Source organism: Thalassophryne amazonica, chromosome 15 (genome assembly GCF_902500255.1).
Source record: "Thalassophryne amazonica chromosome 15, fThaAma1.1, whole genome shotgun sequence".
In the NCBI taxonomy this organism is placed as follows: Eukaryota; Metazoa; Chordata; class Actinopteri; order Batrachoidiformes; family Batrachoididae; genus Thalassophryne; species Thalassophryne amazonica.
The window spans coordinates 69,076,393-69,141,342 of record NC_047117.1 but is presented as its reverse complement, the minus strand read 5'-3'; the positions used below and the strand labels follow the sequence as shown (position 1 = coordinate 69,141,342).

Below are 64,950 nucleotides of genomic sequence, written 5' to 3'. Positions count from 1 at the left end.
AAGTTGGCTCACTTAAACTTGTCATGTTGGCTGGCGCGCTCTGCTCTCCAAATTCGCCAGTGCGTCCTCATCAAGTTTGCTGCTTTGGCTGCTGTTCATTGTCGTACTATCCATGAGAAAATCATCTGTAATGTCCATAATGGGACCAACACACACTTCTCGCCTTTTCATCTTTTTCCTCTGTGGACAGTTCTTGGGTTGTGCATGCTATGACGTCATCACTTTATGCACAGCGGACCTTACCTTACACGGTCGACTGCATGCAACAGATGGAAATGGGTCCAGGATGCAGGGCCCCAGGAGAAACAAGGAGAAAATGACAATAGAAGGGCATAGGGGCCAGGAAGGGCACCCACCAGAGCCTCCGGGGCAGCCCGAAGAACCACCAGTGGAAAGGCCCAGTCGGAGCCAGAACATACACCCTCACTGCTCCTCACCCTCACAGAGGCACAGGAAGCAACCCCACACACCAGGGGAACTACACAGGGTGCTGGCGTAGGCCCACAAAAGAGGGTGCCCCAGAATCACACCACCTGGGTCACGGCCCCCACAGGGAGGCGTGAGGGGCAGCAGGGACGAGGGGTCAAGGGGCCAGCATGACTGAACCGAAAGCCCAGGCAGAGACCACCGAGCCCAACAAGGGCGGGATCTGGCCTCCAGAAAAGGGGCTGGAGCACAACCCCGGAGCAAGGAAGCATGAGACTCCCCCGACACAGCCAGCAGGACTCCCCTCCAAGACCTCACCCCAGCCCCTCATTCAACCCCCCACAAAACCAAAACCCAAGATCAGGAGAGCACCCAAGCGAGAATGGGGCAATACCGAAAGAGATCATGCCTCCCATCCCCCCAGCAGCTGCCCCCCCCACACACACACACACACCCAGAGTAGGGCCCCGAGACCACGGCAGAACCAGGCAGACGAAGCACCCCTCACCCCAATGCCCCAGACTTCCCCAGCCATCTGGGGTTGACCCCACATGCCACACTCACCCTACCTAACAAACCCACACTTGTTATTATAATTAATCTCCCTTGATGTGTACGACCCCCTAAGTGAGCAAGGATAAAGTGTTGCATTAAAAGCAGGGCAGGAATGACAGGTGGCAGACTGCCATGGGAGGCCACGGCACACTGCTGCACCACAGCCTGCCCTGCAAACCCACCACCGCCTAGTGAACCCCAACTCTAAATTGGTGAATGTGTTTACAAAATGAGTAGAAATAAAGTGTGTGCATTAAAATGGTAGGGCAGGAGTGGTGGATGGTGGCTGCTGTGGGAGGCTGCAGTGCACAGCTGTGCCAGAGACTGCCCTGCAAACCCATCACCAACACCTGACCACAAACCTATATGAATCCCCTATAATGTGCTACTTAAAACCCAATATAATGTGCGTGCAAGTACTGAGTGAGTGAGTGCATCGAAAGGGTGTGATACATGAGGGCAAACCCCAAGCAGCTGGCGGAAGGGAGAGGCACAGTGCAGGGAGCGGGCCATGCACACCGGCCCCCCAAGCCCACCCTCAGACCCAAGGGAGGTGCCAGGGCAACCACAAGATGGGGAAGATTCAGGCAGTCCCAGAGGAGCACTGGAAGCCCAGGGGAACAACAAACCAACATGGGGGACAGGGGGGCAGGCAGCGGCAGGGGCAACCGGGGAGCCACCGGTAGACAGGCGGGACCCAAAAACCCGGAGGGAGAGGCAGGGGCATGGAAGGCCACATATGCGCCGAGCTCCAGAGAGAGGCACCACCCCCAGCCCAGGCACTGGACCCCAGTCCTTACATGGCAGAGCGGACAAAACCCTCACACAAAAATGAACGATCGCTGCCCAATTTTGAGATTTTTTTTTCAAATTTATTAAAAATAACAAAACCAGGAGATCACATGTATGAATGTATTCACAGCCTTTTCATAAAGGTCAAAATTAAGCTGAGGTGCATCCTGTTTCCACTGATCAACCTTGAGATGTTTCTACAGCTTAACTGGAGTCCACCTGGGGTAAATTCAGTTGATTGGACATGATTTGGAAAGACACAAACCTGTCTACATATAAGGTCCCATAGTAGACAGTACATGTCAACTCACAAACCAAGCATGAAATCAAAGGAATTGTCTGTAGACCTCTGGGACAAGATCGTCTTGAGGCACAAAACTGAAGAAGAGTATAGAAACATTTCGCCTGCTTTGAAGGTCCCTATGTGCAGAGTGGCCTCCATCATTCATAAAAGTAAGAAGTTCAGAGTTGGCCGCCTGCCTAAACTGAGCAATCTTGGAAGAGTCAGGGATGTGACCGAGAAAACAATGGTCACTCTGTCAGAGCTTCAGCATTCCTATCTATAGAAAGAGGAGAACTTTACAGAAGAACAACCATCTCTGCAGCAATCCACCAATGGCCTGTATGGTAGAGTGGCCAGACGGAAGCCACTCCTTAGTAAAAGGTACATGACAGCCCAGCTGGAGTTTGCCAAAAGTCACCTGATGGACTCTCAGACTATGAGAAACAAAATTCTCTGGTCTTATAAGAAAAAGATTGAACTCTCTGGTGTGAAAGTCAGGCATCATGTTTGGAGGAATCCAGGTACCATCCCTACAGTGAAGCATGGTGGTGGCAGCATCATGCTGTGGGGATGTTTTTCAGCCGCAGGAACTGGGAGACTAGTCAGGAATGATGGAAAGATGAATGCAGCAATGTACCGAGTCATCCTGGATGAAAACCTGCTCCAGAGCGCTCTTGACCTCAAATTGGGGTGATGGTTCTTCTTTCAGCAGGACAATGATCCTAAGCACACAGCCAAGATATCAAAGAAATGGCTTCAGGACAACTCTGTGTAGGTCCTTGAATGGTCCAGCGAGAGCCCAGACCCGAATCTTATTGAACATCTCTGGAGAGATCTGAAAATGGCTGTGCACCGACACTCCCCATCCAACCTGATGGAGCTTGAGAGGTGCTGCAAAGGTGAATGGACAAAACTGCCCAAAGATAGGTGCACCAAGCTTGTAGTATCATTGTCTGCCTGTCAATCCTGGGGCCTTTCCAGGATTCTGAAGCTTTCTATTACAGGCCTACCTGAAGGTTTAAGGGTATCTATTTGGCTCCTAAAGGACCACAAGCCCCTCAACATTCTCCATGTTGTATTATTGTCCTAATTCACTGCAGTAACACCAATTACAACACATTTATTGGTGATATGGAGAACAGCAAACACCCTCTTTTATCTACATTCTTCTGTTTTGTAGTATTATTGATTACTGGACTTGTCTCTTAGCATCTGTGTCTTGTGCAGTAATACACATACGCACCTAATTACTGGTTTGCATACAGTATATAGTATCACAGAGTGTAGTCTTAGAGTGACAGAAAAAAAAAAAAAATCAACCAGCAGACACAGATGGAAACCCAAAATTTTAATTGTGTGCTTCTCCAATAATGGTGCAACGGTCAAGTTCTGTCAACTGAAAATCAAATCAACTTCCCGACATGTGGAAATATTCTGTTTTGCTTTTAAATCAATACATTTTTACAGCACTGTGCAAATTGAAACTGGAGTACTACCAAAGCACTTTGTGAGTACACTGTGTTGAAACAGCAATAAAACAGGAAACGACATTATGCCCGCTGCCCTGCTATCATTGTTTTCATCCGCTTTCAAAAGTGTAACTGATGGGGGTCACTATTAATATTATATTAAAACTATTATTATCAAAAACATTCCTTAATTTAATTCTGGCCTCAAGATACAATGCTTATCAATGGGATTCACAAATTCTTATCAAAACCACAAAATGATTTAAAAAAAAAAATCTTGTCGCTGTTCAGTCATTCTTACCAGTACACACACTATTATTCCATGGAACATCCAGTTTTCCAATGGAAGCAAAGAACTTTTCTGAGGGAAAGTATGAATGGAAAATTTACAACACTAATTTATATATAGTGTTGTATACAGTATATATATATATATATATATATATATATATATATATATATATATATATATATTGTATACAACAATATATACAACATATTACTATATTATTATATTGTTATATATATTGTTATATTATATTACAATATATATAACAATATATTATTATATAACAATATAACTATACAATATAACACACTGTATGTATATATATATATATATATATATATATATATATATATATATATATATATATATATATATATATTGTGTACAACAATATATACAACATAACAATATATTACTATATTATTATATTGTATATATATTGTTATATTATAACAATATATATAACAATATATTATTATATAACAATATAACTATACAATATAACACACTGTATCTATATATATATATATATATATATATATATATATATATATATATATATATATGTGTGTATGTATGTATGTATGTATGTATGTATGTATGTATGTATGTATACATAGATAGATAGATAGATAGATAGATAGATAGATAGATAGATAGATAGATAGATAGATAGATAGATAGATAGATAGATAGATAGATAGATAGATAGATAGATAGATTACTGCCACAATACAGCTCTATGGGTGATCGTCTCACCGCTACACAGAGGAGAACAAAAAACATCAAAAAATGGATTCATATCAGATACGTTGTTTATTTTACTTTCTGGAAGACATATAATGGTAGAACGCTTCAGAACTCAGAGTTTGGAAGAAATGCAGAATGAAAGAAGAATTACAGTCTGTTGTTTTCCTTGTTAGTCGAAACTAATCTATACTCGTACAATATAACATGAATTCATTCAGAATAAATACCAAAGCCAAAATACTGAAATGCATCAGAATGGGCAACCTTTAATATGAAAACTAAAACACTTTTACAGCCAAACATTACAAGACATTAGGGAATGGATGCATGAACATTTACAAGTTGCAGAATATGTTTTAGATTTCATCGACAACAGTCATGAAAAAAATACAAACATCCATTTTCGTCACAGCGATCCCTCTGTGGCGAGGAAAAGTATCTCTTATGGCAAATCTATCTGGTGGTGGCAACTCTCTTAAACTGAATGACTGTGCAAAGGAAGCCTCCCCCCACCCCCACCCAAAGACATTCATGACACATCCGATAGTGTTGCAGACCACACGTTGTGTAATTTTTGTCTGCTATATCAATAGTTTCACTGTGGAGTGGCAGAGATAAGGATTTCTCTCAAAAGGAACTTACAGCTCATTTGCCAGAAACCTCATGGGAGACTCCAGCATAGATTGTATCAGTTTTCTTGCAATAACATCTTCATCTGTTCTACTCCATCTTACATACTCAGTGACTTGGAAATGTTAGTTTTTCCCATCGCTTGACTTGACAATAGTTGTGTTAGAATAAAGGCTGCCCAACCTTATGCAGTCAGTTTGAGATATACACACACACACACACACACAAAACTGTTACTGTATTCTACTCAGTTTTTTTGTGAAACATTTTACACTTTTACACACAAATTAAAAAGACTGTGAAATAATTTAAATACACTTGATGATCTTGGTAAATCTAAGAAAAACATTAGGCATGTTAGTCCTTTCCATGAATGAAAATTAACAAACAAATTAAGTATATTTCATAAAATATAATTTATTAAGCAAATGCTAATTTATTTCAATTAAATGAAGTCAAATAATAAATGCAATGTTAAGATAAAATTGTTAAATTTTTAGGCATATTTGTTTTGTCAACTCTATCGGTAGCATGGCCCAAGAAGAGGGTCACCCCACTGAGTCTGGTCTGCTTAAGGTTTCTTCCTCAGATCATCAGAGGGAGTTTTTCCTTAAGGCACCTTCACACATGGTACGAATGTGGTCGAATTGCACATGAAGTGTGCATGAAGCAGAAATTGTATGCAATACGTGGAAAACTGTTGCTGCCTCCAATGCCTCATACACCTGTTGCTACAACTATTTGTGCAAACCAGCGGCTGCCCAGCTGGAGAACACGTATCGTGTTTGGACAGACATGTCCATTGTGATGCGCATGTGTCTGCTTGCTGTCCTCACATGGACATACATAAAACACATACAGTTTTAGGTAAAAGTTTTGGCACCATGAAAATTTCCATGATTTTCCTTTATAAATCATTGGTTGTCTGGATCAGAATTTTCAGTTAAATATATCATACAGCAGATGAACACACTGATATTTGAAAAGTGAAATGAAGTTTCTAGTATTTACAGAAATTTGCAATAATTATTTAAACAAAATTAGACAGGTGCATAAATTTGGGCAACCTTGGCATTTTATTGATTTGGATACATTTAGCACTAATTATTGGAACACAATCCCGCTTTTATAAGAGAGATTCAATAAAATGCAGTGTTTTTGTATGGTGTGTGGTTGTATTTTTTTTTTTTAAATACGTCCATGTTCTTCTTGATATCAGGCATTTTCCTGCACCTTTTATATGACAGTGATGGTAGTGGTAATGTTTCTGGCTGGTAATCAGAGCTTTTGGAAAGTGCAGGTTCAAATCCGTTGGGTTGCAAGTATTTTTTTCCACAGCATCTGCGCCATGTGGTTACACATGCTCCATAATACAAATTTTAATACAATAAAAATTTTAATTTGTAAAAAGAAATTAGTGTCAAATCCTAAGGGTTACCATATCTTTGCTTCACATGATACTTTGTGGTTCATGCATATAGAAATAAATGATCTATATGCTTTGGGTCACTGTTATATTTCATGTGTGGAGAGCATCATTTTGAAATGTGTAAAAAGTTGACGTCCTACAGGATGGATGTCCTGAGGTGTGGGGAGGAGCCTTGTTTTGTCCCAACGTTGGAGGATTTCTCGTTGGAGCTGTGAAGGATGTCTGCTATGGGTGTCTCACACTTCCGTTTGTCCTTTTCTTTGTTTTGGCCCACAGGTGAAGGGTCAGCTGCTGCTTGTCTGGTGGAGTGGACAGCACAAATGTTAGGAACCAGTCCATCATACTGTCATTTGAGAAACGTTTCTTTATTTGTGTGCATTTGGCTGCCTACTCCTTGAGTTCATTTTGGCCAATTTCCACCAAACTTGATGTGAACATGTCCCAAAATTACCCTTAAAGGGGAAAAAGGTCAAGGTCATTAGAAGTCAAAATTCTGATTTTTCACTTCAATATCTAAACTTGGTACACATATGTAGGTTGATTCTGGAATTGACCAGGGAACATCAAATTTACCAAAAGGTCAATGATTGTAGTGCAGATGATTATTGTTAAAAAGGTCAATATGTATGTTTTTCACTCCAGTTTGCATGAAATATGGCACATATGTAGTTAAGTTCTGGAATTGGGTGGGCAAGGTCAAATTTGCCAAAGGTCAATCATGGGTTTTGCACTGTGATTTGCATCAGTCTTGGCACACGTACAGTACGGAGCGAGTCAGCAAGGTCAAATTTGCCAAAGGTCAGTCACTGGGTTTTTCAATCTGATTTGCATCCATCTTGGCACACATATGGAGCCAGTTCCAGACTCGGCCAGCAAGGTCAATTTGCCAAAGGTCAAGCCCATGCCTCAGTGTTATCTGTGCGTCTGTATTAGTGTCTGAGTGTTATGTGTATGGGTTTGTCCTGTTTGTATTACTTATGTGGTTATGGCCTGTCTTCTCATTCATCTGTGTGATCTGCCTGTGCCCTGTTGCTAAAGGTCAGTGTGTTCTGTCCATATTCCTTCTGTGGGTTGTCTGTGTTCTAATCCCAGTCAGTGTCATTTTGTCCTTGTGGTTTGTCTTGTCTGTGTCTTGTCTTTTCTTTCCATGTCTCTGTTTTGTTATTTGTCTCCTTGGTGTCTCTTGTGGTTTTCCCTCATTTCACTTTATCCATTTTGGAGTTCCGCATTCATTTTCTGCTTTTTGTTGATGGATTTAGTTTTAGTCATTGCTTAATTCTTGTAGTTTATGTACTGCTTGCATCGTCATTTTGGTCTTAGTCTTCATATTTGTTTTCCACTGTTTCTCTTTGGCATTCTATACACTTTTGAGTCCGTGTTTGTTTTTTGGCGTTACGTACTTAGATTTGTATTTTGATTTTCTGATTCTCTTCTGCTCAAGTTATGCTTTGTTATTGTATGTTTGATTTCCACCTTACGTTTGGATGTCTGAAGTTTTTGATCATCTGCTGTTAGCTGTCACTCGACCTTTGACCCTGTCACACACCTGTCTCCATTTGTTCATCAGTTTGAGTTTGTATTTAAGTAGCACCTGGTTCTTTTGCTGGTCCCTTGCATTTGTCACTGTGCTGCTGTTGCCCACGCAGCTCCTATTGGTTGTTCAAACCTTGTTGCCTCCTGTAGTCTTTGTAGTAGTTTTTGTGTTGACTCCTTCTTTGAACTTTCTTGTCATGTTTTGTTTGGAGTTCATTTTTTCCACATCACCTGGTTCTACTGAGTATCATCTTTGGAACATTAAAATCTCTTGTTTTTGCACTACCCTATTTGGTCTCATTGCTGCCTGCAAATTGGGTTCATTTTGACTCTGCTTAAACCATAGTAAGTGTATGCTGGCCTGCTCCTCCTGGGTCCTTTTTCTGATTTCTCCTAAACTTTGTATCTCAGTTCAGCTTTGCCCAAAACTGCTATGAAGAAAAAAAAAAAACACAAAACAAAAACATTTTCATCATGTGTATCAAATTTGCCAAATGGTTAGGTGGATTCCAGATTTGCTGTACTAAGGTCAACTAGAGGTCCATCATTTGGAGGTAAAGGTCAAGGTTGTGGTGGATCAAATCTCCGACTGCCGCTGGACTGTCTGGTAGCAAATATAACAGATGTACTAGATTAATCTCTGTTTTGCATTCATTCATCACTTCTCTGAACCCACTTATTCCAATTAAGGGTCAAAAGGGGAGTGGGGCAGGTCAATTTAGAGTCACCCGTTCATTTATGTGGAAGTGGGAAGAAGCCGGACACCCGGAGTGAAGCCACACAAACACGGGGAGAACATATAAACCCCACACAGAAAGGACCAGGATGAAGTGAACCTGGGACCTTTTTGATGCGAGACAACAGTGTTAACCACTAAGCCACCATGCTGCCCTACATTTTAACAAGTTCCTTAAAATGTTTAATAGTTCTAATGTGCTAATGCTGGCTGTCAAAATGATCTTTAATGTGACATTGTGAGCAAATGTTAAATCCACAACAAGAGGCTCATTTATTTAACGCAACCATGCAGAAGTAGTCTGTGGCGGAAAGTGATATTCTGTGGAATAATGACAAAACATAAACACACCATGATTATCCATTTCGGAGGTTTTGGTTTTGCCTTGGGGTGACTGTGCACAGGAAGCTGTTAAAGTGTTATAACGAGGAATGACTGAGTACATTTTGATGATGCTCTTTGATTCATGTCCAAAATTTACTGCACCTGAGCACAGCAGAGCACGTGGGAATATTATTTTCAGGTTGTGAGTGAGTGAGAGAGAGAGAGTGAGAGAGAGCAAGAACAACATAACTAAGTGTTTTGTTTCAGTTATGACCAAACTGGGTGAAATGACTGAAGGTCACCCAAAATGACACAAACTGGGGGGGGAATTACTGAAATAAATGGACTGCATTTCTGCATGAAGCAGACACTGGGTGTGCTTTACAATGATGCCTCACATATACACACACACACCACATGAATGTCTATAAGCTGACATATGTGTAAGGCACATAACTACACACCAGGAACTACTTGGGTATAAAAAAGGGCCTGCCCAATTAAGGGCCCTTAGATTTTCCAGTCTATGGGGATTTAAATGGAGGATCAGGCCCACCACTTCAACCTCTTGATCATTACCTTGATCACTGGTTAATGCAATAATAAGAACTGACTAACAGTCAGTTGAGTTAGTGTGTTTAATAACCACTTATTGAGGGCTCTCATGTTAGTCAGTAGTTATTAATGCATTAACTAACAGTCAATTGAGTTAGCTAGTGTGTTTATTAATCATTTACTGATGGTTCTCACACTAGTTAATGCAATAATAAGCTCTTACTGTCAATTAAGAGTTAGCTAATGTGTTTAAGAAACATTTTTAATGTGTTCATGTTAGTTAATACATTAATAGCCATAGTCATTTGTGTTAGCTAGTGTGTTTATTAACCATTTACTGATGGTGCTCACAGACTAGTTAATGCATTAATAGTCACAGACTAACAGTTGAGTTAACTAGTGTGTTTATTAACCATTTACTGATGGTTCTCACACTAGTTAATGCAATAATAAGCTCTTACTGTCAATTAAGAGTTAGCTAATGTGTTTAAGAAACATTTTTAATGTGTTCATGTTAGTTAATACATTAATAGCCATAGTCATTTGTGTTAGCTAGTGTGTTTATTAACCATTTACTGATGGTGCTCACAGACTAGTTAATGCATTAATAGTCACAGACTAACAGTTGAGTTAACTAGTGTGTTTATTAACCATTTACTGATGGTGCTCACAGACTAATTAATGCATTAATAGTCACTGACTAACAGTTGAGTTAACTAGTGTGTTTATTAACCATTTACTGATGGTGCTCACAGACTAGTTAATGCATTAATAGTCACAGACTAACAGTTGAGTTAACTAGTGTGTTTATTAATCATTTACTGATGGTTCTCACACTAGTTAATGCAATAATAAGCTCTTACTGTCAATTAAGAGTTAGCTAATGTGTTTAAGAAACATTTTTAATGTGTTCATGTTAGTTAATACATTAATAGCCATAGTCATTTGTGTTAGCTAGTGTGTTTATTAACCATTTACTGATGGTGCTCACAGACTAGTTAATGCATTAATAGTCACAGACTAACAGTTGAGTTAACTAGTGTGTTTATTAACCATTTACTGATGGTGCTCACAGACTAATTAATGCATTAATAGTCACTGACTAACAGTTGAGTTAACTAGTGTGTTTATTAAACATTTACTGATGGTGCTCACAGACTAATTAATGCATTAATAGTCACTGACTAACAGTTGAGTTAACTAGTGTGTTTATTAACCATTTACTGATGGTGCTCACAGTAGTTAATGCATTAATAGTCACAGACTAACAGTTGAGTTAACTAGTGTGTTTATTAACCATTTACTGATGGTGCTCACAGACTAATTAATGCATTAATAGTCACTGACTAACAGTTGAGTTAACTAGTGTGTTTATTAACCATTTACTGATGGTGCTCACAGACTAGTTAATGCATTAATAGTCATTGACTAACAGTTGAGTTAACTAGTGTGTTTATTAAACATTTACTGATGGTGCTCACAGACTAGTTAATGCATTAATAGTCACTGACTAACAGTTGAGTTAACTAGTGTGTTTATTAACCATTTACTGATGGTGCTCACAGACTAATTAATGCATTAATAGTCACTGACTAACAGTTGAGTTAACTAGTGTGTTTATTAACCATTTACTGATGGTGCTCACAGACTAGTTAATGCATTAATAGTCATTGACTAACAGTTGAGTTAACTAGTGTGTTTATTAAACATTTACTGATGGTGCTCACAGACTAGTTAATGCATTAATAGTCACTGACTAACAGTTGAGTTAACTAGTGTGTTTATTAACCATTTACTGATGGTGCTCACAGTAGTTAATGCATTAATAGTCACAGACTAACAGTTGAGTTAACTAGTGTGTTTATTAACCATTTACTGATGGTGCTCACAGACTAATTAATGCATTAATAGTCACTGACTAACAGTTGAGTTAACTAGTGTGTTTATTAACCATTTACTGATGGTGCTCACAGACTAGTTAATGCATTAATAGTCATTGACTAACAGTTGAGTTAACTAGTGTGTTTATTAACCATTTAACTGATGGTGCTCACAGTAGTTAATGCATTAATAGTCATTGACTAACAGTTGAGTTAACTAGTGTGTTTATTAACCATTTACTGATGGTTCTCACTCTAGTTAATGCATTAACAGCCATTGAGTAACAGTCAGTTGAGTTAGCTAATGTGTTTATTAACCATTTACTGATGGTGCTCACAGTAGTTAATGCATTAATAGCCATTGACTAACAGTCATTTAGGTTAGCTAGTGTGTTTATTAACCATTTACTGATGGTGCTCACAGACTAGTTAATGCATTAATAGCCATTGACTAACAGTTGAGTTAACTAGTGTGTTTATTAACCATTTACTGATCGTGCTCACAGTAGTTAATGTGTTAATAGTCATTGACTAACAGTTGAGTTAACTAGCTTGTTTATTAACCATTTACTGATGGTGCTCACAGTAGTTAATGCATTAATAGTCATTGACTAACAGTTGAGTTAACTAGTGTGTTTTTTAACCATTTACTGATGGTGCTCACAGTAGTTAATGCATTAATAGTCATTGACTAACAGTTGAGTTAACTAGTGTGTTTATTAACCATTTACTGATGGTGCTCACAGACTAGTTAATGCATTAATAGTCATTGACTAACAGTTGAGTTAACTAGTTTGTTTATTAACCATTTACTGATGGTGCTCACAGTAGTTAATGCATTAATAGTCATTCACTAACAGTTGAGTTAACTAGTTTGTTTATTAACCATTTACTGATGGTGCTCACAGTAGTTAATGCGTTAATAGTCATTGACTAACAGTTGAGTTAACTAGTTTGTTTATTAACCATTTACTGATGGTGCTCACAGTAGTTAAAGCATTAATAGTCATTGACTAACAGTTGAGTTAACTAGTGTGTTTATTAACCATTTACTGATGGTTCTCACTCTAGTTAATGCATTAACAGCCATTGAGTAACAGTCAGTTGAGTTAGCTAATGTGTTTATTAACCATTTACTGATGGTGCTCACAGTAGTTAATGCATTTATAGTCATTAACTAACAGTTGAGTTAACTAGTGTGTTTATTAACCATTTACTGATGGTTCTCACACGAGTTAATGCATTAACAGCCATTGAGTAACAGTCAGTTGAGTTAGCTAATGTGTTTATTAACCACTTACTGATGGTTCTTACATTAGTTAATGCAATAATATGTCCTTACTGTCAATTAAGAGTTAGCTAATGTGCTCATGTTAGTAGTTGCAATAATAATCATTGACTAAGTCAGCTGAGTTAGTGTGTTAACCATTTACTGAGGGTTCTTACATTAGTTAATGCAATAATAAGCACTTACTGTCAATTAAGAGTTAATGTGTTTATTAACCATTTATAGAGGTTCTCATGATAGTTAATGCATTATTAAGCATTGATTAACAGTCAAATTAGAGTTAGATGAAGTGGTTATTAGATCAGTTATTGATGTGTGCATGTTAGGTCATGCAGTAATAACCATCAACTATTAGTGAATTAATATTTAACTGCTTAGCAATCATTAATAATGTATAAATTACTACCCTAGTTAACATGAACACCATTAATGAAGGATTGTTAAACATTCCTTAGATGCTGCCTCCCTGCTCTGCAATAGCAACACGCTAAGCACCAAATGTTGAGCAAAAAATAAGGAAGACTTGTGTTACAATAAGTGTCTCATGTTCCTTCTCAGCAGCTGATAGCAGTGAATGCCTGATGCTGTTGTTTCTTTTAATTGCAAGCCCAATGTTTTGTCCATTAGAACAGTGCCAGCTGAATTATTTGGTGCAGCCAGCACCAAGTACTAACTGTGTCTTGTAGCACTACTTTGGAGATAATGCATCCACTTCCTGCTGTTTGAAACACTTTTTCCTTAAAAAAAATTCACAGGAGAGGATATTTGGCTCCACAACTTAGAATTAGCTCACTTTTAGTTCTGGCACTGTTGTGCACAAATGAAACAGCAGTTTGTGCTTTTTTTTTTGTTGCTGTGACTTAAAACTGTATTCAGAAAGTGGATTTTGTGTTGTGTGGGCCGCCCGAAGAGGAGGTACTGCTGGCCCTATGCCAGAGGGCGCCCTGCCTGAAGGCGGGCTTCAGGCACCAGAGGGCGCAGTCGCCGCTAGGAGCTCCAGGAGCCCGGAGCTGACAGTTGTCATGCATCACCTTATCAGACCTCACCCATAAAAGCCTGGAGAAGACACCACATCTCTGCCGAGAAATCGTCTTATCGAACAGGTAAACCGCTCAGCCTGAAAATCTTTAACAGTAGTAACGTCTTTACTTCTGTGTAAGTTAACTCCTACCGTTGCAGATGAACCTTTTGTACACTACAGAGTAGTCATTGTGTTTGGGGAGTTGGCGTACTCCGCTCCTCAGTTGTGGACTGCTAAAGTGACATTAGGATCTGCATACAGTTCGGGAGTAGAGTGATTAAGAGGTGGAGGTGTTTTCCACCATTGTTCTGAACTGTTTGCTGGGTGTGCACACACCCACTTGATCTGTCTTTGCTTCCTGCCAGCAGTACCCGGTCCGACAGCGGAAGGCGGTGGCCACCTGGGGACTCAGGACTTGGCGGCTCTGGTGACTCTTGGGTCTCCGCTGGCAGTGGAAATCGTGTGGGTCCCGACTCTTCTCTGGACAGGCATCTCCTATCCTCGAGCCTGCCCACACGTCACCGACTTTGTAATTGACTGTAGTGTAAAACTGTATCTGTATTCCCTTGTGCACATTTCACGACATTAAATTGTTACTTTTGGCATTTCCATTGACCATTCATTTACGCCCCCTGTTGTGGGTCCGTGTCATCACACTTTTCACAACAGGATTTCTCGGCCATGTCATGGATCCCGAGGGGCGTCAACCATCGAGTGAACCTCCAATGGAAACGCAGGGTGCACAGTGGCCAGCAGGAGGCGTGTTGGGTGAGCTGCAGCAAATCTTAACCGCCTTCACTGTAACCGAGCAGAACATTATTCTCAATCGGAGGATGGAGGCTCTCACTGCTCAGGTGGAAGCGCACGCACAGGGCGCTGCTGTGGCACCTCCTCCTGCTGACCGAGTGCCACATACAGATATTCCAGTGGTCGTTCAACGAGCCCCCCCCCCCCCCGTCCCCTGAAGCATACATAAGCCCTCCGGAGCCGTACGGAGGTTGTGTCGAGACGTGCGCTGACTTCTTGATGCAGTGTTCGCTCGTCTTTGCACAGCGTCCTATTATGTACGCGTTTGATGCCAGCCGGGTGGCTTATGTAATAAATCTGCTTTGAGGAGAGGCACGTGCCAGGGCTACGGCGCTCTGGGAGCAGAATTCTCGGCTCCTAACCACATATACTGGGTTTGTGCAGGAGTTCAAACAAGTGTTTGATCACCCCAACAGAGGCGAGACCACTTCGAACGTGCTACTGTCGATGAGACAGGGGCGTCGGAGTGCAGCCGAATATGCAGTCAACTTCCGTATCGCGGCAGCGAGGTCCGGCTGGAATAATGTTGTACTCCGCGCTGCCTTCGTAAACGGACTGTCTCCGGTCCTGAAGGAGCATCTGCTGGCTAAGGACGAGCCGCGGGATTTTGACGGGCTTATCGACCTGGTTATACGGTTACACAACCGATTAGAAGAACATTGTCGGGAGCGGGGCGAAGGGCGTGGCCGGGCACGAGTCGTCCCTCTTCCTTCCAGGTCCGAAAGGGTGCTGCCGTCCCCACGCTCCACTGCCAGAGAGCTCCGTGTGCCGACAGCTCCCCCTGCTGACGAAGCTATGGACACGAGCAGGGCTAAAGTGAAATCAGAAAACAGACAACGGAGGCTGGCCCACGGGGAATGCATTTCTGTGGCTCGAGTGAGCACATACAGAAGAATTGCCCCAAGCGGTTAAACTACAACGCCCGCCCGTAGAGACTGGGCTAAGGGTGGGCCATAATACTCACGCGGGGAAACCCCGCAAATCCACACGCATCCCAGTTACGATCCTGAGTGGGGATCTAACCCTTCACACCCCAGCACTGGTGGACACGGAGTCGGAGGGGAATCTGCTAAACAGCAGATGGGCTAGGGAGGTTGGGCTCCCTCTAGTGGCCTTACTGTCACCTTTGAATGTACGGGCACTAGATGGCACCCTGCTCCCATTAATCACGCACCAGACACAGCCAGTGACATTGGTTGTGTCTGGGAATCACAGGGAGGAGATCATGTTTTTTGTAACACCTTCTACCTCCCGAGTGATTTTGGGCTTTCCATGGATGCTAAAGCACAATTCCCGGATTGATTGTTTGTCTGGGGTTGTGATGCAGTGGAGCGAAACCTGCCACCGGGAGTGTTTAGGATCCTCGGTTCCACCCGGTGTGATAGCTAAGGAGGAGGTTTTAGTCCCCCCCAATCTAGCGGCGGTGCCAGCCGAGTACCATGACCTCGCTGACGTTCTCAGCAAGGATCTGACGCTCACGCTGCCCCCGCATCGTCTGTACGATTGTGCCATTGATGTGATACCGGGCGCTGAGTACCCGTCCAGCAGGCTCATGGCCGGAACGCGAATCAATGGAGACCTACATCCGGAACTCCCTAGCTGCTGGGTTGATCCGGAACTCCACCTCCCCGATGGGTGCTGGTTTCTTTTTTGTGGGCAAAAAGGACGGCGTACTCTGTCCATGCATTGACTACAGAGGGCTGAACGAGATCACGGTTCGCAACCGTGTTCACGCCCTTGCATGGAGCCCAAATCTTCACAAAACTGGAGCTTAGGAATGCGTATCACCTAGTTCGGATTCGGAAGGGAGAAGAGTGGAAGACGGCATTTAACACCCCATTAGGTCATTTTGAGTACCTGGTCATGCCGTTCGGCCTCACCAATGCGCCCGCGACACTCCAAGCATTGGTTAATGACATCTTGCGGGACTTCCTGCATCGGTTCGTCTTCGTATACCTTGATGATATTCTCATCTTCTCCCCAGATCCTGAGACCCATGTCACGCATGTACCTCAGGTCCTGCAGCAGTTATTGGAGAACCGGCTGTTTGTGAAGGGCGAGAAGTGTGAGTTCCACCGCACTTCTTTGTCCTTCCTGGGGTTCATTATCTCCTCCAACTCCATTGCCCCTGATCCGGCCAAGGTTGCGGCGGTGAGAGATTGGCCCCAACCGACAAGCTGTAGGAAACTGCAACAGTTCCTCGGCTTTGCAAATTTCTACCGGAGGTTCATAAAGGGCTCCAGTCAGGTTGTTAGCCCCCTGACAGCCCTGAGCTCCACTAAAGTCCCCTTCACCTGGTCGGATCGGTGTGAAGCCACGTTTAAGGAGTTGAAACGCCGATTCTCAACTGCACCAGTTCTGGTGCAGCCCAAACCCGATCGCCAGTTTATAGTGGAAGTGGATGCCTCTGACTCAGGGATAGGAGCCGTGCTGTCCCAGAGTGGGGAGTCCGATAAGGTTCTCCATCCTTGTGCCTATTTTTCCTGCAGGTTGACCCCGGCTGAGAGGAACTATGATGTCTGCAATCGGGAACTTCTGGCGGTGAAAGAGGAGTGGAGACACCTTTTGGAGGGAGCTACGGTGCCTTTCACGGTTTTCACTGACCATCGGAACCTGGAGTACATCCGGACCGCCAGGCGTCTGAACCCCAGGCAAGCCCGTTGGTCACTGTTCTTCGGTCCGTTTGACTTCCAAATCACGTATCGCCCTGGGACCAAGAACCAACGGTCCGATGCACTGTCCCGGGTGCATGAAGAGGAGGTCAGGCCAGAGCGGTCGGATCCACCGGACACCATAATCCCAGAGTCCACTGTCGTCGCAACCCTCACCTGGGACGTGGAGAAGACCGTCCAGGAGGCCCTGACATGACACCCAGACCCCGGAGATGGACCAAAGAACAGGCTATACATCCCACCAGAGGCCAGAGCTGCAGTCTTGGACTTCTGTCATGGTTCCAAGCTCTCCTGCCACCCAGGGGTGCGAAGAACCGTGGCAGTGGTCCGGCAGTGCTTCTGGTGGGCGTCACTGGAAACCGACGTCCGGGAGTACGTCCAGGCCTGCACCACCTGTGCCAGCGGCAAGGCTGAACACAAGAAGGCCCAAGGACTCCTCCAGCCGCTGCCGGTGCCTTGTCACCCCTGGTCCCACATAGGCCTGGACTTTGTCACCGGTCTCCCTGCGTCCCAGGGTATGACCACCATCCTGACGATAGTGGACTGGTTCTCCAAGGTGGCCCACTTCGTAGCCCTCCCGAAGGTCCCGACCGCCCAGGAGACTGCAGACCTCCTGGTCCACCATGTCATGTGTCTGCATGGTATCCCCATGAACATTGTCTCAGATCGTGGTCCCCAGTTCTCCTCGCAAGTCTGGAGGAGTTTCTGTAGGGAACTGGGGGCCACCGTGAGTCTCTCGTCCAGGTACCACCCTCAGACTAATAGACAGGCAGAGCGGGCGAATCAAGATCTGGAACAGGCCCTACGGTGTGTAACCTCCGCACACCCGACAGCCTGGAGTCAACATCTGGCCTGGATCGAGTACGCCCACAACAGCCAGATCTCCTCGGCGACCGGCCTCTCCCCCTTCAAGGCATGTTTGGGGTATCAGCCCCCATTGTTCCCAGCCATTGAGGGAGAGGTCGAGGTCCCCTCGGTCCAGGCCCACCTCAGAAGGTGCTGTCGGGTGTGGCGCACAGCCCGCTCTGCCCTTCTGAAAGCCCGGACAAGGGCTAAGGACCATGCAGACCGCCGGCATACCCCGGCTCCTGCATACCAGCCCAGGCAGGAGGTATGGCTGTCAACCAAGGACATCCTGCTGCATGTTGATTCCCAAAAACTAAAGGACAGATACATCGGACCATTTGCAATCACCAAAGTCCTCAGCCCCAGTCAGTGAAGCTGAGGCTGCCAGCTTCACTGCGGATACATCCAGTCTTTCATGTCTCCAGGATTAAGCCATATCACTCCTCCAGCCTCTGCACCCCCGGACCAGCGCCGCCTCCTGCCCGAATCATTGATGGGGAGCCTGCGTGGACTGTCCGCAGGCTCCTGGACGTTCGTCGATGGGGCCGGGGATTCCAATATTTGGTGGACTGGGAGGGGTATGGACCCGAGGAACGCTCCTGGGTGAAGCGGAGCTACATCTTGGACCCGGCCCTCCTGGCCGATTTCTACCAGCGGCATCCCAACAAGCCTGGTTGGGCGCCATGAGGCGCCCGTTGAGGGGGGGGTCCTGTTGTGTGGGCCACCCGAAGAGGAGGTACTGCTGGCCCAATGCCAGAGGGCGCCCTGCCTGAAGGCGGGCTTCAGGCACCAGAGGGCGCAGTCGCCGCCAGGAGCTCCAGGAGCCCGGAGCTGACAGCTGTCATGCATCACCTCATCACACCTCACCCATAAAAGCCTGGAGAAGACACCACATCTCTGCAGAGAAATTGTCTTACCGAACAGGTAAACCGCTCAGCCTGAAAATCTTTAACCGTAGTAACGTCTTTACTTCTGTGTGAGTTAACTCCTACCGTTGCAGACGAACCTTTTGTACGCTACAGAGTAGTCATTGTGTTTGGGGAGTTGGCGTACTCCACTCCTCGGTTGTGGACTGCTAAGGTGACATTAGGATCTGCATCCAGTTCGGGAGTAGAGTGATTAAGAGGTGGAGGTGTTTTCCACCATTGTTCTGAACTGTTTGCTGGGTGTGCACACACCCACTTGATCTGTCTTTGCTTCCTGCCAGCAGTACCCGGTCCGACAGCTGAAGCTGGTGGCCACCTGGGGACTCAGGACTTGGCGGCTCTGGTGACTCTCGGGTCTCCGCTGGCAGTGGAAATCGTGTGGGTCCTGACTCTTCTCTGGACAGGCGTCTCCTATCCTCGAGCCTGCCCACACGTCACTGACTTTTTAATTGACTGTAGTGTAAAACTGTATCTGTATTCCGTTGTGCACATTTTACGACATTAAATTGTTAATTTTGGCATTTCCATTGACCATTCATTTACGCCCCCTGTTGTGGGTCCGTGTCATCACACTTTTCATAACATTTTGTGCTGTGTTGTTGGCAATGTTTTACTGATTCACGCCTGCAATGACAACTGGATTGTCAGAGGCACTATAAAATCTTTTAACAAGGACACATTTCAACATGATCTGTTGACTGCTTAATAATTCAGCGTTACTTTGCAGTCATCTGTGCTCGGCATGCATAGATTTTCTCTTTCCAGCTTACAAAAGCAACAGGCAAGAACTAATAACAGTACACACATGCACAAATTTACTTATATAGATAGTTAGTTTGACCACTAATTTTATTTTATTAAATCAACCTTCTTTATATAAAGTTTAAAATCATGGCTTAAATCTTAAAGTGAAAACAAATCTGCATTCTTATTTCATTTAGTTTGAACTACAGGGATTTTTCCCCACTTTGAGATCAAAAGGACTTAATTGTAGTTCTATTTTCCAGAGTATTTTGTATTTTTACATTGTGATTTAATCTCATGTGCATAAAAAAGAAGCAAAGAAACAGAAAGGACAGAAAGTTTTCCTCTTGTGCACACCTTCCCCTCCGTAAGACTCGTTCAACACTCACACATGCTGTGGATTCATAAGAATCCCACTCGTGACTCAATGAGCAGCTTCCAGCGCCCATAGTAGCTTAAAAATGAACCTGTACCGAATCAGCTGAGAAGCACAATGCTGCTTTCTGCTGATCACAAGTTTGGAGGTCACTGCAGAGCATTTGTGCAGCTGACCACAGGAAAGTTCAACATCCTGCCAGTAAAAAGTCAGTGGATAAAGTAGAAGTTCTAACGGTGGCAACAAACCACCATACATATAAAAATCATCATAAAGTTTTTTTATTTTAGGTCCAACTTTGCAAATTCAATACTGAGCTTTTCAGTATATTCTTGTTTGGGTTTATGAAGATAGTGGTTGAAACTGACACCCAAATTAAGTTAAATTAAATAGAAGCCACACAATGGCAGACACTAGAGGTGGGCGATACAAGGAATTTTGGTACTGATCCGATACCAAGTAAATATAGGCCCAGTATCACCGATATTGATACCAATACTTTTTCATATTTAAGCTTCATAGATTCAAAAGATCCAAAGACCTCGGATAGCATTTCGCCAGGCATTGTACGTGACAACAAAATACTTTATTATCACAATCAACATTTTTGTTTAAAAATCAGCCAATCCGGACAGCGGAGCAGTGCCACGATGAAGAGGCGCAGTCAGAGGAACTGTGAAATACTGGTGAGTCACTATTAATAATTTCTTATGTGTCCAACCTCGTAGGTTGATCGTTAAAATTAAATTTGTTAGTTCTAAAAGCCATCATAATTATTTATAGGAAAACATTCTATTTTTTTTTTTACTAAGGTTTGAACTTTGAGTGTTTACACAGGAGAGAAAAGTAAGAAAATGTTAATGCCTGTTTGAGAAAAGTGTATAAAGTGTGTAGTGAGGGGTTTTACAGCCTTAAAACATCGATAATAATTGTAAAAAATAATGCTGACTACTTTTGCGGATTTTGCCTATCGCGGGTTATTTTCAGAACGTAACTCCCGTGATAAACAAGGGACCACTGTATATGATAAAATCGTTATCAAGTTGTTCACCAATGAATATGGCTTTTTTACACCCTTCAGAAAACCATACAACATTTATCATTTATAGGTATATGATAAAATTGTTATCAAGTTAAGAAGAAAACCTGAAGAAAACCATACAACCATACAACCATAAAACCATAAAACCATACAACCTGAGAACCTGAAGAAAATCATACACCCTTCGGCCTTCGGTATGGTATGGTATGTATGGTTTTCTGAAGGGTGTAAAAAGCCATATTCTTTGGTGAACAACTTGATAACTGATAATATCAATATCAGCGTTGGTATCAATATTATCGATATTAGGATCAATCTGCCCACCTCTAGCAGACACTCCTCATAGGGATGGTGCAGCAGGCATTCGTGTGCTCCTCAGCCCAAGTCTGATTATGCAGAAGAGTTTAACTGAGCAACATACAGCCCCAAATGTCATGAGGTTAAAAAACAAACACACACACACACACACACACACACACACAAAAAAACAAACAAACAGCTGAATTAATGAGTAACATGTCGAAATGTGCATGAGAGGATTCAAATCAAGTTGGAGAAATTCTTCACTGGCTGTAATAAAACAGATTTTAAAAGTGCTATCTATGGATGTTACTTGCAGCAGGAACATGAATGAAGGAATAAAGGTCTTACAGTGTCCTTTTGTGCATTTTATATCTTGAATGACTGCCAGTGTCCTTGATGGACAATATCAGACAAGTGTATCTATGCAGGTCTGAGGCTTTAATGTTCTGGGCCTGAATTCACAAAGCATCCTAAGACTAAAAGCAGCTCTTAGTGACATCATTCTAGGAAAGATTTCAGAATTGTAAGACATTTCTTAGAATTTTGCCTTGGTAAGATAAGTTATTCACAAAGCACCTATAGGTCTTACTAGAGCTCCTAAGGTGATAAACTGTGAAGAGGAGGGAGGAGCTACTGTTAAGAACCCTAAGAGCGTCTTAAACAGACAAGACGGCACAAAGACAGAGAGGAGGGAGAGACATTCTTCGTATGTTGAATGGCAGTGATTCAGTAACACTCTACCGGTTTAACGGTGCAGGGATAATGTTTGTGGTTGACCTCATCAGGAATGAGCTTACTTTTCCCACTCAGAGTAGTAACACAATAACGCCTGAGACAAAGGTCATCACAACATTGTGATACCTGGCTACGGGAAAAATGTAAATTGTATAACATTGGTACAATTATTAATATCAAGGTAAGCGATGTCAGCAGGCATAGCCTAAATGGTAGCCTACAACACTCAACTGTTTGAGAAGAACTTTGCTTGTGTGCTGCAATCTCTGCTCTCACTTTGAATTGCAGCACGTACCAGTGCTTCTCGCACTCATCGCGTGTGCGCACAAGGAGAGGGAACGACTCACTGAATTGTTGGGCAGTGCACTAGCCAAGTCTACTTCTTCCCTTGTGTCAAGATCCTGGGACCCAGTTTCCTTCTTAAAACCTTTTAAGAGGCAAGATTTATTCTCCTCCATGAGCTGTGCCAACAACAGGCACTGCTCTTCTGTCCATTTGGGCTTTCTAGTTCTTTTTCTATCCATGTTGTTCATTTTTTTGGTCATTCTGCCAAATTAAACCACTTTCTTTAAGGATGCCAGCAATCACAGGAGTTGCTGAGAGCTGAGTCTGCATCCACCATTAATACAGTTTTATGCAAAAGTTTGGGCACCCCTGATTTCCATGATTTTCCTTTAAAAATCATTGGTTGTTTGGATCAGCAATTTCGGTTAAATATATCCTATAGCAGACAAACACAGTGATATTTGAGAAGTGAAATGAAGTTTATAGGATTTACAGAAAGTGTGCAATAACTCTTTAACCAAAATTAGGCAGGTGCATAAATGTGGGCACCCCAACAGAAAAAAATAAATCAATATTTAGTAGATCCTCCTTTTGCAGAAATAACAGCCTCCAACGCTTCCTATAGCTTCCAATGAGAGTCTGGATTCTGGCTGAGGGTATTTTGGACCATTCTTCTTTACAAAACATCTCAGGTTTGTTGGTTTTTGAGCATGGACAGTCCACTAAAAATCACACCACAGATTTTCAATAATATTCAGATATGGAGACTGAGATGGCCATTCCAGAACGTTGTACTTGTTCCTCTGCATGAATGCCTTAGTACAACCCCAATTCCAATGAAATTGGGACGATGTGTAAAATGTAAATAAAAACAGAATACAATCATTTGCAAATCCTCTTCAACCTATATTCAATTGAATACACCACAAAGACAAGATATTTGATGTTCAAACTGATAAACTTCATTGTTTTTATGCAAATATTTGCTCATTTTGAAATGGATGCCTGCAACATGTTTCAAAAACGCTGGGACAGTGGTATGTTTACTACTGTGTTACATCACCTTTCCTTCTAACAACACTCAATAAGCATTTGGGAACTGAGGACACTAATTGCTGAAGCTTTATAGGTGGAATTCTTTTGCATTCTTGCTTGACGTATGACTTCAGTTGTTGAACAGTTAGGGTCTCCATTGTTGTATTTTGCGTTTCATAATGTGCCACACATTTTCAAAGGGCGACAGGTCTGGACTGCAGGCAGGCCGGTCTCGTACCCACACTCTTACTTTACAAAGCCACGCTGTTGTAAAACATGCAGAATGTGGCTTGGCATTATGTTGCTGAAATAAGCAGGGACGTCCCTGAAAAAAGATGTTACTTGGATAGCAGCATGTGTTGCTCCAAAACCTGAATGTACCTTTCAGCACTGATGGTGCCATCACACGTGTAAGTTCCCTATGCCATGGGCACTAACACAACTCCATACCATCATAAATGCCGGCTTTTGAACATTACGCTGGTAACAATCTGGATGGTGTTTTTCCTCTTTTGTCTGGAGGACACAACGCCCATGATTTTCAAAAACAATTTGAAAATTGGACTCATCAGACCACACCACACTTTTCCACTTTGCATTTGTCCATTTCAAATGAGCTCGGGCCCAGAGAAGGCAGCGGCATTTCTGGATGTTGTTGATGTATGGCTTTCGCTTTGCATGGTAGAGTTTTAACTTGCATTTGTAGATGTAGCGACAAACTGTGTTAACTGACAATGGTTTTCTGAAGTGTTCCTTACCCACGTGGTAAGGTACTTTGCACAATGATGTTGGTTTTTAATGCAGTGCCGCCTGATGGATCGAAGGTCACGGGCATTCAATGTTGGTTTTCAGCCTTGCCGCTTACATGTAGAAAGTTCTCCAGATTCTCTGAATCTTCTGATTATATTATGGATTGTAGATGATGGAATCCCTAAATTTCTTGGAATTGAAGGTTGAGAAACATTGTTCTTAAACTATTTTTTCACGCATGGTGATCCTCGCCCCATCTTTGCTTGTGAGCCTTTTGGGGATGCTCCTTTTTTACCCAATCATGTCACTCACCTGTTTTCAATTCAGTGTTCTTTGAGTATTCTACTTTCCCAGTCTTTTGTTGCCCCTGTCCCAACTTTTCTGAAATGTGTTGCGGGCATCCATTTCAAAATGAGCAAATATTTGCACAAAAACAATAATGTTTATCAGTTTGAACATTAAATATTTTGTCTTTGTGGTGTATTCAGTTGAAGAAAGGATGAAGAGGATTTTTAAATCATTGTATTCTGTTTTTATTTACATTTTACACAACGTCCCAACTTCATTGGAATTGGGGTTGTAGATTTTGAGCAGTGTTTAGGGTTGTTGTCTTGTTGAAAGATCCAGCCCCTGTGCAACTTCAACTGGAATCCATGTAACCCTCAACTTTAACAAGACTGCCACTACCTGCACTGGCCACACAGCATGATGGAACCACCTCCAAATTTTACTGTTGGTAGCAAGTGTTTATCTTGGAACAGCCCAGTCTCACGTTTTGTTGTTGTTGTTTTTGTCCTCCTGTCATGAAATGAGTCAAATTTCGTGATGGTTTTTTTTTTTAACTCGCTATTACTAACCCTACTCCTACCCCCAACCCTAACCATAACCACCCCTGACAATCCTGCTTCACTTTTAATTTCATGCAGCCATCACAGAATGAATTAAAATGAATTTGTGGTGCCATGACAAAAATGAGGCGCTTTTCATCACAATATCATGAACCAACAGTTTAATGTATATTTCGTGCTGCTGAATCAGGACTTGCCGTGAGACCAGGTTGCTTAAAATGCTGTTCTTTTTCAGCCATGCATACCGCCACTTATTATGTCCAAATAACTCAATTTTAGTTTCATCAGTCCACAGCACCTTATTCGAAAATAAAGCTGGCTTATCTAAATGTGCTTTAGCATACCTCAAGCAACTCTGTTTGTGGTGTGACACAGAAAAGGTTTCCTCTGCATTACAGCATCATACAGCATCTCTTTGTGCAAAGTGCACTGTGTGGTTGAACGATGCACAGAAACACTGCAGCAAAATCATGTTGTAGGTCTTTGGAGCAGGTCTGTGGGTTGATTATGACTGTTCTCATGTCGATCAATCTTTGTTTTCAGGTCATTTGACAGTTGTTTAGAGGCTCCCATGTTGCCACTCATTAGAAGAGAGGCAAAGAGGGAAACATTTGCAAATGGCCACCTTAAATACCCTTTCTCATGATTGGATTCACCTGTGTAATGAATTCAAGGGTCAATGAGTTTAGCAAACCAATTTTGTGTTCCAGTAATTAGTGCTAAATGTATTCAAATCAATAAAATAACAAGGGTGCCAAATTTACGCACTTGCCTAATTTTGTTTAAATAATTATTACACACTTTTTGTAAATACTAGAAACTTAATTTCACTTCTCAAATATCAGTGTGTTCCTCTGCTATATGATATATTTAACTGAAATTTCTGATCCAGACAACCACTGATTTATAAATGAAGATCATGAAAACCAAACTTTTGCATACAACTATAAATACGTTAAGTCCTTAGATTACTAGCATGGAGAATAAACATAACGATAAGCTCATCAACATACAGTAAAACTCACCTAAACTGTCATCATATAAACTGGATACTCGCACTCACCAAACAAAAGCAAAAGTCCCTATGTCTTAGCATGGTTTTCCATGTAATAAACACAGTATATACCAGATTTTGTATAACAGATTTTTGTTCACGTCAGACAAAACGTCTCATCACAATACATTTCCATTAAAAACTCCTTGCATGTACCAGACAAAGCAGTCTGGACGTATCCAGTAACAGAGGTACGAAATGAAGTTCAGCACTGACACTCACCAATTCGAGTAAAGTGGGTACCATATTTCCTTGATTAAATGTCCGGTCATTTATTTATTTCAAACTGTGGTCTGACCCGGCACCTAAAGGAGGCAGGCCTTTATTCAAGGTCAGCAATTATTAACAAAATGCTGCTTGTACTGTAATATGGCGTTAAGCTTCACACATATCCTTGGGTGTGGTGAAACAAAGACAATCACTTTAGATCAGAGCCTTCTGCATGGTTGTGAAACTTCTCTGTAACCCAACACGCACCTGCGAAATGATCGAGACCGCAAAGGCTGTGATTTGTCCCTTTTACGTTTTCACTCCTTCCTCTCCTGTCATATTTTAGGAGTTATTGCGCCCACCAATTACATTTCGAACATAGATCAAATACACTTGGCAGAAAAGTGTGCAAATATGACCAACTTTACAACATGGAGTCAGAAAAAGACACTGAAATGACCCGCAAATTCATGGAGGAAAATTACACGTACCGTAATATTAGTTTGGAGGTTGATTGTATAAAGAAGTGGAACTCATTGAGGGACAATTTCATCAAGAAAAAGTCACTGTTTCTGCGTCAAATTGCAATAAGATGCCTACCAATGCGACAGAGCACTTTAAAAGGGTGACGTGTATGTCGATGTCATTGCATGACCATGGAGTTACAGAGTTGTAGAAGCATAAATCAGCTTTAGGATTTTAAGGTACCACTCCACTGCTGACTTGGAAAAAGAGTGTGACTCAACCAAATGTAATATTTTCAATGCACATAATGCCCGGCACTTATTTAAGGCAGGTGGTAATTTTTTTTATTTCAGACGAAGATCTGACCCGGCCATTAAATGAAGCAGGTTCCTATTTAAGGTCAGGAGTTTAATCGAGGAAATGCATAAGCCTGATTGGTGCTGGGGATTCCCCGTAGATTGTTCTATGCCTCCTGACTGTAACTAATCCATTACATAAACGATAACATATTTTGTTCATTTTATACATATAGTGGATTTCAATTAGAACGGACAAAATTTTCTGGTCCACCTGATTCCATTATATGCAAGTTTTACTGTAATAATTGCCATGTGAATGACGTATGTTCAAACATTTGAAGCTGTGTAACAATTAATTTAATTGTGCGGCGGTTCATCATCATGACATAAAATTATTTTCAGGATTAATATATTATGAGCGAAGTGTCGCGCAGCGGCGCGAAGCTCACTCATGGTACAGGGCGTCCTAAACAGGAAGTGCCAATTTTCAAATCCACAGTAAAACAGGAAATGTTGAAATGTCAAACACTTCCTGGATCAACACTTCCTGGATTGACAGATGAGATCCAAAGGAATCTCGCGGGAATTCAGTGGCAACCTCACACTCAAACAGAAAGTGCCAATTTATCAGTCACAGTGAAACAGGAAATGTTCAAATGTCAAACACTTCCTGGCATGGGTGGCGTTTGAGCGGAGGCCGGGGTTTCACTGGACTCCCCTGAAATCTGATTGGACACAGATGATTGACATGTCATAGCACCACAAGTCTGGTTGAAAGAGCTGCATTTTCAAATCAGTGAGTCGCATTGACTACTAGGTTCCTCCTGTCCAGTAGTTTGTGTTGTGTACCACAAAAAAGTTCTAATCCACCTTAGTAGAAGAAGAAAAATGTTTGCTCCAGATTTGAACTGAACATGTCGTTTGAACTATGGACTTCTAATCACACCAAACTTATACTGGTGAGGAAACGATCGTATTTTATGACAGAAATGAGGTCCAGGTTGTTAAAAGCAGCATTTCACCTTTAATTCAGGTTGACTTATATACACATGTTTAAACTAACAGAGAGCAACTGGTTCTGTTGGCTTATTAGTGCACTAAAACATAACTAAAACAATCCTTCAAATGGTGATACAAGCATCAAATGCTGCACAAATAGAGCTGGAGCTAAATTAATAGAGCAACTTTAACTTTTGACCCCTGTACAAACTGAAACTGACCTCTGACACCATTAATGCTGCTTTTACCTCATAACTCCATAACATTCAGTCACAGATTGTCCAAACTATACCTTTTTGGAATCTTTATGATCAGGCAAATAACGTGGTGTAGTTTTCTATATGATTGGAGCATCTTTTAATTTTGACCCCTGTGTAATTCTTCAGTTGGCCTCTATCTGGCTGCCTATTGAAAACTGAAGTGGCCAATCAGTTTTTTTTGTTGTTTTTTTTTTTAGTTAATGTCTATGGATCATTTGTGCCGAATTTGATGCTTGTATCATCTTTTGCAGGATTCCACTGTAAATATTCTCTTATCTGCTGCACTATATATGAGATGTAAGATGCTCCTCAGTGTTTCTCAATTCCCCTCAAAAGTATTGGAACACTTGGTATTTCACACATTTTAATTTGTTTATTCCATTTCAAATATTTTTTTTTTCTAAAATTATCTACCTTAACTCAAACTGAAAGCAAATCTCTACAACTTCATAGAAATTAATTAAAAAAATAAAATCCAGCTTCCTGATGAAGTGGTGTAGAGGAGGATTTTCTTAAAAAGACCTGAAAGTTCAGGTACAATTTGACAGAAGGTACATTTGAGATGAAAGCCTAGATTTGATGTTTTGGTGAAAGAAACTTTTGTATTTCTTCATAAATGATGTAAATAAAGTCCAAGACATATTGTTCATGTTTTCATCCCCTGATTTGTCTAAAGAAAACTGGCAATAAAACTAATTATTATTTACAGGTTTTATCAAGTTTTAAAGATTTGCTTTCTGTTTGAGTTTAAGGAAGATAATTTTAGAAATTTTAATTCTTTTTTTTTTTTTGTATTTCTAGTATTTAAAATGACAAACAAATTAAAATGTGTGAAATTCCAAGTGTTCCAATACTTTTGGAGGGCAGAGTATCCTAACCTTATGATGAGTGCAAAATGAGTGTGATATTACTGTTTTGTTTAAGAATGTTTTTAATTTTCACTGTTGCTGCAATTTGTGTCAAATCATAGTCATATTGTATATCTTATTGATATGAAAATTCAGTAAGGTATATCTTCTATTATACATTCCAAATCTAAGGTGGAACTCTACTAGTGTTTACTAAGGTACACTGAAATATATTTAAAGAAAAACAAAAAAGAGAGAGATTAGAGCCACGTAGGTGCCTGGTCTTGAGAACCAGGGATAGTAGGTTGAAAAGCTTTTTTATCCCATGGGAACTCTTCCTACCCACCTAAGCTGCTCAAGAATATGGACAGCATGTATATAATTGACATTTATACAACAATTTCTATGACAATATTGAAATACGAAAATTTGGCCATATTGTACAGCCTTACTGCCCCCCCCCCCCCCCCCCCCCCATAAGCTGAAAGGTTTTAGTCATGCTCATGTTCCCAAGAACCGTTTTACTGATAAAAGTCTGAAGGACTTAAAGGACATGGTTAGGTGGCGAGGAGCTTTTCCAGGCATGTAAGAAGCAAATAAAGAAAAATGCTTAAAAAGGTTTTTGCTGAAAGGTTTTTGCCATGCTAATGCTCCCCTGAAGCATTTACTCAAAATAAAGTCTGAAGGACCTAAATGACATGGTGAGATGCTGACGAGCTTCGCTCATTCATGTCTGCAACATATGTATATTTCTTAATACAGTTCAGGTTATATGATCGGTTGATTTTACTGCCCATCCATAACTAGTAGCGTGTAAAATCTTTTTTTCTCTTTTCCTTTTTGTGACAACCAATCACAGCTTTTAGAAGACTGCATCATACCCAGCAATGGGGTGGACCACATCTCCTCACAAAGAGTTCAGAGTTGTTCTCAGAAACTTCCTGGATCACTCTTATGCCAAGATTCATTGCTAGGAATCTTTAGGCTAAGTTTGGAGCTCTTTGGCCATAAACCAACACAGGTGCCTCAGTGTTGAGGATTTAGGCTACACATCGCTATAGCAGATAAATAATAACTTTGGGGAGGCGGGGATGGGTCTGCCTGGGTAGGTGCTCCCAGAGACCCAAGGCAGTTCCAGATGTGGTGACGTTGCACCAGAGCATGATCCCAGACCTGACCTGATGCAGGTATGTTGCCCTGATGAAATCCATGCGAACCACATTAAAATATCATTTAATCATGATTGTTTCCACAGGTTTTACACGTTTGCCCAAAATTGGAGGATATTGTAAAATCATGTGTTCCATCTACATTTGTGCATTTCTCATTCTTATTCAGATTTGTGTACATACAGCTCATATGCGCACGTCATTTTTAACAGCGAACCTACAGTTGAGCATCTCGACTGCCTGGAGGAAGCATGCCGTCTCTGCAGTCACCTCCCGTTGTTGCCTCTGGATCAGCACAGCCTTCTTCACATGGCAGGGCTGGATTTCTGCACACAACACAAAAACCTCATCATCAGATATTGTTGCCAACACAGCTTTTCTACAAATGAACTGGTGCACTGGGCCAGGTAGTAAAATAAATATAAAGGAGGATCATATTACTGACGAAACCCCTTTCCATTTTTGGGAACACTGATATTGTACCAAAACTGTGCATTGCCCCATTTAATCATCTATGTAGAAATGTTAGCTGCAGCTTTTTCACAAGCAAACGTGTACCATTATTGCTAATCTCACTCACCTTGTCACACATTTAGACTTGGTCAGTGGACCTTTGCCTCAGTATGTGATGATTTCGGTAGTCCCTTGACACAATTACAATAACATGATTTTGGAGGGCATTATGGTTAGTTCATGGAAAACCATCTATTGTTAGCAGGCCACCATTTTATTAGCGGCCGTTGGATTAAAATTGCTACACAAGCCCATACAAACCATGTCCACTATCACTCAAACAAATCACATCCAGCAATGCAACATAGAGAATGACAATCAGATGGATTATACAGATCACTGCATTTCTGTTTAGCATTTTTCCTCATATTTCTTCTTAAGAGTTGGTGAGAAATAAAGACTTCAATCTAAAAATCCAATTTTTGTACCTAAATGGTGACTTACAAGACACCTTACTGAGACGTTAGCAGGCTAACTAGCAATACAGGAGTGCCGCGACACTCTAAACAAATCAAACTGTGGTTTCACCAAGCAGTTGGGATGCTGCTGAAGAGGGTGTAGCCACGTTGTATATTATGCTAGATTTGTGTGACAATACCACAGTGTTGTATAAACCACTCCACTCCAGTGCGTATCAACGTAGTGGGCAGATAATGTCATTATCAGCTGTCAGAGTACAGACATCCACGCAAAGTAATGCTAACCACCTTAGTTAGTGATCATAATATACAGAAGTATCTGTGTGACTTCCGTGTCATCGGGCAACATTTATCCATGTTTGGGTTATGGTCATGGTTAAGTTAGGCATTAAGCTTAGGGAGGTCAAAACAGCAGTTTTATAGCAAAACCTTTGAGTGAGAACATTTTGATACATTCACTCCTCAAAGCTCCACATGCAACTAGGGTGACCAGATGTCCCACTTTGTGCCCCAAATTGAGATGGTTTGGCGTTGTCATTGACAGTCAAGCTTCAGTTTTAGTTGTGTTGCATTTCAAAACTGAAACCTGACTGTCAATAACAACGCCAAACCATTTGGGGCACAAAATAGAACATCTGGTCACCCTACCTCTGACTGTTGGCACAAGCTTTGGATTTTACAAAAAACGTGTTCATGTAACCTCTGTGTAGTCATGGCTTACCTCTTCGTTTGGTTGTGGCATTTAAGAATATAAATGAGGATAATGGTCTCCAAAATGAGGAAGACTGTAGCGGAAATTGCTCCAATTTTCCAAGCTAGCAGCTTCACACCAGCTGTCCCTAAATAGGTGTAAGAAATGGAGAGAGTGGACAAAATGGAGCACCAAAGAAGAACAGTGTAGAAGATAAATGCATCTATCATAAGAATCCTTCCTTTTGTAATACAAGCACCAAAATTGGCACAATGGTAATTGGTCTACTTTTTGCAATAAATAAATAAATAAATAAATAAATAAATAATAATAATAATAAAATAAATAAATAACCAAAACAACAACAACAACAACACACACACACACACACATTAGCCACTTCAATTTTTAAGATGGCAGGTATTTTTATGCCCCGCGTGGTACTTGCGCCGTGAGGTGGGGCATATAGCATCCAGGTTGTCCGTCTGTCCGTCCATCCGTCTGTCTGTCTGGCCACAATTCGTTCGCAGCAATGTACCTCAGCACCTATTGCTCGCAGAAACGTCATACTTGGTGGGTACATGCCTTGGAGGAGTACTTCACATGGGTTTGAAGGCCAGTGACCTTGACCTACTTTTCAAGGTCACCAATGGTCACACTCATCAAATCCTTCGCCGCAACATAGCTCGGCACCTATTGCTCGCAGAAACTTCATATTTGGTGGGTACATGCCTTGGAGGAGTAATTCACATGGGTTCAAAGGCCAGTGACCTTGACCTACTTTTCATGGTCACCAATGGTCACACTTGTCAAATCCTTCGCCGCAACATAGCTCGGCACCTATTGCTCGCAGAAACGTCATACTTGGTGGGTACATGCCTTGGAGGAGTAATTCACATGGGTTCAAGGCTGGTGACCGTGACCGACTTTTTATGGTCACTGTTTGTCACATCCTCTAAATAAATATTATGCCAATCTCCAATTTTTTCAATGTATATCCCAGTTTACATCAAACACATAAGGCTTCAACCAAATACCCACCCCATACAAGTACATATTACTGCACTTTGCATGGAAAATAATACTGCGCATGGGGCATTTTGTGACGAATGTCTCTAGTTTCAAGATGGTGCTCAGAAATGTGTATTTTCATCGTATATTTGAACAATCTTGGTTTACTTAAATGTTGTATCTGATAAATATTGTAGTGTGGACTAGGGGGCATTTGATATTAACTTCAGGCAATATTTTCATGGTTTTTAGATGGATTTTACAATTGTGTGAATGTGTGTATATATGCTGCTGTAGGAACACGCGATTAGTGTTTGAGGTGTAAGGGCTTAGTAGTAGAGGTAGTATTTTTGCTTTAAAAGTCAGCCATGCCCTTTGATGAAAAGTAATCATCACTGCCAACAGTTGACCAAATATGGATACAAGAAGCTTTGCAGAGGAAAATGCAAGAGCTACAACTTTGGGCTGAGCCACACAGCACTACATAGCAGCAAATGTGAAATATACACTTCATGTACCACACTGTAATGTAATTTGTGCTTACATTAGATAAGGCAATTAAATTTCTAATCATTGTAACCATGTTTTGTATAAATTTGTGAGTTTCTGTCCATGTACAACAGCATAAAATAGGTTCACCACACAAATATTACTTTTAAAAAAGAAGATGACTCAAATGATATCTTAAAATGTTACATTTATGCTGAGCAGCATCACATTTAAAGATTTAGTTGTTATGTGGGCCGCTGAAGAGGAGGTACTGCTGGCCCACCACCACCAGAGGGCGCCCTGCTTGGAGTGCGGGCTCCAAGCACGAGAGGGCGCCGGACCCTGAAGAAGTGACAGCTGTCATTCTTCCCCTGCACCAGCTGTCACTCGTTCATCATCATCACCACCAACTTAAAAGCCGGATCGTGACTCCACCTCCTCGCCGAGAAATCGACTACCGTAAGGTAATTTCTCTGCTGACTAATACGTTGAGTAATAACCTGAACTTTTATTGCAGCGGTATCCTGTGGTGTTCGCCCTTATCCGGGAAGTGGCGTGGAGCGTGACGACGACAACCGCGCTACAGATAAGTGGTCACACCAGGAGCTGCACGAGTGTGTGATTCGGAGGTGGAGGTTCTCCTCCTAACTGTGTACAGACTATAGACCACTGAGTGTAAGGAGTTACACTCATTCATCTTTTCTCTGCTTTCTGCCAGCAGTACCAGGGTCGACAGCCGAAGACAGAGGTCACCTGGGGATTCGGGACTTGGCGGCTCCGGTGTTCTTCAGACCGTTGGTGGTGGAGGCCGTGTGGAGCGCGGTCTCTCTCTCGTCGGGGTCTTCTATCTTCGAGCCTGCCCACACATCACCTGGTGTTAATTGACTTTGCAATTTCTGTACATTTAGTTGTGTATTGTCACAACAGTAAATTGTTACCTTTTGGTTTACTCATTGTCCGTTCATTTGCGCCCCCTGTTGTGGGTCCGTGCTACGACACCTTCCCAACATTAGTACCATAATCGTCTACATTTGCTAATGTATTTTATTTGTGAATGGACCATGCAAGTTCATGTACATCACCAAACAATGAAATAAACAAACCAGATTATAGTCAGTGGGGTCATTTCCATCTACTGTTCCTAGTAGATGTTCCACAGCATGTTTGTTTTTTTTTTATTGTGGGAGTAAACTGGAGCGTCCAGAGGAAACCCACAGAGACACGGGGAGAACATACAAACTCTGCACAGAAAGGGCAGGAAGCGAACCCACAACCTTCTTGCTGTGAGGCATCAGTGCTAACGACTAAGCCACTGTGAAAATAGGCCACTAAGAAAACATTTATGTGGCTAATGGCTTTTTTGAAGAAAAGGACCTATCAGAAGTATTTGAACCATATTTGGTGCTTGTATCATCAACTGAACGATTCTTACACTTATGTGCTGCACAAACAGTGCAAAATTGAATTAGGTTTTGAATACTAAACTTGCAAAACCATGCACTCTATTGTGCTGCAATTGAATTATGGAAGTAAATCTGTGCCATCGGAGTTTGATATTTCATTTTTAAGGTTGAATTTTTTTTTTGCATCAAAATAGAGTGGGAAGCTGAATTCTAAGGTTGAATTTGTTTAGCCTCAAAAACGTCAACCTAAACAAAATTCAATGTAAAAAAAAAAAAAATTCAACCTCTAAAATTCAACTTAAAAAAAAAATTCAACCTCAAAAGTAGAAAAGCAGGGAGAAGTAATTGATCCCTGTCTCAATCATCCAACATTCAGCAATGTATCACGTCTTCTTCTTTCGATTTGGTCTCGGGGTCACATGACCAATGGAGCAAAACGTGATTGGTGGTGTGAAAGTGTGGTGACACGGACCCACAACAGGGGGCGTAAATGAACGGACAATGGAGGAAGTCAAATATGAACACTTTACTGTTGTGAATAGCACAACTCAACACAGCAGATTACAGAATATGTACAAAAATCAATTAACAAAGGTGTCGTGTGGGCAGGCTCGAGGATAGAAGACGTCTGTCCTGAGAAGAACCGGAACCACACGATTTTCTCCGCCACCGAACCTGGAAAACACTGGAGCCGCCAAGTTCCGAGTCCCCAGGTGGCCACCGTCTCCGCGTGTCGGATCTGGTACTGCTGGCGAGGAGCAGAAACAATCAGATGTGGTGTATGAACACCCAGTAACACTTATGGTGGAAATTCCACCTCCACCTCCGCAAATATGAACACACTCTTTTACAGAACCTGAACAGTCACTTGTCTCACTGATCGTGAAGGGTGCGATCCGTCACCCTGCCATTACCGACCAGCTCAGCCTCCCGCTGACACAAACGACTGAAACCTCCTGTACAAAGATCAGAAACACACAGTGCAGTACGGCACAGATTAAGGCTGAGGATGATATCTCAGCAACGAGGTGGAGATGACGTCCGGTCTTTATGGAGTGAGTTGATGAGGTGTAGATGGGTGACAGCTGTCAAGAGATAATGAGTGACAGCTGTCACCCCTGGCTGTGTCCCCGGCAGCGCCCTCTCGTGCCTGAAGCCCGCACTTCAGGCAGGGCGCCCTCTGGTGGTGGGCCAGCAGTACCTCCTCTTCTGGCGGCCCACACAACGGGACCCCCCCTCAACAGGCGCTTCCTGGCGCCCGACCAGGTTTATCCGGGTGTCGGCGGTAGAAATCGGCCAGGAGGGCTGGGTCCAGGATGAAGCTCCTCTTTACCCAGGAGCATTCTTCGGGTCAGTACCCCTCCCAGTCCACCAAATACTGGAACCCCCGGCCCATCTGACGGATGTCCAGGAGCCGGTGCACTGTCCAAGCCGGCTCCCCGTCGATGATCCGGGCAGGAGGCGGTGCCGGTCCGGGAGCACAGAGGGGTGAGGTGTAGTGTGGTTTGATTCTTGACACATGAAAAACCGGGTGGATCCGCAGTGAAGCTCCGACTCCCAGCTTCACTGCGGATCCACCCGGCAGGACTGAGGATTTTGAGGATTTCGTATGGTCCGATGTACCTGTCCTTGAGCTTCGGAGAGTCCACCTGGAGGGGGATGTCCTTTGTGGATAGCGACACCTCCTGCCCGGGCTGGTAAGCAGGGGCCGGGGACCGCCGGCGGTCTGCATGGGTCTTCACCCTCGTCCGGGCCTTTAACAAGGCAGAACGGGCAGAGCGCCACACCCGACGGCACTTCCGCAGGTGGGCCTGGACCGAGGGCACACCGACCTCTCCCTCCACCACGGGAAACAATGGGGGCTGATTCCCCAAACACACCTCAAATGGGGAGAGGCCGGTGGCAGAGGACACCTGGCTGTTATGCGCATACTCGATCCAGGCCAGATGTTCACTCCAGGCCATCGGGTGTGCGGACGTCACACAGCGCAAGGCCTGCTCCAATTCCTGATTGGCCCGTTCTGCCTGTCCATTGGTCTGTGGGTGATACCCGGACGAGAGGCTCACAGTGGCCCCCAGTTCCTGACAGAAGCTCCTCCAGACGTGTGAGGAAAACTGGGGACCACGATCAGAGACAATATCGGTAGGTATCTCATGCAGACGGACGACGTGGTGGACCAGGAGGTCTGCAGTCTCCTGGGCCGTGGGGAGCTTCGGGACGGCCACGAAGTGGGCCACCTTGGAAAATCGGTCCACTATCGTGAGGATGGTGGTGTTGCCCTGGGACGGCGGGAGGCCCGTGACGAAATCCAGGCTGATTGTGGGACCAGGGGCGTGAGGCACAGGGAGCGGCTGGAGAAGTCCTTGTGCCTTTTGGTGGTCTGCCTTGCCCCTGGCACAGGTGGTGCAGGCCTGGATGTATTCCCGGATGTCAGCCTCCAGGGACGCCCACCAGAAGCGCTGCCAGACCACTGCCACGGTCCTTCGCACCCCCGGATGACAAGAGAGCTTGGAACCGTGACAGAAATCCAGGACTGCAGCTCTTGCCTCTGGTGGGACGTAGAGTCTGTTCTTCGGCCCTGTTCCGGGGTCCGGGCTCCGTGCCAGGGCCTCCCGGACGGTCCTTCTCCACGTCCCAGTGAGGGGGCCACTATAGTGGACTCCGGAAGAATGGGCTCCGGTGGATCCGACAGCTCAGTCTTGACTTCATCTTCGTGCACCCGGGACAAGGCATCCGATCTCTGGTTCTTGGTCCCGGGGCGGTAGGTGATCCGGAAGTCAAAACGCCCGAAGAACAGTGACCAGCGGGCTTGCCTGGGGTTCAGCCGCTTGGCGGTCCTGATATACTCCAGGTTCCGATGGTCAGCGAAAACCGTGAATGGCACAGACGCTCCCTCTAACAGGTGTCTCCACTCCTCAAGCGCCTCTTTCACCGCAAGGAGTTCTCGATTGCCGATGTCATAGTTCCGTTCAGCCGGGGTCAACCTGCGAGAAAAGTAGGCACACGGGTGAAGGACCTTATCGGTTTCTCCGCTCTGGGATAGCACGGCTCCTATCCCTGAGTCAGAGGCGTCCACTTCAACCACAAACTGGCGGCTAAGGTCGGGCTGCACCAGCACTAGTACAGTCAAGAACCGTCATTTCAACTCCTTGAATACTGCTTCGCACCGATCCGACCAGGTGAAGGGGACTTTAGGAGAGGTCAGGGCTGTCATGGGGCTAACTACCTGGCTATAGCCCTTTATGAACCTCCTGTAGAAATATGCAAAACCGAGGAACTGTTGCAGTTTCCTACGGCTTGTAGGTTGGGGCCAATCTCTCACCGCCGCAACCTTGGCCGGATCAGGGACGACGGAGTTAGAGGAGATGATAAACCCCAGGAAAGGACAAGAATGCAGTGAAACTCAACACTTCCTCGCCCTTCACAAACAGCCGGTTCTCCAACAACCGCTGCAGGACCTGACGTACATGCTGGACATGAGTCTCATGGTCCGGAGAAAAGATGAGAATATCGTCCAGATATACGAAGATGAATCGGTGCAGGAAGTCCCGCAAGACATCGTTTACCAAAGCTTGGAACGTTGCGGGGGCGTTGGTGAGGCCGAACGGCATGACCAGGTACTCAAAGTGACCTAAAGGGGTGTTAAATGCCGTCTTTCATTCGTCTCCCTTCCGGACCCGAACCAGGTGATACGCATTCCGAAGATCCAATTTTGTGAAGATTTTGGCTCCATGCAGGGGGGTGAACACGGAATCCAACAAGGGCAACGGGTATCGATTGCGAACCGTAATCTCATTCAGCCCCCTGTAATCAATGCATGGACGGAGTCCGCCATCTTTCTTGCCCACAAAAAAGAAACCTGCACCCATCGGGGAGGTGGAATTTCGGATCAACCCGGCAGCTAATGAGTCCCGGATGTAGGTCTCCATTGATTCGCGCTCAGGTCATGAGAGGTTGTACAGCCTGCTGGACGGGAACTCCACACCTGGTATCAAATCAATGGCACAATCGTACGGACGGTGCGGGGGAAGGGTGAGTGCCAGATCCTTGCGGAAGACGTCAGCAAGATCGTGGTACTCAACCGGCACTGCTGTCAGATTGGGAGGGACTTTGATCTCCTCCTTAGCCTGTAAACCGGGAGGAACCGAGGATCCTAAACACACCCGATGGCAGGTTTCGCTCCACTGAACCACCACCCCAGACGGCCAGTCAATCTGGGGATTGTGTTTCAACATCCATGGGAAGCCCAAAATCACGCGGGAGGTAGAAGGAGTCACAAAAAACTCAATCTCCTCCCGGTGATTTCCAGACACCACCAGAGTCACTGGATGTGTCTTATGCGTGATTAAAGGGAGAAGGGTGCCATCTAGTGCCCGCACCTGCAATGGCGAATGGAGCACCACCAGAGGGAGCCCTGCTTCCCTAGCCCATCTGCTATCCAGCAGATTCCCTTCTGACCCCGTGTCCACCAGTGCTGGGGCTTGAAGGGTTAAATCCCCACTCAGGATTGTAACTGGGAGTTGTGTGGCAATACGTGTGTGTCCCACGTGCATGTTATGACCCCCCTTTAGTCCAGTCTCTAAAGGCGAGTGTTGTCGATTTGGCCGTTTGGGGCAGTTTTTCTGTATATGCTCCTTTGAGCTGCAGAAAAAACACTCCCTGTGGACCAGCCTCCTCATTCTGTCATCTGATCTTATCTTGGCCCTGCGCGTTTCCCTAGCAATGTCTGCAGGGGGTGCTGTTGCCCCACGGAGTGCTGCGGCTGTGGAGCGTGGGGAGGGCAGAACCTTTTCAGACCCAGAAGGGAGAGGGACGGCGCGTGCCCGGCCACATCCTTCGTCTCGCTCCCGACGGCGTTCCTCTAACCGACTGTCTAGCCGTATAACGAGATCGATAAGCCCATCTAAATCCCGCGGCTCATCCTTAGCCACCAGGTGCTCCTTCAGGACCGACGACAGTCCGTTTATGAAGGCGGCGCGGAGCGCAGCGTCATTCCAGCTGGATCTCGCAGCCGCGATGCGGACGTCGACTGCATAAGCGGCTGCGCTCCGGCGCCCCTGTCTCATTGACAGCAGCACTGTCGAAGCGGTCTCTCCTCTATTAGGGTGATCAAACACTGTTTTGAACTCCCACATAAACCCAGCGTACGTGAGAAGGAGCCGTGAATTTTGCTCCCAAAGCGCCGTAGCCCAAGCGCGTGCCTCTCCTCGAAGCAGGTTAATCACATAAGCAAACTTTACTAGCATCAGACGCGTACATCACAGGACGTTGTGTAAAGACGAGTGAACACTGCATAAGAAAGTCCGCGCACGTCTCCACACAACCCCCGTACGGCTCTGGGGGGCTTATGTATGCTTCAGGGGATGGTGGGAGGGGTCGTTGAACGACCAGTGGAACGTCGATATCCTGCACAGGGTCGGCAGGAGGAGAAGCTGCAGCAGCACCCTGAGCGCGCGCTTTCACCTGTGCGGTGAGAGCCTCCATCCTGTGGTTAAGGATGACGTTTTGCTCGGTCATCTGATCCAACCGAGCAGTAAAGCCAATCACGCCTCCTGCAGACGCCTGCAGACTGAAACCTCCTGTACAAAGATCAGAAACACACAGTGCAGTATGGCACAGATTAAGGCTGAGAATGTTACCTCCTTAGGTAGATGATATCTCGGCAACGAGGTGGAGATGACGTCCGGTCTTTATGGAGTGAATTGATGAGGTGTAGATGGGTGACAGCTGTCAAGAGATAATGAGTGACAGCTGTCACCCCCGGCTGTGTCCGTGGCGGCAGCGCCCTCTCGTGCCTGAAGCCCGCACTTCAGGCAGGGCGCCCTCTCGTGGTGGGCCAGCAGTACCTCCTCTTCTGGCGGCACACAACAATTGGCTGAACATTGAACGATTGAGAGAGCTTTTGATTGCTTCTCCCTGCTTTTCTATTTTTTGAGGTTGAATTTTTTGAGGCTGAGTATTTTGATGCTAAACAAATTCAACCTTGGAAATTCAACTTCAAACTCTTATTTTGATGCTAAAAAAAACAAAATCAACTTTAAAAATTCAAAATTAAACTCTGATGGCACAGATTTATTTCCATATGGAGTCATTTTATTTCAAGATTAAAATTTGAGAGAGAGAGAAAAAAAATTGAACTTTTACCACTTATTTTCCTATGTCATCATAGAACAGTTAAAAAAAGAGAGAGAGGCAACTGTAGACCTTACTGCAGGACATTGACTTTGGAAACCACAATTTTCCACAAATTTAGTCAAGAAACTTTCAATGTGCTTAGTAAAATACTTCAGTGTGTCTGATTGTAGCCGCCCTGTTGATGCGAGTCACCTGTTCAATTCTGGACCACTGATTATTAAAATGAACCACGGACAATGCCATCTGGATATTTTCCTGGCAGAATCATCAGCAAGATGGCTTCTCCTCTTTCCAAATTTTATGATGCAAAATGTCCCACTGTCCAAATCACACTACAGGAGTGTCACCGTGACACACTACTTGCATCTTAATGTTATTTTTTAAACTGTCATTATTTTCTATTGACTGAAAAGACACACTTTGATAGATAATCAAGAAGAGACTAAGTAACCTGATCAACCCCAAAAACTGTGGCCCAAAGACGTTTTATCATGCCTGACTTATTTTACCTGTGGTTGCTGCTGTAGGTTCCACCATCTTGTTTGCTTGCCCTCTTTTCTTCCCTTCAGCTTTAGGGGGTATCACTACAACATCCCTCACCAAATTATCAAGTGTAGGTTGAGGCACAACAGGGACATGGGCGAAGTTATGGGTGGAGGTGATGATCTCATTAGCATGGTTGGATTTCTGGAGTGAGTTTGAGGTTGGAACTCTTCTCTCAGGGTTCTGATCTCCAGGCTCTGGGGCAAAGATCAGGTCTGGAAGAGGGTTTGAGTGTAAGACACATGAAAATTAAATTGAGGGCTTCTCAAGTTGTCTCAGCAAAAATTGTGCTTCAGTTAAGACTAGTAACTAGTAGTTTTGCTCTGTACACTGATCTGAATGAGGATGAGTCCGACTGAACACTCTCCTGCACTATTGTGGGACAGCCTCAACTGCAGTGGAGGAAGTTAAGTCGGCCAAGGTAACGCTAACTGTATAATCTGTCATTTAAAAAAAAAGATTATTTACATTTGGGGAGGTAAATGTGCACGCTTTTAGCTCCACATTGAAGCTTTCCAAGCACTTCCCATGATGTTTTCATCAGTTGATTCAGTTCTTTTCCCTCATACCATTTAGCCTATTAACTTCTGCTTGCTTATGCATTTGTTATAACCAATATGCTGATTAATTTATTTTTTTGTGCTGAGTGATGAAATAAAAAATTTAAAAAAAATCTAAAGAGAGCGTAGGTTAATTTTTTCATCTCTTCATGACACATTTGACAGGTGCAACTAATACTCCAGTGCAACCTGTCATCCAGAAACTATGGTACACAATTATGTAGGTGAAAAATTTTATACACATTCAGAGGTGGAAAATTGCTAACATACTAGCATTACCAATCAAGAAAATTTTACTGTATTGCTAACAGACATGAAGCATTATGCATCTCACCTTGATCTCCGTTATGTGGCGTCTCCAATGCCATCTGATCTTCTCCAGCTTTAGAGCCCTGTCCTAGCCCATCATTCAGCAGCACAACTGACTCCTTTTTTGTTACAGATATTCCATTTATTTGACTCCCTGCTACATCTTTATCTCCTGTTTCTTTAACACTTCGTCCTCCTGCCACTGAATGGCTTTGGTCCGTGCCTCCTTCGGGTCCTTCTGCTTCGTTCACTTCCACCAAGACTTGAGCTACAGTTTGTGTGGCCTCCATTGTATAACCAAAAGATGACAGCACTTTTGCATTACCTTCCATTTGATCTGTTGGAGCATCTTGCCCGAGAGCTTCCCCCTTTTCCCATGGATTTCCCATCTGCTCCACATTAGTCATGTCCATGTCTTGCAGAGGGTCCACCATTGTCTCTTGCACTGGTTCTCCAATCCCTGCAGCGCCCACAACATCTGGATGTTCTGCTGCATCCCATGTTCCTATTTCAGCTGTTCCATGTTTTGCTAGTGGATCCTGATCCCTGTTTCCTTCAGCCCCTGGCTTAACCACTACTGAATCTATTCTTGTGTCTTCTACTACAGCACTATTCTCTGCAACATTATGACCATGTTTAGCCAGTCCATCTGTTACTTGGCCTTGAGTACCTACATTTGTAGTTTCCTCTGCAGATTCACCTAATGTTTCTCTGTGCATAAATCCATCTCCAATCACTTCTCCGTTCACTCCCTCTGCTTCCTCCTGCTCCTCTTTGGCAGCATTTCCTCCTTCATTTCCTCCCATCATTTGACTCAGCACCTTGTTATCAGATACTTGCTGCAACACCTCTGCTTTTTTGATGACTTCAATCTTAAAATTTCCTTTTTCTGCCTCCACTGCATCCTCTTCAATCCCTTTCTCCACTGTTACCTCATCTTGTTTTACTTCTCTCCCTTCTACTTGCCCCAGAACCGCCTCCACCATCCTCTCCAACAGCTCTTTCAAGATTTCTTCTGCAACGTGGCCCACTACTTGCTCCGAGGCCTCCTGAACAGCTCGCTGGCCCTCAACGAGGCTTGGCAATGCTACTGCTTGGACTACATCCACAGAGGGTCGCAATGGTTCCTTAGGTAAGTCCTGTCCTTGGGTAGTGATGTTAATTGAGGCAAACAGTTCTACAGAGGGGGGACAATCACACACTGTTAGATGATTCAGAAGGCATTAATCCTATGTAGGACCTGAGGCCCATTGGAGCCAGCACTCATCTCTAGATTCCGTAGTGTGAAGCAGATTTAGTCTACAACTTCCCTTGGATGGGACGCGTGTTACTTCACCAGCCAAGGCCAGTACCCATTTCCAATGGAGAGGGCAAAGACGATGGAGATTTGGTGTCTTGTGGAAGGACACAGACAGGTACTTGATGACTGCCTCTTTAATTTATTCAACCAATTATTCTTTCTTAAAGCATGAGCTGAGCTGCCAATATGAAGATCTGGGTTTGGTTCAAGTCATGCTACCTGTCTGTGTACTTGGACAAGACCAGAGGACTAAACAGAGTAGACTGGCATACCGTCCAGTGAAGTTGTAGACTCTTTACACTAAAGAATTCAGAGAAACGCTCCAGCTTCAACAAGCCTATAAGTGCATCTCAAACAAATTTGTAATTCAATTGTACTGAACGTGAAAAAGTTCAATATTGTCAGTTATTTTCACAAAGTCAAAATTAATAGATTACATAGTCATTACATGTCAACTAAACTGTTTCAAGCATTTTTTTTTTTAATAATTATGGCAGACAGCTCGAGAAAACAAACAACAAAACAATATTTAATTTCAAGTGTAAATAACTATGTATGCAGTATAAATGCCATGAATTGCTGCTGACAATGCCCAGAGGACATTCTCCACAAGGGAGTTAATTCAAAGCTTTGTCATACAGAGCACAATGAAATTCTTACTTTCATACCTTCTTTCACAGGACTAAGCATCATTGCTGAAAAGACTGCTTGTTTGCAAAGTGCTGGATCAAAGCATATTCAGGAATGTTGGCTGGAAGGGAAAATTTCTGGTCACAAAAAATGTGCAAGCAACAAGAATGACCACAGCATTGAGGAGATATTCAAGGACTTGATGGAGCTTCAAAGGGAAGGACTGAGGGTGGTGTCAAAATGAGCTACAAGTGTCGCATTCCAAGTCTCAAGCCACTTCTGAACCAGAGACAATGTCAGAAGTGTCTTAGCTGAGCTAAAAAGAAAAAGAACTGGACCAATGTTGTTCTTCCAATGAAGGTAAATTGTGCATTTCATTTGGAAATAAAGGTCCCAGAGTCTGGAGGATGAGTGGAGAGGCACAGAATCCAACTTGTTTGGAATCCAGTGTGAAGTTTCCACAGTCAGCTTTGATTTGGGGTCACATGTCAGCTGCTATGCTTTATTAAGTCCAGAATCAATGCAGCCATCTACCAGGAGATTTGGAGCACATCATGCTTCCATCTGCTGAAACATTTAGAGATGTTGAACTTCCTTTTCCCAGCAGGACTTGACACATGCCCACAGTGCCATAACTACTAGTTACTGGTTTGTTGACCATAGTATTATTGTACTTGATTGACCAGTCAACTTACCTGACCTGCGCCCAACAGGGAATCTATGGAGTAGTGTCAAGAGGAAGATGAAAGACATGAGACTCAACAATACAGATGAGCTGAAGACAGCTGTCAAAGCAACTTGGACTTCCATAACACCTCAGCAGTACCACGGGCTGATTGCTTCCAGCATGCCACACCATGCTGATGCAGTAGTTTTTGTAAAAGGAGCCCCAAAGGCATCATAACGTGTATAAACAAACTTACACTACAATACACACATGACTCAGTATCATGCTGTACAATACCTACCTTGAGATATGCTATGCTGTATCAGCAAAACCATTATGAATCCATTCCAAAAGCAATAATCCATTTTTAATTCTGCAGAAATAATGTAGCAAAAAATATGTCAATACTCCAAAAGCTTTGAATTTGTCTGTTTTCTTGCTCGTTATAGTCCTGTTCAAAAGTAAGATATGCATGCACCAAATCTACAAAGAGACTACAGACCGCTGATGTCTGGATGGCAATTTAGGGCAAGCGAGGCAGGGAGGTTGATTTTAGCAGGTGACGGTGAAATGACAGCGGCCCACTAAACAAACAGTGCAATATGAAATACTGCTGCACTGAGTGTCACCAGGGGTCTTTACCAGTCTTGAGTAGTAAAGTAGCACTTTTCTGTTAAGTACTTGAGAGGCTCATCGAGGAGCTGTGGTGATGCTTGGCGACATGTCACACGTACAGTGAACTCCGGAAGAGCAATTATAAGCAGAATGTTAGTTTGAGGAGCAATGCTACCATTAGGACTTAGATATAGTAGTGCTGATAAATACTCATGTTTGCTTGCAATGAAATCACATGATATCCAATTTAAAAAAAAAAAAAATTGAAAAAATGTGAGTCAGTTTCACACAGATGATATAAATGTTACGGGTATGTCTTCAATGACTACTGCCATCTTTAAACCACTGCACCCTGTTCTGTCATCTGTCTATGTGAAAGGCACTTTGATGCCTCACGATTACCAACTGTTTGGTTACATAATGTCCGTGTGTATCATTATCTAACACAAAAAAAATATCAAATTTGAAAATCATGCTCAGTAAAGCCGTTTTAATTGGACTTCATTTACAAATACATGCCAGTTATGATAACCTTTGAGTCCGTTTCAGGCTATTTCCCAAATTAAGGTGCTTTACATTTCACATCAGTTTTGCTTTGGACAGTGTTGTGCAAATATTCTAAATGTATGTGTGACCACACATTATTTGAATGTGAAAAATTCTAATTTGACCTGGACTACATCAGAAGTCTCTTGCAATATATTTTGTAAAGTCTCTGCACTGATCCAGAAGTATTATTCAATTCATGTATATAGCACGTCATTCCAACACACTACACACACGATCTAGACCTTACCCATCCCATGAGCAAGCACATAGCCAGCACTGTTTTTTTTTTAACAGGAAGAAACCTCAAGCAGACCAGTCTCAGTGGGATGACCATCTGCTATGGCCATTTAAATATATACATATATATCAAATAAAAGAATTGCCAGTTAGAAAAATGCTGCAGCTAAGCAACCATACTCGTATAGTCTCATTCAATCCAAATTTCCAGGGAATGCTAGCAAAGCACAAGACAACTGCTGACGAACATGTTTTTTGTTGAATCTGATGTTACGGTGGATTAGTCCTATTTGTTGTCTCCCATCTCCTGCCTGCTGAGGAGTTAGTGGAGACAAGTAAAAAGAATATATAAAAACCTCAGAACTTGCTTGATGAGGGGCACTTAGTGGTGGGTAAGGAGCAACATATGGGTAGGAACTGGAAAATGCCCTAGTGTCTGTGTCTAATGTGGAATCAATGCAATTGCCAATTGAATGATGTTGCAGTCTTTGCCTTCAGGCTGTACTTTCAGGCCATCTGTCATTGTAAGCACTGCACTATAATATAAGAACTTCACTTTTTCCACATTTTGTTACATTACAGCCTTATTCCAAAATGGGGTAAATTAATTTAAGCCCTCCAAATTCTACTCCCAACACCCCATAAGTACATGAAAAAAGTTTTTTTTTTGTTTTTTTTTTTACAGTTATTAAAAAACAAAAAAAACTTCAATACTTTGTTGGTGCACCTCTGGCAGCAATTACAGCCTCAAGTTTTCTTGGATATGATGCCACAAGCTTGGTGCACCTATCTTTGGGCAGGTTTGTCCATTTCTCTTTGCAGCACCTCTCAAGCTCCATCAGGTTGGATGGGGAGCATCGGTGCACAGCCATTTTCAGATCTCTCCAGAGATGTTCAGTCGGATTCAGGTCTGGGCTTTGGCTGGGCCACTCAAGAACATTCAGAGTTGTCCTGAAGCCACTCCTTTGATATCATGGCTGTGTGCTTAGGGTCATTGTCCTGCTGAAAGATGAACAGTTCCCCCAGTCTGAGGTCAAGAGCGCTCTGGAGCAGGTTTTCATCCAGGATGTCTCTGTACATTGCTGCATTCATCTTTACCTCAATCCTGACTAGTCTCTCAGTTCCTGCCGCTGATAAACATCCCCACAGCATGATGCTGCCACCACCATGCTTCACTGTAGGGATGGTGCCTGGTTTCCTCCAAACATGACGCCTGGCATTCACACCAAAGAGTTCAATCAGTCTCAGATGAGAGAATTTTGTTTCTCATGGTCTGAGAGTCCTTCAGGTGCCTTTTGGCAGACTCCAGTCAGGCTGCCATGTGCTTTTTACTAAGGAGTGGCTTCCATCTGGCCACTCTACCACACAGTCCTGATTGGTGGATTGCTGCAGTGATGGTTGTCCTTCTGGAAGGTTCTCCTCACTCCACAGAGGAATGCTGGAGTTCTGACAAAGTGACCATCGTGTTCTTGGTCACCTCCCTGACAAAAGACCTTCTCCCCAATCGCTCAGTTTAGAGAGTGTCCAGCTCTTGGAACAGTCCTGGTGGATCTGAACTTCTTCCATTTATGGATGATGGAGGCCACTGTGCTCATTGGGGCCTTCAAAGCATCAGAAATGTTTCTGTACCGTTCCCCAGATTTGTGCCTCAAGACAGTCCTGTCTCGCAGGTCTACAGACAATTCCACTGACTTCATTCTTTGTCTGTGCTCTGACAACTGTGGAATCTTATATGTAGACAGGTGTGTGCCTTTCCAAATAATGTCCAATCAACTGAATTTGCCGCAGGTGGACTCCACTGAAGCTGCAGAAGGACGATCAGTGCAAACAGGATACACCTGAGCTCCATTTTTAACTTCGTGGCTTCAGGCTGTGAATACTTATGAACATGTGATTTCTTAGGTTTTTATTTTCAATACATTAGCACAAATCTAAAAAAAAATGGGGCACTGTGTGTAGAATTCTAGGATTTTTTTTAATCCATTATGGATATTTTTTTAAAATGTGGAAAATGTGAAGCACTGTGAATACTTTCCAAATGTACCATTTTATTCATATATATATATATATATATATATATATACACGAGGTCTGTCAATAAAGTATAGGTCCGTTTTATTTTTTCAAAAACTATATGGATTTCATTCATATGTTTTTACGTCAGACATGCTTGAACCCTCGTGCACATGCGTGAGTTTTTCCACGCCTGTCGGTGACGTCATTCGCCTGTGAGCACTCCTTGTGGGAGGAGTCGTCCAGCCCCTCGTCGGAATTCCTTTGTCTGAGAAGTTGCTGAGAGACTGCCGCTTTGTTTGATCAAAATTTTTTCTAAACCTGTGAGACACATCGAAGTGGACACGGTTCGAAAAATTAAGCTGGTTTTCAGTGAAAATTTTAACAGCTGATGAGAGATTTTGAGGTGATACTATCGCTTTAAGGACTTCCCACGGTGCGAGACGTCACGCAGCGGTCCCAGGCGCCGTCGTCAGCCTGTTTCAAGCTGAAAACCTCCACATTTCAGGCTCTATTGATCCAGGACGTCGTGAGAGAACAAAGAAGTTTCAGAAGAAGTCGGATTCAGCATTTTATCTGGATATTCCACTGCGTGTCGGGACGCAGCCGGCACAGGAAAAACACCTCCGTGTTGATAACCATTTCTAAAATCCAGGCGGCTTTTGATGGCTTTCAGTGGAGTGAGTATATGAGAAATTGTTTAACAGCTGGACATGTTCCAACTTGTCCTTAAGGCTTCCAACAGAGGTGTTTTTCCTGTGGCGGAGCGTCGCGGCGGCTGCGAGCCGACGCTGCAATCCGCCCGCACGTCTTTCATTAAAAAAATCTCCTTTAACAGTGGAATATCCGGATAAAATGCTGAAACCAACTTCTTCTGAAACTTCTCTGTTCTCTCACGACGTCCTGGATCAATAGATCCTGAAATGTGGAGGTTTTCAGCTTGAAACAGGCTGACGATGGCGCCTGAGAGCGCTGCACGACGTCTCGCTCCGTGGGAAGTCCTTAAAGCGACAGTATCACCTCAAAATCTCTCATCAGCCGTTAAAATTTTCACCGAAAACCAGCTTAATTTTTCGAACCGTGTCCACTTTGATGTGTCTCACAGGTTTAGAAAAAACTTTGATCAAACAAAGCGCCAGTCTCTCAGCAACTTCTCAGACAAAGGAATTCCGACGAGGGGCTGGACGACTCCTCCCACAAGGAGTGCTCACAGGCGAATGACGTCACCGACAGGCGTGGAAAAACTCACGCATGCGCACGAGGGTTCAAGCATGTCTGACGTAAAAACATATGAATGAAATCCATATAGTTTTTGAAAAAAATAAAAAAGACCTATACTTTATTGACAGACCTCGTATATATATATATATGAGGTCTATGATAAAACTAATATACCTTTTTATTTTTTTCAAAAACTATATGGATTTGAATCACGTGCGATTACATCAGACAACCTTGAACCCTCGTGCGCATGCGTGAGTTTTTTTCACGCCTGTCGGTTACGTCATTCGCCTGTGGGCTGGCTTTGAGTGAGGAGTGGTCCACCCCTCCCGTCAGAATCTCTTTGTCTGAGAACTTCCTGAGTGACTGATGCTTTGCTTGATCAAAATTTTGCAGTTCGTCTGCAATATGTTATATTTAACTGAAATTTCTGATCCAGACAACCAGTGATTTATAAAGGAAAATCATGAAAATTATCAGGGGTTCCCAAACCTTTGCTTATGACTGTATACATATATATATATATATATATATATATATAGGTATTCAGCTGCATCATTTCTACCGCTGCATATTCAGACAATTTTGTATTGTTTTGCTTCATGAGTGTATCCATAGCATACCACTGAGTCTGGTCTTTTTGTGGTTTCTTCCTATAATTAAAAAATACCTGAGGGAGGTTTTTTTTTTTTTTTTTTTTTTTTTTCTTATCACTGTTACCAATGTGCTTGCTCATTGGTGGGTAAGATTTAAACACTGTTCATAACTCCTTGGGGCGACTTTTGTTTTGATGTGGCACTATCCTAATAAACTCAGTTGTATTGTTGTCCAGAAAAGGCAGCCAGGAAGATAAGATTGCAGTCCCTTTAAAAACTGCATCTAGTTCGTCACTGATTGTCGTGATACCAGATCGGCAATTGATATAGGACATTACAAAGTTCTCACCCCAAACATTGATGCAACTGAAATGCCATCATATCCTGCAGAGACCGAGGCGAAACCAATGAAGCCCAAACATGCTCTCATCTCACAGTTTCCAAACAAGCCAAGCTAAGCTAAGGCTAACAGTGTACATATGGTTTAGGCGTTTGATTAGTGCTTATTTTTATGGACTGGGTGGTGGTTGAGTGCAGGTATTCCAACATATGAAAGACACATTGCCTGAGTAACAGTTACAACATTAGTAAACTTAATGTCTCCAAGTTACCTGTGAATTGTTACTAACTTGGTGCCCACTGTGCCAACATAAAATACTACCAATTCACTCAACATAAATGCCGGCGCACCAACTTCCTTGATGGTCTGTTAGTACAATTAATCTCAGGGCAAGTCATATTATCCCAGAAAGTTGCAAAAAATACTCAGAAGGGCCATAGATGGTCAAGTCCACAGGAACTAGCAGCCTCTGCTGGCGGGGCCCAGAATCATCTTGCAGATGCACATTTCTTGAGACTCAAAGTGACCACACCCCTAATTATTTATAACTTTATCATAAAATCACTTAAAGTGTGGCACTGTAAAAAACAAACAAACCTCACCCTATAGTATAGTTGTCATTTATGGAGAAACTAGCTATAAGATACCAACACCATTTCTTGTAAGAGGCTGTAAACATTATTCCTGCTGTAAATTTTGACATTTTAACATGGGGATCTATGGGGAGCAACTCGCTTTAAGGAACTGTAAGATGTGCCACTTCAGTGTTGGCTCCATTTTTTGTATCAGAGTATAAATGCCTCAGGAGAATTGCTTTGACAGTAAGTCTAGAACAAACCATCAAGGTATAATGGGATTCTTTTCAGCCTCATAATCAACTACTATCTTGCTTTAACCAGTGAATTCATTTGTGAAACATATGAGCAGAGGCACATCTCCCTGTTCACAATCAACGCACATCGTGTTGGGCCCCACAAATAAAAGAAGGCTGTGTCTCCCCCCTAATATCATAACTAATGTTGGCAGCTTAATGGTGACAACTTTGATGCTAGTATGAAGCAAAGCTATCCTGAGGTATGAGAAGAGAAGAAAAAAGCCTTCATAAGAGAAGGTTTTAAGAACAGCAGTCAGATAAATGTGTTGTCTCCACATTGCTCATAGCACTTCACAATAAAAGCATTTTAATGAAAAAAGTCAGTGTCACAAGAAAGACATTTACTGTGAAGTCACAGCTTTGGTATTCTGTGTGACTGTAACTTGAGATTTGTTTACTAAAATCCATTCATTCATTAACAAAGGGGACCAGCAAGTGACGTGAACACCGAAATTTGACAATTTGGTTAGTAAGTAGTTAATCTGAATAAAATCTGTGATGTACGTGGAACATTTAAATGAACTGTGTTCAGGGTGTGTGTGCGCTGGGGTGGGTGGGGGCTACAATGTTATAAATATTTTCTTTGTTCAATTTGACATTCAGTATTTGTTGTCTTTTTAAAAAAAAAGCAATTGGCACAGTTTTAAAGGTATAATTTTGGCACCAGCGCAATCTTAAAAGTGTAATTTTAACGCTATTGTCACCAAAAAAAACAACACACTAATAATACCCAATCCAGTTGTTTACACATGATTCTGTTCTGTGCACATCTATTTATTGTTCAACCAACAGATGAAGAAAGGCTAATGGATGATAGAGGGAGACTGTGGGTTTCTGGTGATTGTGTGTCAATGACAAAATGGTTTACTTGTCTCAAACGTCACCTTGGTGGGTCCCTTGGCACAATGATGCTTAGGGTTCCAGAGAGATTTGGATTGACTCTGCATGTGAGGGTTTATAAAATCAAGATGCATGAAATCAATGGCTGCATTCATAGCTGGGTTTGTGGTAAAATGGACCACATTAAGGTCAGTTAGAAAAACTTAAATCCTTTTTTGTGTGTGTATCCTGAAGATGTCTATTCCACTGAGACAGTTTTTACCACCACTGGTCTTGCTTGTGCCTTTGACAAATCACACTTTGTTGTGCTTTGTTGTGATCGGCCCAATAATAGCCGCCCTTCTCAGGAGCTTAGTGCAAGTATTTCAACCAAACCAGCTGATCCTGACCAAAGGCTTTATAGATTCTCAGTCCAAAAGAGCAGTGTGACAAAAACCCCACTGTTGGAACCAGTAAAAACCACTTTGACCCAGCTAACTTGCTCCGCATATGGGAAATCTGCTTGAACATGTGGAACTAACTGCAACAACAGCACAGCCCGCTTCACCGCCATTACCCATACAAGAACGAGGCAGCGATATCCTCCGCGGCCTTTGTGTCATTTTCAACACCATGGGAGGCGCGGTGCAGCGATCTCTGCTTACATTTGATTTATTTGACAATTCCCTGCCAAGTTTGCACTTCAGCACGCCGAGTCTATTCCCCGTTTCTAAACAAAGCACAGATAGAAACTGAGACCTGAGGGCTTCAAAATGCAACAAAACACGTCGGAGTTGTTTTTCTTCCCGACAAACTCTGTTGAATTCTCACAGCCGCTCAGTTCTTCTGATCTCTCTTGCTTTACTTTCCTCATGCGTGACTGCAGATTAGGTCTGAAAGGTTTACGATCACATGAGCGCCACGTTGTATTTTGTACTAGAAGCTCCTCAGTTTATGCTGCAGAGGGGGATTATTAAAACAGTGCTGCAAGTTCACTTGGATTTTTTTAGGATACTTTTGTGCTGTTATTCATTGATCTTTTTAATGTGTGCCACACCTAAAACTCACCACCTGGACTCATTTTCCAATCAGCAACACCTGCAATGCATTTCTAATCAAGGCTGCCTGTTAAATCCTCTCCTCTGTGCTCTCACACCGGTTTGACAGACTGTTTGTAAAATGCTTTCCAGCTTTCCCACTATTTTTTGGTTTCGTGGTGTTTATGTTATGCTTTGTTCATCATCTCATTAGTTTATGCCCCATCTGAGGGTCTGTTCATTTATTTTTTTACTGAGTGTTCTCCCACCGCCCATTTTTTGAAAACCACTCCAACTTGTTAAAAGCATTTATGTTCAGAAAACCCACTCTGCAGAATTTTTTTTAAAATCTCAGGAATGAAACTATATTCATGCAACTCCTCAAAGGTTTTACACTCCAAAATGACTTTGACACATGTGAAAAGGGTGGCATCTCCACACAACTCCAAGGATGCAAAAGATACAAAAATAATGGTGGCTACTTGTGGTACCTTCAGCCTCCATGGCAGTAAAATCCCTGGGTGGCATAATTCCTCTGGTGTTGGAAAGACCTTTTGGCATGTGAGCTTGAACTCAAGGGCATCCATTTTTTTTTAACTTTACTGAACTCTTGACCTGACACACCTTTTCTGTAAGTTTGGTGACCCAAGTCCTCTCCATTCCAGAGCAATCACACCAACACCCAATTGTTGAAGCTGCCCAACGCCCACCCGCCCAACTGCCAGGGTGACAATACCCCTTCAGTGTATCATAGACTGAGGTGATTAATGGTTAAGCGCGAATGGTTAAGAGAACATCACTCGCAATCAGTGTTGCCACAGTTACTTTAAAAAGTTACTTATTAGTTACTTTATACAGTTACGTCACTGGCAGCTTTATGCACTTTATTAGCAGCTGCCGACAACTTGTAACTAAAAAGTAATGTAACAAATCTAACAAATCTATAAATCAAATGTAACAAATCTATAAATCTAGTAATCTAACTTAAATACTCTTAAAACTGAGTAATCAGCAAAATGAGCAATCAGCAAAGTAGCTAATAATTACTTTTCTGAGTACCCCATCTTAAACCATCTTAGTACCCTGTTCCTCAGGAATTCAGGGGAAAGCGGATGTAAACCGTGTAATTTCGTAGCTGCCTCCACCGCCTCGTACACCTGTTGCTACAACTATTTGTGCACACCAACAGCTGAAAGACAAAGTATGCGCTGTGCTAGCCCATCAAACCCTCTCACGGCAGGTGTCGGCCAAATTCCAGGTGACAGGCATGAACATCTAACACCGCTCCCATGGCACTTAGAAAATGTGTGGCCATTCACACTCTTGGCACAACAACAGTCTACAAATGATCACTGTCATACTCACAGTCAAATTTGTCTAAGTACCACATGAGTGTGGCTTTGGTGTGTGCGCTTAACTGACAGGAGGTTTGGCTATGACAGAAGTGGCCATGGAGATCTGTCATTCTGGACAGTACTGTGTTTGGACGGACATGGACTAACAACTGACCATTGTGACGCGCATGTATCTGTTTGCTGTCATCAAGTGGACAAAAATAAATCCATGTCACTGTGGCAACAGGCTCCAGCAAGCGAGCGTATGCGCACACATGGACAGGCTGCCCCCAGGTTGAACCGTCAGATCAGAACACGCAGCAGGCGATCTGACTGTCACGTCACCCACGTGAGCTCTGTTCCACATGACACGGTGTCCTGCGGCACGCCGTCCACAAAACACGCGCAGGCCGGCAGAACACACACCAGCAGATGTGGACATGAATGAGACAAGTGAACTGCTTCTCATTCATGATGGACAGACAGATCAAATTTGTATTGCCCACTTGATGAGAGGGATTTTATACAGTGCAATGTTTTTACAATATATGGTGCCTCATTTTTATTTATTTTTTTAAATACTGTACATCCATGTGCTTCCTGATATAAGGCAGTATTCAGCACATTTTACAGGACAGGAATGGTAGCTTGGAAGGCGTGGGTTTGAATCCCGTGGGTGACGTATTTCTTTTCTTTTTTTCAGCTGCGCGATGTGGTTACACTGCTGTGTTCCCGTGTGGACAAACCATTGCACCAGCATTTTGCACGCCTGCTCGTCGGCGATGTTTCATGGTGCACACATACCTACTGCTCCGATGGGTGTCGCCCTGGAGTTGTACATATTCGCACTATGTGTGAAGGGGCCTTTTACGAGTTTACTCTCGTGCAAGCAAGTGTCACAGGGCCTTAAGTGAGGCCATTTACCATGAGGAAAATAAGTATTTGAACACCCTGCGGTTTTGCAAGTTCTCCCACTTAGAAATCATGGAGGGGTCTGAAATTTTCATCTTACGTGCATGTCCACTGTGAGAGACATAATCTAAAAAAAAAAAAAAAATCCGGAAATCACAATGTATGATTTTTTTTAAATAATTTATTTGTATGTTGCTGCTGCAAATAAGTATTTCAACATCTGTGAAAATCAATGTTAATATTTGGTACAGTAGCCTTTGTTTGCAATTACAGAGGTCAAATGTTTCCTGTAGTTTTTCACCGGGTTTTCACACACTGCAGCAGGGATTTTGGTCCACTCCTCCATACAGATCTTCTCCAAATCTTTCAGGTTTGGAGTTTCAGCTCCCTCCAAAGATTTTCTATTGAGTTCAGGTCTGGAGACTGGCCAGGCCACTCCAGGACCTTGAAATGCTTCTTATGGAGCCCCTCCTTAGTTGCCCTGGCTGTGTGTTTGGGGTCATTGACATGCTGGAAGACCCAGCCATGACCCATCTTCAATGCTCTTACTGAGGGAAGGAGGTTGTTTGCCAAAATCTTGCAATACATGACCCCATCCCTCCTCCCTTCAAAACGGTGCAGTCGTCCTTGTCCTTTGCAGAAGAGCACCCCCAGAGTATGATGTTTCCATCCCCATGCTTCACGGTTGGGATGGTTTTCTTGGGGTTGTTCTCATCCTCTAAATATGGTAAGTGGAGTTGATTCCAAAAAGCTCTATTCTGGTCTCAGGTGACCACATGACCTTCTCCTATGCCTCCTCTAGATCATCCAGATGGTCACTGGTGAACTTCATATGGGCCTGGACATGTGCTGACTTGAGCAGGGGGACCTTGCTGCCCTGCAGGATTTTAAACCATGACAGCATCATGTGTTACTAATGTAATCTTTGTGACTGTGGTCCCAGCTCTCTTCAGGTCATTGACCAGGTCCTCCTGTATAGTTCTGAGCTTTCTCAGAATCATCCTTACCCCACAAAGTGAGATCTTGCATGAAATCCAAGACCGAGGGAGATTGACAGTCATCTTGTGTTTCTTCCACTTTCTAATAAATAATCATAACAGTTGTTGTCTTCTACCAAGCTGCTTGCCTGTTGTCCTGTAGTCCATCCCAGCCTTGTGCCAGGTCTACCGTTTTGTCCCTGGTGTCCTTAGACAGCTCTTTGGTCTTGGCTGGTAGGGGATCAAATACTTATTTGCAGCAGTAACATACAAATAAATTATTAAAAAAATCATACATTGTGATTTCCGGAGTAGGGGTGGTGGCCAAGTGGTTAATGCACTTGGTTTCAGTGCGGAAGGTTCCTGGTTCGAATCCCACCCCCACCACATTTCTCCATGTAATGTGGAGTTGCATCAGGAAGGGCATTGGGTGTAAAATTTGTGCCAATTCATTATGCAGATAAATCTTGGATTTGCTGTGGCGACCCCGAGTACAAAACAAGGCAGCAGCCGAAGGGACTTACTTACATTGTGATTTCCGGATTTTTTTATTTTTTTTTAGATTTTGTCTCTCACAGTGGACATGCACCTAAGAAGAAAATTTCAGACCCTCCATGATTTCTAAGTGGGAGAACTTGCAAAATCGCAGGGTGTTCAAATGCTTATTTTCCTCACTGTACGAGCAGATGTACAACCCCACCCTTTACAGGAAAGGAGGACTCTGTGTGGAGCTTTCCAGTATGTGGGACCCTGCCCTTATAACCCCCCAGAGACAGTATTAGCTCCTGTGGTCCATCTAAAGGAGCTACGTGATTACATCAGAGACTCATTTACACACCTTCCACAGGCTCATTTACATACCATTTGTCTTCAGAAACTCATTCACAGTTCACTGATGAAAGACAAGCGATACTGTCTGAAACGTTTGACTCTGTTAAGACCTGATCCATTTGTTGGATTTATTTCGTATTTTGCACATTGACAACCATAAAAAGCCAGTTTTTTCTTCTCTGCATTTTCTGTGAATCCAATTGCCTCAGAGTATGAAATGTGCCATTAAATAATCTGCATTGTGTGAAAGGATGAACTAATAGTCCCTTTTCTTTTTGGGGCTCCATAGCGTGTCTCACCACTTGAATCAAAGTCTATTCAATTTTGTTCGAAGAGTCTAAACATTGAACACTCTGTTCTGATGCTTGTATACTTCAGACTGCACAGTGTGACACCCTGTGTGGTGCTGTGAGCTTCTGTCTGTATTTCACATGCCTTTGCTGGAATTTCAGACTTTGCCATCTTCTGCAAGGAGGCAGAACTAACCTCTGACCAAGCTTTAAACACTAAACTTGACAATAATAGTGACACCAAAAAAAAAAAAAATACCACAGCTGTTGCATGCAAACAAACTTACAGTGCATCTAGAAAGTATTCATAGCACTTCATTTTTTTTCCACATTTTATGTTACAGTCTTATTCCAAAATGGAATAATTATTTTTTTTTAGCTCAATGTTCTACTCACAACACCCCATAATGACAATGTGAAAAAAGTTTGGTTTTTTTTAGCAAATTTAATAAAAATAAAAACTATGAAATCACATGTACATAAGTATTCACACCCTTTGCTCAACACTCTGTTGATGCACTTTGGGTAATCCCATGCACCATTTTGAAAGTGGTTAAAACACATAGTTACATTATACAGTGCATCCAGAAAGTATTCAGAGGACTTCACTTTTTCCACATTTTATGTTTCAGCCTTATTCCAAAATGGAGTTAATTGATCCCCCCCCCCCCCACACTCAAAATTCTTCTCACAACACCCCATAATGACAACATGAAAAGTTGTTTTTTGCAGATTTCTTAAAAATAAAAAGCTAAGAAATCACACGTACATAAGTATTCACACCCTTTGCTCAACACTCTGTTGATGCACCTTTGGCAGCAATTACAGCCTCAAGTCTTCTTGAATATGATGCCACAAGCTTGTTGCACCTATCTTTGGGCAGTTTTCCTCTTTGCAGCACATCTCAAGCTCCATCATGTTGGATGGGGAGCGTCCCAAACCTCGAGGCACAGACCTCCGGAGGGACACACAGTCGGACAGCCATGTAGGACCACTAGATGACCACAAGGAATCTGGGCAGATATGTAAATCATAATCTTTGTATTACAGGGGTGACATCCCATATTCACGTCCACTGCACATGATGGATACATGTTGCATACCAACATATCCTTTGCGCTTCCTGAACAGGATCCAGTGGAGGTGCACATACGTGGCATAAGTGGGACATGCCAGCAGGATCTGACATGCTTGACCGTGATCAGATTGTTGTTCTGACTGCTGTGATGACAGCGTACAAATATGGAGATTGCAGTGGGATTGCACTCAGATTGCCATTGGATGGGTGTCCGACCTGGACACATGGGCAAAACACTTGAAGCAGCGGTGCAAATAGGCCCGCCCATGTAGACTGCTGTCCAAAGTTTTCAGACTGCTCCTAGAAACTTTTCGGTTGTAGGCCAATTTTGTCATTCGGCCTCGTTTGGGCTATGTGTGACAGGGGTCTTAGACATTACTCTTTTGAAAAAGCCCACAGTCCACTTGAATTTCAAGATAGAAAGAAAAGTTGAAAAATGGGACCACTCTGGCACATTGAATTGCACAGAATCCCACTGTGTGGCCCAATCTGGCTAGTCTTGTCTACAACTCCCCAAGAATGGGGCACTAGTCCATCACAGCTTTCTTCCCCAGCCAAAGCTGGTGCCCATTTACAGCTGGTTGGACTGTGATGATGCATATGAAGTTTCTTGTCCAAGGTCTCACACACACACACACACACACACACACACACACACACACACACACACACACACACACACACACACACACACACACACACACACACACACACACACACACACACACACACACACACACACACACAAAAGCAGCCTGACCAGGAATCAAACTGAAGTCTATATGTTCGGTGGAACACTTGGCACTCTGAAGTGATGCTGCTTGTAAATGCAGGTGGAGTTCCACATTTGAATTCTAGACAAAGTATGACTTGATGCTAGGATCATCAGTTTTGGGTAAATCTGTCCATATTCATCACCAAAAGAAGAAATTCTGTACCAATCATGGCAGCCACCTTGGAAAATGGCTGTCACTTTAAACATTTGAGTTGCACATGAGCACTTTCAAAAGAGTAATGCATAAGGGGTTTGTGCCAAATATGTGGCTCCCAGACTCCCTTGAATTGACAAAAGTGTTTGTCTTTTTTTTCTTCGTTTTGATGTGATGTTATGCTGGGACTTTTCCACAAAACTTCATTAAAATCATGAAAATATTTATTTATGTGGAAAAATGGCTGTTTACTGTTAATTCCAGCAGCTGAATTATTCACTGGGTTGAACATCAGTTGTAGAGCTCCAGCTGGCTCATAGCATCCAATCATATTCCATCATAGGGTAAACAGCATCATGTTTTATTGATTTAAATTTAGTTTACTCTCCATGATCTAGATACCAATTGCGTCTTGCCACGTCTTTCTGGTGGCAGCCGGCGCATTGTTTCATCAGATGTCTGTGCTTCTTTAGAATCCAATTGCAGCATTCTGATGCTGCTCAACAAATTAGGTTCTTTCAGTGCAAAAATATTCCCTTGTATCAAAACGTCTATTCGCTTTACATATTTTAACCTGACAAATCAGATCAGAAGGGCTTTGTTCTTCAAGGGAAATGGCATCATCATAGGTTTGGTTTATTTGTACCAGAGTAGTTTTCCTTGTGTTGGGATACTCGAGTAGCCAGCAGATGATCTCAGTTTCTCTGAGAAAGAATTCACATTAAAATCCATGTATTTTGATGCTTTTTCTGGTTTACCGCACTCCAGCATTAGGGCTCTCCAATTGGTTCAAAATGCTGCAGCCAGACTTTTGACATGAAGTAGAAAGTTTGACCACATTACACCCATTTTGGCATCTCTTCACTGGCTTCCTGTCCCAGTGAGATCAGATTTTAAGGTTCTGCTACTAACCTATAAAATTGTTCACAGACTGGCACCCCCCTACTCAGCTGACCTAATTAAACCTTACGTACCGGCCCCGGCTTTGTGTTCTCATTGTGCAGGACTACTTTGTGTCCCTAGGGTGAATAAGAAGTCTGCGGGTCATAGAGCTTTCTCTTATCGTGCCCCTGTTCTGTTGAATGATCTTCCTGTGTCAATAAAAAAGTCAAATTCTGTGGAGACTTTCAAGTCCAGACTTAAGACGCACTTATTTCCCCTTTTGTATGGCTAGCATATTGGCATAGTATAGTTCTGCACTTTTTACTCTTTTAACTAATTTTATTACGAAACAGAGCGTGCCGCGGCCTCAACTTTACCTACATTCTGGGTCTTTCAGTGAAGCTTAGGGCTAGAGGCTGGTGATCACCTTAGTAGTTCCTGTTTTTCTTGTTGTTTAATGCTGACAAATTATACTGTATTTCTTGTCTTTCTGATACCTGATTCTGTTTTTTCTCTGTTTAAGGTGCAGCTCCATCCAGAGATGGGTGTGGTATTTGTGCTGGAGACCCTCCTGTCCTGTGCACCAAAAGCATTTCTTGTATATTTGGTTTGTGAAATGTTCTGTAATTTTTGTCTGTAGCAGAGGGTCACCCCTTTGAGTCTGGTCTGCTTGAGGTTTCTTCCTCAGGGGGAGTTTTTCCTTACCACTGCTGCTCTGGGGGTTAGTAAGGTTAGACCTTACTTGTGTGAAGCGCCTTGAGGCAACTCTGTTGTGATGTGGCACTATATAAATGAAAATAAATTGGAAAAAAAAGTTCAATGTAAACATGATCCTTGTACCAAATACCATTGAGCAGGAAACAGTCATTCATTCTGTTTTGGGGAACTGGTTCTCCCAGCAGACTTAGACGGCTCTCTCAAAGCCAAGATTCAGTCCCCCCAGATCAAACTTACTTTAATATATTCTATAAATGTTTTACTTGACATATGAGGCACCGGTTGCTTTTCATTATGAGTTCTTTCAGGCTCACAGACATCTTCCAATGGTCCTTCAGAGCTTGGATCCCTTCTGGCCTGGGAGCTTCCATCCACATGGTCAAAGTCCTCAAAGCCAAGATCATGTTATTTTCACTCCAAAATGTTGTCCTGGCCAAATGTTTCATCACAGCAGACAGATGCAAGTCAGATTGGGATAAACCAGTTGGAAATCACAATCATGCTTTGCAATCATGGCAACTGTCGACATGTGAGCTGGGGTTTTGTCCCAATGAGACAAGACCCTCATTGTTAGCATTCCTTCTCCTTTATGCCCATAGGTGGCTGAGTCACCAAGCTGGCACAGTTCGTTCTAATTTTTATGAGGCGGTAGTCCATAAACACAACACCCTCCATGAAACATAGGCAATAGCCTTCTCGATGGACAAAATGGCCTTGTCCACCATCAGAAGGGTGAGTGCTTGTGTCAATCCTCTGCCTCTTTCTCTCAATTTCAAAGTGGTGGATTCAACTTTCACCTTGACTGATAGAAATGTTTGAAATTAGTTGAATTAGTTTCAAAATGCGTAAATTTCATTTTGCAGGTGGTGCAGCTTTGATCAGGTGTCAGAAGACCCCCCCACCCCCCGTGCCTTTCACATGCAAAATTCTACAAACATCTTCTCAACAGCAGCATGGTTGCTTCTTGGTACGACTGCCTGACAGTGAGAAGATCCAAGGTTTCAGAATCGGATTCAGAATCGCCTTTATTGTCACTGTAATTTGCATTACAACGAGATTTGAGTGCAGCCTGGTCCTTTCTGTGTGGAAATTTCAAATTTCTCCAAACCAACTAGCAAAATAATACAATTTATCACAAAAGATACATGAATCCATGTCAAATTTGCAATACTGTCATTACTACTTCAGCCAACACAGAAAACATTTATTTCTTACTAAAATGTTAAATACTACACCACGAGTTCATTGCCCTAAAACAATGGAATCAAATTAGGCAAGAAGACTTATGTTTTCTAGTTCACTTAACATTCTGTATCACTAGTCAATAAAATGTCAAATGAGCTGACTATTATAAATAAATAATTATGAAAATATGGATGTATTTTGTTTTATTTTCTCTGTGAGGTATGAGCTGGTCCACACATGCCCACAAGGTCTGTGTGAAAGAGAGGGGGAAATGCATCCCTCTGAAAGGATAGGAGGTCATGGAGCAGCTTTTTTTTCCCTTGCAGTCTGCAATATCATTTATCCTATTTTGGGTAGGAGATAATTTGCATTCCAATGCAGAGGCCACAACAGTGTGAGAGATGGTCCACTGTAAATGGCCCAATGCATTAGCTGTAACTCTGTTCTCTTTGGCAATCACAGGAAAGCTCATCAAAGAGGAAAATATAATTTAACTGCCGACTACCAGGCAATTGCTTCAACAAACACTTCATGAACAGAAGCTGCATTTAACAGCAGTTGGAGACTACAGACTGCTACTGGTTAAAAAATATACAGCACATGATGATTGTGGCATGCATATTGTATATAATGGTTTAAAAATGTTACTACATAGGGGAGGGACAACGCTACAGTAGCTTGTACCATTCGTGGCCCACTGAAAATATAATGGCCAACAAAACCTGTTCTCACACACACACACACACACACACACACACACACACACACACACACACACACATATATATATATATATATATATATATATATATATATATATATATATATATATATATATATATATATATATATATAAATCACTTACTTCTTTCATGGTAGAGAAACAAAACAAACAAAATGGGTCAAATTTATAAAATTAAAATGCCAGAAATCACTGCAACAGTGTCCTTTGTTGAAACTACAGTGGAAATACCATGTCTTTTTTTTCCATTTGTTTTAAACCAGATCCTTCTTGGATCTGCTCTACCGTGACACTGTCATTGCCAAAAGCTTTGCTATGCTCACTTTCTTTGATTACATCAACAGAAGCTTGTATCTCCTGATTTGTTGCAAGCTGAATATTATTTGGCTTGGTGTTTGGTTCATTTGCTTCAGTCATGCTTTGACTCACAAGACACCTGCTAGGGGCATGCCACAAAAAGTGGAATATGTTGAGTCTTTGCTTAACTATTAGAGCATTTTCTGGACTTTACCTTACAATAAGACATTCTGCTTTTGGGGTACTTTCTTTCAGTATAATTCCCATGTGTTGCTTATCAAAATGTTCAGAACAATCTCAGCTTTCTAAATGTGAGACTTAAATTAGTTGAGAACACTGTGGAATGGTATTTAGTACAACCAGTATTAAGGCTCTAAGGGGCAACTGCAATTTATTTGTGTTTTCAGAGAACATGGCTGCAGGAACCTAAGCCATCAGAGGGGAGCTATCATCTTTGATCCCACAATGATACTGGCTAAGATTTCAGCGTTTGTGAAGAATCATGTCACTTTGGGCATAATGTGACTCCATTAGTCAGTGTAGCACTGACAATAATTACATAAATTACCTGAAATATTTTTGATCAAAGTGTTCTTTATGGATACAACATGGCAAATGCACATTAAAATTAACAATACACAAGGAGGTTCCATTTCATCTCCTTATTCCCCCTCCCTCACTGCTTTCTTCTCCTCCCTTCCTCTCTTCATCACTCTCTTCTCTGTCTGTCTGTAGTTTCAGGAATTTTTCAAAAGGATGTTCCCCAAATATCTAGGACATCTTTTTGGGTCACCATTAAAATCATCCTCCAAACTTATAAAACATGCAGAGAAGTTTACCTTTTTTTCATATATGGAGATCTGAGCCTTCCTTCTGACACAAACAACAACACCAACCAGTACCAACAAGAGAAATAATATATGCTCTCATTATTATTCCTATTTAGAGTCCTAATTTATTCGGCCTTAGTGGAGGAAACAGCAGTTTCAAAGGAAAAACCATGAAGAGTGGCTTGTTGATGAGGCATAAAAGTTAAGTCAAATTATTCAGTCTAGCCCTCTTTTTGCCCATCTCACATGGAAAGACAAATGCACACTTGACAAGCACACATCACTCAGCATCTCCACTTCAAGCAGCGCCAATTTACAATTAATTACAGAGAATCCATATTT

At 42.8% G+C, this 64,950-nt stretch overlaps 1 protein-coding gene and 1 long non-coding RNA gene across 2 annotated transcripts; both read right to left on the bottom strand.

The window, feature by feature from the left end:
* Positions 1–6,759: 6,759 nt before the first annotated feature.
* On the bottom strand, positions 6,760–44,696 carry LOC117526620. Its single transcript, XM_034188675.1, has 6 exons — positions 44,675–44,696; positions 42,732–43,883; positions 41,804–42,052; positions 32,287–32,404; positions 30,855–30,959; positions 6,760–6,922 (listed from the first exon to the last, which is right to left on the bottom strand). The coding sequence occupies exons 1-6, from the start codon at positions 44,694–44,696 to the stop codon at positions 6,760–6,762; spliced, it is 1,809 nt and encodes a 602-aa protein (XP_034044566.1).
* Positions 44,697–58,387: 13,691 nt separating this feature from the next.
* On the bottom strand, positions 58,388–58,799 carry LOC117526836. Its single transcript, XR_004565362.1, has 2 exons — positions 58,759–58,799; positions 58,388–58,467 (listed from the first exon to the last, which is right to left on the bottom strand). It is a non-coding gene; the product is annotated as an uncharacterized LOC117526836 (long non-coding RNA).
* Positions 58,800–64,950: the final 6,151 nt, after the last annotated feature.

Excerpts from the sequence above, each read along its gene's own strand:
- LOC117526620 (XM_034188675.1), bottom strand. The coding sequence starts at position 44,696 with ATGCTTAGTCCTGTGAAAGAAG. Across the intron at positions 42,053-42,731 it reads GCCACATAACGGAGATCAAG|ACCTGATCTTTGCCCCAGAG; the intron begins GTGAGATGCATA and ends ACCCTCTTCCAG. Across the intron at positions 32,405-41,803 it reads ACCTACAGCAGCAACCACAG|GGACAGCTGGTGTGAAGCTG; the intron begins GTAAAATAAGTC and ends ACACCTATTTAG.